Source organism: Anopheles marshallii, chromosome 2 (genome assembly GCF_943734725.1).
Source record: "Anopheles marshallii chromosome 2, idAnoMarsDA_429_01, whole genome shotgun sequence".
Classification (NCBI taxonomy): domain Eukaryota; kingdom Metazoa; phylum Arthropoda; class Insecta; order Diptera; family Culicidae; genus Anopheles; species Anopheles marshallii.
Window position 1 is genome coordinate 64827789 of NC_071326.1, and position 70684 is coordinate 64898472.

The 70684-nt window shown below is 40.7% G+C and overlaps 8 protein-coding genes across 8 annotated transcripts in view; all 8 read right to left on the minus strand.

Moving 5' to 3' along the window:
* Nucleotides 1-304: 304 nt before the first annotated feature.
* Nucleotides 305-5156, minus strand: LOC128707165 (sodium-dependent nutrient amino acid transporter 1-like). The gene is made up of 4 exons (XM_053802112.1): nt 4790-5156; nt 1722-1950; nt 646-1652; nt 305-567 (listed from the first exon to the last, which is right to left on the minus strand). Exons 1-4 carry the CDS (start codon nt 5154-5156, stop codon nt 305-307), a joined length of 1866 nt encoding a protein of 621 aa, XP_053658087.1.
* A 5986-nt stretch (nt 5157-11142) lies between these two features.
* Nucleotides 11143-13664, minus strand: LOC128709682 (sodium-dependent nutrient amino acid transporter 1-like). The gene is made up of 7 exons (XM_053804692.1): nt 13596-13664; nt 13032-13338; nt 12743-12965; nt 12409-12679; nt 12227-12330; nt 11489-12117; nt 11143-11405 (listed from the first exon to the last, which is right to left on the minus strand). Exons 1-7 carry the CDS (start codon nt 13662-13664, stop codon nt 11143-11145), a joined length of 1866 nt encoding a protein of 621 aa, XP_053660667.1.
* A 1923-nt stretch (nt 13665-15587) lies between these two features.
* Nucleotides 15588-18096, minus strand: LOC128715452 (sodium-dependent nutrient amino acid transporter 1-like). The gene is made up of 5 exons (XM_053810355.1): nt 17260-18096; nt 17086-17189; nt 16254-16617; nt 15922-16183; nt 15588-15853 (listed from the first exon to the last, which is right to left on the minus strand). Exons 1-5 carry the CDS (start codon nt 18094-18096, stop codon nt 15588-15590), a joined length of 1833 nt encoding a protein of 610 aa, XP_053666330.1.
* A 2661-nt stretch (nt 18097-20757) lies between these two features.
* On the minus strand, nt 20758-24094 carry LOC128718481 (sodium-dependent nutrient amino acid transporter 1-like). The gene is made up of 5 exons (XM_053812103.1): nt 24056-24094; nt 22232-22749; nt 21791-22162; nt 21101-21729; nt 20758-21008 (listed from the first exon to the last, which is right to left on the minus strand). Exons 1-5 carry the CDS (start codon nt 24092-24094, stop codon nt 20758-20760), a joined length of 1809 nt encoding a protein of 602 aa, XP_053668078.1.
* Nucleotides 24095-26808: 2714 nt separating this feature from the next.
* On the minus strand, nt 26809-33176 carry LOC128709497 (sodium-dependent nutrient amino acid transporter 1-like). The gene is made up of 7 exons (XM_053804502.1): nt 33066-33176; nt 30199-30716; nt 30012-30127; nt 27943-28201; nt 27505-27871; nt 27159-27420; nt 26809-27059 (listed from the first exon to the last, which is right to left on the minus strand). Exons 1-7 carry the CDS (start codon nt 33174-33176, stop codon nt 26809-26811), a joined length of 1884 nt encoding a protein of 627 aa, XP_053660477.1.
* A 2400-nt stretch (nt 33177-35576) lies between these two features.
* Nucleotides 35577-39544, minus strand: LOC128708997 (sodium-dependent nutrient amino acid transporter 1-like). The gene is made up of 5 exons (XM_053803980.1): nt 38823-39544; nt 36985-37100; nt 36635-36893; nt 35897-36540; nt 35577-35824 (listed from the first exon to the last, which is right to left on the minus strand). The coding sequence occupies exons 1-5, from the start codon at nt 39542-39544 to the stop codon at nt 35577-35579; spliced, it is 1989 nt and encodes a 662-aa protein (XP_053659955.1).
* Nucleotides 39545-60418: 20874 nt separating this feature from the next.
* On the minus strand, nt 60419-63657 carry LOC128708803 (solute carrier family 45 member 4-like). Its single transcript, XM_053803784.1, has 5 exons — nt 63536-63657; nt 62554-63460; nt 60779-61084; nt 60614-60709; nt 60419-60550 (listed from the first exon to the last, which is right to left on the minus strand). The coding sequence occupies exons 1-5, from the start codon at nt 63655-63657 to the stop codon at nt 60419-60421; spliced, it is 1563 nt and encodes a 520-aa protein (XP_053659759.1).
* A 2300-nt stretch (nt 63658-65957) lies between these two features.
* The window catches only part of LOC128708255 (proton-associated sugar transporter A-like), a 5036-nt gene continuing 309 nt past the window's right edge, over nt 65958-70684 (minus strand). Inside the window, 5 exon segments of the mRNA XM_053803216.1 lie at nt 65958-66089; nt 66158-66253; nt 66333-66507; nt 66581-67241; nt 67301-67752. Coding sequence (XP_053659191.1) covers nt 65958-66089; nt 66158-66253; nt 66333-66507; nt 66581-67241; nt 67301-67752 — 1516 coding nt within the window.

Consider the following 70684-nt stretch of genomic DNA (forward strand, 5'->3'; position numbering starts at 1 on the left):
GAATGTGAACGTCATTGGTTGGGTTTGCAGTCGCCACTCGCTAACACAAAGTACACGCTACTACATCATCGACCTGGGCATATGGGTAAGGGGAAGGCATTAATACAGCGGGTACGGGGTACGATGAACGGAACTGAATGCTAGAATGGAATCTCTCCGCCAGCCGATCGTCGGTGGGGTTTCGGAAAGTAAAATGTCGGATCAGCTGTTGTTCCGGCTGCATCGGAGAGGCTAGCACTGGTTCCCTAGTAATACTGACGCAAGGAGCACGCGCTTCCGAGGTAATAAGAGAGCGTACTTCGCCTTAAACGGAGACGCGATAGGTTTTGTCATTTCTGTGCAGCACTCGTCGTAACCTGGTCCAGCGCGAATCCATCGGTTGGTAGTTGCTGCAGAACTCCAGATATTGTTTGCGCACCTCCAAACTTTCTGGTCCCCAATCGGACAGGGGTTTACCGGCGGCAACAATGCGCTTCTTGAGGGTGGATTCATTTCGCTTCCGTATGGCGAACCATGCCCACACTGGGATCGGTACTAGTGCTCCAACATAGATGCACCAACCGAGAACTGGGGGAACAAAAATAAGGGAAAGACACAGATAGTGAAAGGGAATTAGGAAGACTAGCAATAAGGCTCTCTACTCACCGTGATAAACATCGTCAATACCCTGTGGACGTTGGCTCTTTACCAGCCCAATAATAAGCACGACGATCAGCATCGCTGGCGTGAGCAGCTTCCAACAGAATCGCCACAAGAACCCGGTCCGGCGCTGCAGCATGAACTGAATGTCTCTGGTAAGGTTACGAATGCCATACAGCCAGCAGAACGCAAACAGCTCAAAGATGGCAGAGGTGAGCGTCACAAACTGCACACCATAGTAGTCAAAGTAGTCCAACATCTTGGAACCGGATGGTGTGACGAAGAGTAGTCCCAACGCAAATCCGAGCACTCCGATCGTAACGACCGTCTTCCAGGACTTGAGGCGAGGTGTGCTGTCATGCAGTGCCGTCAAAACACTGTTAATAAGCCCGGTACAGCTGCCGACGCCGAGTGTTAGCAACATGAAGAAGAACAGCAGCGCGAACAGATTTGGCACGTGCTCGAACTTCGCCAGCGCGTCCGGGTAGGTGATGAACGTAAGCCCACTGCCCGGTTTCACCACCTTCGTGTAGTCCGTTTCATTGGTCAGATGGCCCAAGTGTCCGATAATAGAAAATACCAGTGCGCCGGACAGTAGGGAAGTAAATGTATCCAGCCAGGAAATGATCATCGCATCCCGGTAGATGTTATTGCTGAAGTTGTTGTACGAGGAGAATGCAATCACACCGCCAAAGCAGATCGACAGCGAGAAGAAGCACTGCGAGACGGCTTCCTTCCAGACGTCCGCATTCAGCAGCTTATCCCAGTCGGGCGTGATGAAATATTTCAGACCTTCGCCGGCACCGTCGAGCGTGAACGCATACACCGCAAACGAGATCAGCACGACGTACGGGAAGAGGGCAAGAAAGTAGGCAACCTTGCCCGATCCGCGGATGCCCTTCACCATCATGATGGTCATCACGACCCAGATGAACAGTAGACAGAGCGTTAGCTTCCAGTCGGGTGCACCGAACTCCCCCTCAACGAGCAGTCCTTCGCCGGTGACGGAGTGTCTAGAAGGTACAACAACCGAAATGAGAAACCGGCGTCCGGCAACGCGTAAAGACGGCGCTTATGCTTACGTGTAGAACAGCTCGGCGGACGTTTTTACCGGTAGCGAGTTGTTGAACGCCGGCGTTGGGCCGGAATTGGAGGAGTTGACACAGTTGAGACCGGTCCAGCTTACGTCACAGCTGGCCCACGGCAGCGGGCTTTCGAAGGAGGCGATGAAAAATCGGATTGCTGTCGCGATCGTTGCCGCGTAGTATACGATCACCACGCAAATCGAAACCATCTGTGCAATACCGATACCTGCGGAAAAAAAGACAAGATAAGAAGGTAAATATTTGGCGCGGAAGAATGTCGCTTGGTCGTGAATGGAGCTACGCATTTAACGGTCTATAAAACAGGGGATTTTTTATGACAGGTGTGGTGCGGTGAAGGAATTTTTACTTCATTCTCATTTTGCTTAGGGAGTGATTTACCCGGTTAAATTGTTAAATATGTTCTAAAAAGTTTAACGGCACACATAATGCAATAGGTGTTGATGAAATTTTAATAATTCATGATGGAAAAGGGAAAAAATATTTCAAATTTTCACTGGGACTCAATGGTTATAAAACTAATGAAAAATGACTGATGATAAACTAAAGTTATTGTTTGATACAATACATAAATTGCCTAACAATTAGTATAATTGGTTATTGATATGAATATAAATTTTTTATTCCAATAGTTTTCTTCTTTGGTTTTATAATAATCGTATTTTCGAGTAATTCTGCCTTGCATTAAAGTCTAAATACCCTATCAGGACTCGGAGGATGATAACCCATCATTAAATATATCAGTCCTGCATATGGGCGACACGGTCAAGTCCGAACCAATCTGGGTGGGTTATTGAGTCGTTCTGTAACTATTGGGTATTGATCATTGAACTCATTGAAAGTTGAAGAAATATGTTAAAGTTTTCAGTCAACTTTATTCTACTTTGTCAAATTTTCTCATCGACAATTTATCACTTATCTTTGCCGTTTACTATATTGAAAGCACAAAAATGAGCAAATAGGTTCGCCTTCGTTACCCTACACGTTATCTAAAGTTAAAGATAGAATAATTAATTGTTTCACATCCGGATAGTAATGTTATTAACACATTTTTTAAAACCTTTTTGTGGAAAAGCAAGCGAGTAAAACCAAATGACTCAATACAGGTTCGAATAAAACTATTTTATAAATTTCTGACAAGTTAATCTAAAAAAGGCTGTTCAACTGATCAAATGTAACGACTGATCTTTCAATTGTTACGTTGCCGAAAACAATTTAAAATGAAGCCCTGTTGTCAGTAATCGTACAAATAAAATAATCTACAGCGAACGATTGAAAATAAACACGTTCGGTATGGATTCTAATCTTGCCCGAACCATAATCCACATATTCAGTGCACATCATTTAGCAATTGACTTTCAAAGTAATACTGAATGTACTGTTAATATTATTATGGATGATCCTTCATTGGCCAGCTGACGACCGATTGAAAATTATACTATTCATCCTATCGCTTATCGTCCTAGAAGGTTGATTCTGCCAACACTGTTTTATCGGTTGCATCTAACAGCTTATATCTGCTCTTTCGAAACAACGTTTACATCCAGTTAATTCATCTTTCCATCAATTTAATTATCACAATGGCCCTTGTTATGTGGGCAGTGTTGTATAGATAATCCGCTGATGCGGGAATGGATCTGAAGCCATGGGAAGGATAAGACATACTCTCCATTCCCTACCCTCCCCCTCTTCTGAGCAGGCCAAGAGGAAGAAGTATATGTACGGAAACCCAACACTGTTAGGATCCTCTCTCGCTCCCTCTTTATCCTGGCTTCCAGCAGGACTCTAAACAGCTGGAAAACCCCAGTAGGGGTTGGTGTAAAGTCAATGCGAGGCACACTCAACACAACCGCAACGAAAGGAAACCAAGCAGAACTGCATCCCCCGAACCCTGTTCAAGGTTCTTGGATGTGCTCGAAGTTTTTGGTAAAGGCTTCAACTTCCGGAAGATATTTTGTATTCAATCACCACAATTTCCGAATCATCAATGAAAGAACATTGATGAAGAAAATTCGTAGCATTGTAATCCATTTGGAACATTACATTGTGCTTCTTCAATGATTTGTTTTGTTAGCATCATTCGTCGTTCTTTTGGGTGGTTGTCTGCTGCTCAGATTAGCTCCGTATGCGTATGACCATGTCCATTCTGAAAATCAGATTTCAACACCGTTCCACCGGTTACCCGTGGATCTAACAATCCGGGTCCGGGCAATAATGTTACAGGTGAAAAGTTTGAATTTGCCTGTAGCAAATGTTACCGATGTTGCAATATCCATACATTTCGCTAGAAACATTGTTGTCTGCAACTAGATTAGAGCCCCAGGTCACATCGCTTGCCCTCGGTATTGATTCTTAGTGTTTGTTTCCCTTTACGGCCACTGATGCTGTCGAGATGGTAAAACTATCATGCTAGTTTCGAAAATCTAACGAAATATTTGACCGTAAAACCAATATGATTTCATGCAAGTCTAGTTGTTGGTTGAGCAGAAGAGAGAACATATTTCAAATACCAGATCAGATGAATACATGCTGTGTTCCGAAGTCCACGCTTCCCAATGGAGCATTGACAGTATGAACAATCCGTCGAGAGCAGTAGTATGGCTGTTGAATACTAATGATACATGAGCTATTTTCGCATAAAAACATTGTTTAGCAATAGGAATAACATTGAAATACTACAAATTTATTATTGTTAGTTATCATTCAATGTTCTGCCATCAACAACATCTAACAAGCAAAAATAATGCACAAAACTGAGCGAATGCACTTAACGATACAATAGACCAATCAATAAATAAATTGACACTACACATAAAGCACAATAAATCGCGTTCATCCCGAGAAAGGAAAATTATCTTTTGTGGATAATGAGGCTCATTTACCGTACACACCATCCAGTGAAAACATTTTGAATAACTATCGAAAACTGGCGAATGGCACGTTTTGAAACATATCAGTATGCCCCCGTGTCACCAGTTGTGTGCAACCGCACGTGTGGCCCATTTCGTTTAGTTTTCTTCTAAACTTGAATCCAACAGGTACGTTACCTCGCATGATGGGCGACACATCGTACACCTTTACGCTGCCACGGCTCGAAAATTGTCCCATCACCATCTCCAGGTAGTAGATCGGTCGTCCGACAACGAGCAGCACAATCAGGTACGGGATAACGAACGCACCGCCACCATTACGGAACGCGGTCGACGGGAACTTCCACACGTTGCCCAGCCCCACCGACAGTGCGATGCAGGACATCAGGAACTCGACACCCTTGTCCCATTTTTCCCGCTCGACGGCCGGTGGTTTTTCGAGCTGTTCTAACACCGGCGGTGGTTTTGAGTCAATCTGTGGCTGGACCGCTGGAAGGCCGGCATCATCTGCTGTCACGAAGCCAGGATTGTCCGTACCGGACATTTCGCTAGTTGTGCGAGGTTGTTATTGCTCACTGTACTGGTGTGAAATCAATTCAGTACAGCCACTGTACGTGTCCCAGGCACAATAGACACAATTACGATGTAAAATTTTCACCACAAAACACCACACTCACTGTTGAGAAGGGCATCCGTTGTATTTTTAATAGGCTAAGTTAATGCATCAACAGATCCACTAGTACCCGATTCTAATTTACACCTGCTTGGAACGAGGCACGATGATGCGGTGAGCATTCGTTGCGGTTTTTTTTTTGTCTGATTGCAAATCCGAATTCGGCACACTGTATCGCACTGAAGCGTGACGAAAAACAGACACTTGTCAAGGACCTAGTACCGTATGAAGGACAGCGCCACCGAGATACACTCACACACGCTTAGGCACTTGTTCGAGCACTGATACGCATCCAATTGGAGGTTTCACGGTTTGAGGAGTTTTTTGTACCTGCATCGAGTAGTGATTGCGGTCGGTCACTTCCCACACACTCACAGCGAATGATTAGTACTACGCTCAGTAGCTAAATATCGCCCATTTCCTATTCCGTGATTATTCTTCACCACGTTTGCTCAAACTGCAAAGTGTGGCCCGGGCTTCCACCGCAATTCGCACTGGTAACAACGAACACTCGGACAATCTCGATCTCCAGATCGATCGCAAAAGCCTCCGGGAGCGCTTGTGTCCGTTCGACTTGAACGCTCGTTTGCTAGTGAGGTGTACCGATGTCGGCGGCAATTAGTTTATAGCCATCGACCCAGTGCTTGCCGATTCTAATCAGCCGCCCCGTTTGGACGTGGACGGGGCGCCGTACGTCGGCACACAGGTGAACGATTAAACTCCCGATGCGCCGAGTGGAAGGGGACGGCATAACGCGCTTTGATTGTCTCGGAGGTACGTTCTGGGGATTTTGTTTTTGCTAATGTTTTTTTTTACGCACACACACACACATACAGACATAAGGAATTCGATCAAAGATTGGCATGATAATTCACGCATTCACCAGTCGTGGCGAATCCCAAAAACTTGAAACGGGGAATTCTGTTTCCAATTTAGAGAAAAAACGCATCTCACGCCGTTAAATGCAAAACTGGGCTCAGCTGCTAGGCGACATAAAATTAAAGAAGAAGGGGTAGGGTAGACGCTTACGTAAAAGACACTCCAAACCGCGACCGGACAGAAGTTACAATAAGGGTATTTTTTGTTGATGTTACTGTAGCTATTAATATTTGCACAGTGTTCTTGGTGCAGTTTCAGCTGTACGAGATACACTTTACAACGGCAACACAAAAATTGCACACTTCAACGGTGTATATTTGACTTTATAATTCTTCCGCAAGTGAGCGCACACAATAAAGTGGCGGAAAATTATAGCAACGATCTTGTATGTTGCTTTGTATGTTAGTAACGCTGCTGAAGATGTTAATGCTACTAGCGGATACTTTCGATTTTGTTGAATCATTGATCTACTTAAGCTGACACGTTGCGTATTTCCTTATTCTCCCTTTGTTTCCTACTGTTTTATGTAGATTTATGTTTTTGTGGTACTATTTTGAATACTTGTGAAAGCACAATTTATTATAAGATCTTTTCAGTCTTAAGTCATCATTTATGGGTATTTAAATATTTTTTTCGAATTCGAAGTTGTTATATTTCATTGTATTAAATATAATTTTAAGGGTGATTTGTTTTAAGTTTTAAGTTTTTACTTTCATTATATCACAACTTTTGCAACTCATGGTAAATTATTTTTTTATTTCCTTCCACCACATCACATCCTTCCACATCAACAATAGAGCCTGATCTCATCGGCCATTAAGTGTATTAAAGTCCCCCAAAACCTGCTCCCGTGTTATTTTCAACTGTGCTTCGTTGTACGATCAATGGTTGGATCTAAGAGCTGACCATGTTTAGCATTCCTTTTCACCTTCAACATCAGTTCCACTGTTCGGATTCCGCCATTTGGTAAACTGGAGAGCAGCACACACTAACAATTCTGCATTTAACGACTGTTTGACGTAAACCACCCCAAGCAACGGAAAATGTTGCTTTGCTGTTAAGACCGACTGTTTTGGTCAATTCTTGCCCGTACGGTTTCCACCTTCCTCTCGTGGTAATTATGCAAAAACTTTAACCAACACAGAAAGAGAAGTATGATTGTCTAACTATTTAATCACCCATTCCTAGGAAAATGCTTATCAGCAAGGTAGAGACGATTCATTCATCCCAGCTCACGTGCCACACTTGTTCCAACGATAGCAATACTCGCTGCGCACGAGGACCCATATAAATATTTACCTTCAAATGCAATCTTCCCTCGGGGTTTGTTGGAAGGCCGGATCCGGATCCAGATAGAGCTGGATCTCCGCCTTGTGATATACCCGTACGCAAATAATTGATCCAATGTCCCACTAAGCTAAGGCACTTTGGGGCAGAAAGGAATTTCCCCACTTCAATCAATAGGTGCTATAATTCGTTGCCGATAAGTGGAACTGTAGGGCATCAATTTCCTGTACGGTATCTTACTACCGGTACAAGGCGTCTGCGTTCTACACACAAAATAAAGCTGACGTCTAAATGTGAAAGACGTACGCAATAATAATGCATTTTACCCTGGTACTGTCATAGTTTATGATTTAATTGGTATATCATCAGTGATAACACATCTTCCCAGAAGCAGCCTATTGGACAGACTGTTTGTTGAATTACTGTTTTTCGTTGTTGTTGTGTCGCTCACATTCTTTCTTCCCTTTTTGGGCGCATCCGAACGGCATTCGACTAACGCCATGAACCGGCAGAATCTTATATTACCGTGTTATTGAAGCATAATTGCCCTTGGGCTGGGGGTAATAGCTTCAACCTACAAGAAGCTCCCCTTATGCGTGCGGATGTGCGATTTCGTTCTTACACAATCGAATCGAACCAATGCACCTAGTCCTAATCGCGTCCTGTGGTTTTAGCAAACAAACTTCACACTGTCACACCCTGGTCACGTGGTGTCTGAATAACACAAGACGAATCAATATTATTTACACCGCCTCAGATTCGCTATCTTGTCTCGAAAGCAGTAAAAGTTCTATGGACGGACAGTACGCGGACTTTACACCATTTTTTTTTTGTATTTGTTTCGGTGTGGTTAATCTTTTAAAAAGAAACACAATCTGTATGAGCTGTCATATCATTGTAACGTGAAATCGTGGGTGTAGTCCCACATGTAAACATAAAAGTAACCCCTTATTTTTAATATTTTGTTTTTACCCTTTTGAAAACGAAATAGTACATTGTTTGTATAGCATCTAACTGTTAATAGTTGTCGGTAGTTTAAGTCAGCATTTTTTTCAACGACCAATATATTGTTGTTTACTTCTGATACATGCAAAAAAAAAAACATTTGCTTAGAAGTATTTTGAAGTATTGAACACTATTTAAATTTCAACGGTTTTTTTACTAATTTGCATATACATTGCATAAATAGTAGTATTCGCTTTTAAATAATTTTACTTTTTTACTGTTACTTTTTTCTATATTGCTATTTGTTTAGTTTTATTTACTTGCTTTTTAAATTAATCATTTTTTTTATTTATTTACATCGCTATTTAATGAATATCATTTTTTTTTTGTCAAAAACTTGTTCTTATAGTTACAAATAGTTCGCTCAATCATTATGTATTAAAAACAAAAATTTCCTTTCAATGCTGGTGATTGTTCTACGTAGTAGAAACACTCGAAACGTTACACAATACAAATATATTATATCATGCATTGCAGTTGGTACTTCAAATTGAACTTGCGCGAGTCGCAAGAAAACAACTATCTAATAACTGTCCCGATAGTTAGAAAGAGTATTTATATCGAAGCATTATAGTGGGACCTCCTTTTATAAAGCTTCATTATTTTTCTAATATCACAACAGACGTTCAATGTGGCTCTTCAAACGATAACTACCAAAAGATTTTGCGTTCTGTTTAATCGGTCTCACCCTTCATGCTTCGCCAGTCTGCTTGCCTTCGATCAATCACATTCGCGAAACAGCTCACGTATATCGTTCGTATCCGTCGGTGGCATTCATCAGAAGGGAAAGTACCGCAAATCGTCTTGGTTGGGAATTATTCCGCTAGTAGACTTCCCGCACGCGTTCGCTCATTTTCTGGCACGAGTTTTGAGATTCGTACAACCAAGTTGCTGCCGATCGAGACAGAACGTGTCCCTCATGCGATGCTTAGGCTGGGTATCTACCGTGTGTAAGGAAGCTAGTTATTAAACCGTTTCTAACGTACTCTCGAGGCGGCCACTTACACACAATCGTGCTGAGAAGATTACAATTACCCATGGAGTTTAGCTGTGTGGATTACCTGTTGTCATTTTTCGCCGTCCGCTTAATTTTGGATGGCATTCCCAAAGGAGTTGTCCATTTGTTTGGGAATTCCCTGCGGATAACCCGGTAAGCTGGAATCTGGCGGAAACACTTAATGAGCTTTTATCCTTACGTGTGCAGATCGTTTGCTGTGTTGATGTATCGCTTGTTTTCTCTGCTTATTGGTTTAGTTGAGCAAATATTGGGAATCCCTTTTTACTGCCTGTGTCCATCACCATTGCCCGTCATGAGGAGCGTTTGCTTCTTTTGGACACTGGTTTGAACGCATGTTAAATTACGCGTTCGATTCCGAAACAGTGATGTTATGGTGATTTTTGTCAACCTTGGATCAAGCAAGGAATAATTTATTTGGTGTGACGAATGGAAAGTTTTTGCTTTGAGTAAGCACTGGAATGGTAGTGGTGGTTTGGAATTGTCGACGCTACTTTTTTCTCTCCATTGTTATATTTTCGAAAATGTATTTTCATCTAGATTGCCAATGAATAATGAATCATTAGGCATTACAGATTTATGAGAAATAATACAAAAATTATTAACAATCATTATGAATCAAATGATCATATTAGATCAATATTTGATTTATACTTCAATTGATTGACGAAATTCTTATTGACTATTATTAACTATTATTCCTATTTATTATAGATCTCTCTTTTGACTTTTTTTGCACTCAATCATTAGCCAAGCAACGAGGTTCTCGCGGAGTTTTGTCTAGAATTCAATTTTTTAATTAGAAATTTGAAATATGTATCAAGTTTTTCATTGGAAATTTTAAATTTTTCCAAGAAAACGTAAACATTTTAACAACATTTACTTTCCATACAATTGTACTGTATTTTTCAAAATAAACGAAGAAATATCAATTTTAAATGTGCTTCGTAACGTGGAAATAAGTAATTGATTCGTTAATACGCCGCTTTAAAGGAAATTTAAGTTATGCGGATATTCGCGATACGCAAATTTTTATTGGAATGCATTATCCACATATCTGAAGTAATGACTGGAACTGCTTTTGGATTATTTTAGTATATACATTGATTTATGGGAGTAGATTTTCGATAATTGAAGGAAGTAATGAAAAGTAACAAAAAATAATTATCTAAGAAGTTGTGATGGATGAATACTAATGCGATACTTCTTTATTTTATGCTTTGGTTTAAAATGTTTATGTAATAATCCAGAAGAAAATAACCTTTCAAAATATTTACTCCAACGATTCTAAACCGTCGCGAATTTCGGGCGGCTATTTTTTGTTACATGAAATTTGATTGAAGTATTTCAAAATTTGTTAATATCGATTGTTACCAAATTCATATAATTGATTCAAAATCTGAATAAAACCCCCCTGTGTTGTTTTGTAAAACTTTGGTAACGTTTATTAGTATCATAAAAACAGCTGAACGTAAAATTATCTCTATCATTAATGTTACATTTAAGAGTGAACACACAATCTAGAGTGATGTTATTAATGCTAAGCACATCTCGTGTTTTCTCAGAAGGTCGAGAAAATGTAGCGCCCGTACGGTTTCGAAAGTAGCCACGATTAAAAAGGTACTATCACTTGTCACTGGTTGTGATCTTACGCTTGTCGGCCCCACTGCGTTAGCCAATGTTGAACATTCGCTTCTTGATGCGCCTCAAAGCGCTCGTGTGCATCGGATGAATGTTTTGGTACTGTTCCTCCTCGGTCTGGTACTGTAATCGCACCGTATCACTTTCCGGACCCCAAACATCCAGCGGTTCCAGGGCGTTACGGGCAGCTTTACGAAGCGATTCCATCTGCTTACTGCGCCGCCGGTATATCGCATAGACGTACCAGCCGGGTAGTTGCAGAAACGCGACGGCGTAGATAAACAGTCCTAAAACTGGAAAAGCAAACAAACCCTCAGTCATTGCCTCAGCGAGATGACCTTGCGCCGTTAGTGCGCGCATGATAGTTACACCTTACCATTGTACCCCATCGGGACTTTTTGCAGCTCAAAGTCGGCAAAGCTGAAGATAAGAATGAGCAGTGTGGCGGCTGGTGCAATTAGTCCCCAGCACACCCGCCAGTAGAACGAGGTCTCGATGCCGAGCATAAACTTGATGTCGCGGCAGATGCGATCGACGCCGTAGATCCACGCAACGGTGGCCAACTCCAGTACGGCAAACGTGAGCGTTACATACTTCGCGCCGTAGTAATCGATCACATCCAGAAAATCAAATCCGCCCGGTGTCAGGTAGAGCAGGCCGAAAAAGTATCCCATGGTCACGGTGCCCAGCACAACCTGCCAGTGCTTCAGATTTGGCCGCTGGTCCCGGATCGCGGTAATGATGCTCGTCGTTACGCCCAGATTGCTACCGACGCCCACGATGAACAGCATCAGGAAGAACAGGGCGGCAAACAGCTGGGGCAGGAACTGGAATTTGGCAATCGCATCCGGGTACGTCATGAAGGTAAGGCCGGCACCGTCTCGTGCAAGCTTCTGAATGTCCGGCTGACCGCTGACGTACGCCAAATTGCCGATCACGCCGAACACGATGCATCCCGCAATGATGGAGGTGAATGTGTCGAGCCAGGAGATAATGACGGCGTCACTGCAAAACAGAGCCGGTCAAACGGTCGTTCGGTTAAGGATGGTTTGGAAATATTGCGACGAGCGCGTAGGGTACCCGATACCCCTAATTACCACCGGTCACTACCTACCGATGCACATTGTTGCTGAAGTTGTTGAAGGAGGAGTACGCGATAATGCCTCCGTAGCAGACGGACAGCGAGAAGAAGCATTGCGTTACGGCCTCATACCAAACCTAGGCGAGTGAAACGTATCGGGTGTAATGCGGATTGCCTAACTGTAGGAGGTTGCTTGGTCGTTACAACAGGCTTACCTCGATGCTGAGTAGCTTATCCCACTGCGGTGTTATAAAGTACAGTATGCCTTGCATTGCACCTTCCAGCATTACGGTTTGGACGAGTAGAATCAGTATGATCACGTAGGGAAAGATCGCAAGGAAGTACGAAGCCTTGCCAGTGCTCTTTGCTCCCCGGATGAGAATTGTTGCGACGACAATCCAGGCAAACAGCAGACACAATGCCAGCTTCCAATCGGGTATGCCCAACCCGTCGTCCAGTGAGGGTGCCTTATGGATGACTTCCTTTCTGTGGAATGAAATCAAATGTTACAACATTATCTCAAGCAACCGGAAAACTGAGAATAGTTACAGGAAGAACAGTTCGGCCGAAGATTGCAAACTGACGGATGTGTTGGTGGGCTCGAGTTTACCAACAAACGAAGAGTTCACACAGTTTGACCAGGAAGGGTTGCACTCGCTCCACGGTAAGGTGCTGCTGAACGATGCTACAAAGTAGCGAAACGTAATCGCCAACACCGGCGCGTAGTAAGTCATCACGACGAACATTGCGATCGTTTGTGCCACGCCGATGCCTGCAAACGAAACCGTACCGTGGTGTTAATGTTGCTATTGTTGCCATCCCGCCACAGTCACCATACCACGCATAGCCGGCGCAAGATCGTACAGCTTCACGCAGCCCCTGCTAGAGAACTGGCCCAATATCATCTCCAGATAGTAGATGGGTCGGCCAACGATAAACAGCACGATCAGGTATGGTAGAAGGAACGCACCGCCACCGTGTTTGAGGGCCGTGTACGGGAATTTCCAGATGTTGCCAAACCCGACCGAGTACGCGATGCAGGAAAGCATAAACTCAATGTCCCGGCCCCATTTGTCACGCGTCGTGCTCGTGCTGGTTTTCGTATCGTCGCTGATCGTTTGCAGCGTGGTGCTGGAATTCATAGGCTGCAAGTAGACGGGTAGTGGAGGAATGGTTGAGTGAAATGGATTTGCAGTCGATTAACCAATCAATTAACGCCAGTCGAAGCTGCCTACTTGATCCCTTCGTACACTTCAAACAAGCAGGCGCACACGGAACACGATTCTGCCCAACCGAACTACATTGCATGGTCATTGTTGTGAATACGGAAAGCAAAACAAAACTCGGCATCACAAGTGACGCTACTTGTCGGTTACGATCACTGCGTCATTTTGACACTTACCGATGCTACCGACCGATTTTCGGCCTTGCCGTTATCCGCAGGTCCGCCACTGTACGCGTGGTTCTCCATGATTACTCTTGAGGTAACTATCGAAACTAGTGCACCGTGAGCACCTGACTGCGAGTTCTACGCTCACTCTCACTCTGGCTAGTGTTTGCTCCAGGTTCTAGTTTGCCAAACGCGTTGGACCCCGTGTGCGCACCCGATGTTGTCTCGATCGCAACCGACGTGCATTTAACGGTGCCGCACTGGATGCAGGACACATTTAATCGGCGAACGTTTGCTGAATGAACCGTTGCAAGTGTTACCCAATACCAGCTTAGTTGTGACGAGTGTGACGGTGTAAACACTAATCGAAGATCATCTCGCGTGCACCACACGCGTACAATTCGTACGCGACAGTGTTGACGGCCGCGATAGTAAACCCGTATATCTGTGTAGCAGTGTACGTGATGGCCTACCGGCAGTATTTCCATCTCGTAAAACCCGAACTCGGGGGCCAATACACGTTTGATACATGGTTGTGGGGTATTCCCAAAAGCGAAACCGGTAAGCCAACCGCGTACACCTAGGCACGATGCACCAACATGTGTCTCAACCAATCGTTTTTTTTTACTGTATTCTGCTGTACTTTCTACGATATTTTTTGTACAAACGCGTCTTTTTTTGTTGATGTTGTTTTGCACTCTAGAAAGTTGGCAGCCACCTGCGGTAGTAAACTAGCAGTTGGAGGCGATTCCGAACGGGAACTGTCTGCCTTCCCGAAGGAATAGGTTGTTAGTAAAATATTAATAGCAAAGCACTTACTCTTACTAACACACAGAAGCAAGCTAGTTAACCCTCGGCAGAATGAAAGTAATTCAGAATTTTTCATCTCCTCAAACTACTACTACTACCAAAGTACTCAATGGCCATTTCTTAAGATAAAACTCACCTCAGCTTCGAGAGAGTAAATGGAGGTAATGTAAGATGACCACATAAATTACATTCCATAACCATAAACTGCGCTGCTAATGTGATAAGAGTGAACAGTACCATCTTTTCCATGCAATAAATAGCAACATCGTCATCTAGTCGCATCATTCCTAGACGAGACCCACTTGCTCGGTGCGTTACAGAATTGGCATCAATTTGGCGTACATTCCACCGGTAAAGTGTGTACATTTCGCTGGAATTTTGTCTTCAATCATCCTGTCCTGTTAACTCTTCCGATGGGAGAATACGAGATGCAATCATAATATTTTTTTTTTCCTTCAAGAGTTTTGCATCGTGTGCAGTGGATGCATTTGGGGTTTCACGTGGAATAGAAAAGAACTTCTGACGAATGGTGTTTTTCTTGCTGTTCTAGGGAATGGTTGTGTTAGTCATACAGTGTGATACGCTAGAATAGATTGAGATGAGGGAAAACTAGCTGTTTAAACAGTGACTAGCTGTTTAGTTATGAGATCAAATAGTGCTGGACATTTTTGCTTGGAGAGTCATATCTATTGATTGAATAAATTAGTGTCATTATTAATACTGCTGTATACTTAATATTAGCTGTATTATAAAAATAAATCTTATTATTCAATACTCTTTTAAAGGTAAGGATTATATAGTTTTTTTTATTGATACCGTAAGTAACGAATATTATTTCATAAGAATGTTCAAGTCGATTATAAAAATCTCTAAACGTCTGTATCTATTCTAGTATGTCGGCAACTTTATATTTCTTGTTTCTATCATGATACCATGTTTTGTCTCATGTTCGTCTACTGCCATACGAGATATTGATAATATTATCTTATTGGTCAAAGGAGAAACAGATCATTCGCAATTCAAGATTGTTTGTACAAAGAAACTTGGGACATGGGAAGATGCTTAAAAGCAGAAATAAAAAAGAAGTCATAAAAAGAAAATAGCTAAACAAAACCACTTTCTGTACTTTAATACGGACGAATAGAATATATTTATACGCTATTTATTTCCTTATTTTTTGATCGTTTAATCCCTTCATTTTTGATAAAATGTATTTAAGATTTTACGTAGAATGTTCTTTCCAATACCATCGCTCTGGTTGCCATTTTGCTCAGATCGTTTAGACATTTCGGTTCGGTACCGCACTCGCATCGTGGAATCCTCCGGACCCCAATCGGGCGTTGGTTGACTGGCAGCTTTGATTTTGTCGATGAATCTCTCTTCCTTCCTGTTTTGCAGTTCATACGCAGCCCACACTATTACTTGCACCATAACAAAAGCGTAAAGACACCAACCAAATGCTGGAAAATTGAGAAATCACTGTTTAGGAGAGAATTACAATAAGTTTTCGTGTGTTGTTTCGTAGTACCGGTCATTCCTTGCGGAACCGGAAGTGGGGTGTATTGAATGAAGCTGAACAGCCATATGACGATGACGATAGCGAGGGTTACAAAGCTCCAGCAAACTCTCCAGAACACACCGGTTTTTCTGTCCAGCATCAGCTGAACGTCGTGTGCAATCTGCTCCACACCATACAACCAGCAGAAGGTAACAATCTCCAGCATAACGAGTGTAAGCGTTGTCAACGTAACGCCATACTTGTCCACTACGTCCAGTACGTGCAAACCACCCTGGAACGATGCCAACAATGCACACGATACGTTTACCACCAGCTAGCTTTCCCTTGAAGAACCCACCTACCGGTGTAATATAAACCAATCCACAGCCAAAACCGTAGATCGCTATCATCAGCACCACCTTCCAGTTGGAGAGCTTGGGGAAGCGGTCCCGGATGGCGGTCACTATCGTTGTTACGATGCCGGTATTGCTGCCCAAACCGAGCAGGAAAAACATCAAAAAGAACAGTACGGCAAATACGTTCTGTGCCGCATCGAATTTGGCAATCGCGTCCGGGTACGTGATGAAGGTTAGCTGGGGACCTTGCAGCTGCATGTCTTCTACGCGATTGCCCGTTATGTGCGCAATGTTACCGACGATACCGAACACGACGATGCCCGATATGATGGAGGTGAAAGTATCCAGCCAGGAAATTATCATTGCATCGCTAGAGAAGGGAAGCAATTCGTTGAATTAGTATATAAAATGACAGAAAACTAAATATCAACGAAATAAATCAGTTTATACTAACCGATACCACTGATAGAAGGTAGTTAAGAGTTGTACAAACATTTAAGACATTCAAAATAAGATTCAAGCTTTTATAATATACTAATTAATTCCATTATAATTCAGATTAAGTACTAAGTTTAAGTTAAAATAAAGAAAGATATTTAATATACAACTACAGTAAATCATGACAGGAGATCAACTCCTCCCTATGAAAGATACGAATTACAGTATTAGACGGTACATGTCTAGTATGCGTTAGGCGAGCAGTATTCCAAAATTTGAACTAACATCATTTTATTAAGAAATAATCAATCTTGTTGTGCATAATGCACTGTTATATTTCACTTTTACAGCTATTTTATTTTCATAAGAACGCCCAGTACTTCAAACTTTCACAACTTACCGGTAAATATTGTTGTTGAAGCTGTTATACGAAGCGAAAACGATAACCGAACCAAGGGAAATTGTTAGCGAGAAGAAGCACTGCGTTACTGCAGCATACCAAACCTGCGAAAGCGTATTGAACGTTTTAGTAGTAGACCATTACCACACAATTAAGCGTTTTTTTTTAAATTACCTGTACGTCCAACAATTTTTGCCATTGCGGTTTCAACAGGTACAGTATACCCTGATCCGCACCCTCGAGCGTACACGTGCGGATCAGAAGCACCAGCAGTATCAGGTACGGAAAAATAGCCAAAAAGTAGGACGCCTTGCCGGAGCTACGGATACCTTTAATCAAAATGCAGCTAATGCAGATCCAGCAGAAGAGCAAACACAGTGTCAGCTTCCAATCGGGCACCCCGATGCCTTCGTCCACCGTCCAGTAGTTGTGCAGTACGGTGCGGTTGAAGTAGAACTCGGCCGATGGGCGAAAGGAGGCGTTCTGTGCGTGGCCCTTAAATTCCGAATCAACACATCCGACCCATTCCGGTTCACATCTAGCCCAGGCGAGCGGGCTACCGAAGGAAGCAACAAAGTAGCGTACCGAAACCGAAAGTACAGCGGCGTAATAACCCAGAATAAGCACCAGGGCAAGTGTTTGTCCGACGCCCACACCACGCATCAGTGGTGCCACATCAAACACCTTGATGGAGCCCCGGCTCGAGAACTGACCCATCACCATCTCGAGATAGTAGAGCGGTCGTCCGACCAGGAACAGTACCACCAGGTACGGTATCAGAAAGGCACCGCCACCGTTCTGCATTGCCGTGTACGGGAAGCGCCAAATGTTGCCGAAACCGACCGACAGTGCGACGCACGACAGCAGGAACTCGATACCACGGTCCCATTTCTCGCGCACCGCATCATCCGGCTTGGGCAGGGTGTTAACTTCCGGCGCCTCACTGCCGCCGATGGTTAATTGAGTAGAACCGCCAACGGTAGACGGGATCGGGTTGGTGGTGGTGTTCATGGCGTTCTGTAACTTAATTATATCATCATGCCGTTAGTTGCCATGTTACAGTGATTCCTTTTTATTGCAGTAGACGTGAGATTGTCGCCGGTCGCGAAACGTGACCAGCGAGCAACGTATGAATGAACTTCGATCGTAAGCGAAGAAAGTGCTTTTAGCAAAGTACGGTTCACAAGAACTCTGAGGAATCGGATGAGGTATAAGGATGATTATTTAAATTTATGACATGTGGATCTTCATTGTGGTTGTACTTGAAGCTGGTATAAGGCTTACGAACTGAGCATGTACAGCCCTTCATTTAAATTGCTAAACATCTCATTCAGCAAATATAGCAATGAGGTATTACGCATCGCGGGTAGTTGAGGTAAGGTTTACATTTGATAAGACAAAACATGCAGGATTTACGACAAAGTGATCATAAAGATTAGTTATTAACACGTTCCCTTATTATGTCATCCAAATATGGGTGTCGTGAAATATTTCCAGGGGCCAATGTCACCCAAATATAAAAAGTATTGTTTTAGCTTTTTTATAACAAGATATTAACAATATTTGGCCAAATCTGTAAAGGGTCTTGTTGACAACCCGATTTTTGTTATTCAAATAGTATTTTATTTTCAAATATTTAATAATTTTGTCTGTTGTTTATTGAACACTTTTCACTAATTTGTCGGGCAACGTGGTTCTTCTGATGCGGTTCTTAGTGCCAAGGAATTGTTTTTATGATAAGCAATCTGTGCAAATTATTCCAGGGAAGTATTTATTTATTTGTTTTTATATTGATTTGTATATTTTTTCTGCAATTTTATTTAGATTATAATGGCTTAGAGCAATTTAAGTGCATTTAAAATTTTTGTCTCAAGCAATAAATGTAAAATTGTCTACACATAAATATATTTCTTTGATTCGCACATTTTTGGCGACATTTTGGGCCCGTTGGAAACACTTAAATGATTCGCACTGGACACCGAACGTCTTGAGGATAAATTGCATTACTGATGTTATACAAAGCCCAAGCAATCATATAGTGACAAAATAGACGTTTTATCATCTAGTCTTAAGGTGTCATAAACCAGTAAAATCTCTGTCAAAAGATATCACTATCTGTTCTATTTACACAAAGTTTTTTTTTGCTACATAAAACTCAAGATCCAGGGATTTATGTGTGGATGACATCATTCTATTCTTCTTTTGCGATTGCTGAATAGCTTCCCGTGCTTTTTGTCAAACGTAATAACATTACATTTTCTGATTATTATTGAAGACACCTCAAACTTACTTGTATAACTAATTTTTAACAAAGTTGATGTTCGAAAAATTTGCTTACTTTGCTTCCAAATAGTTGTTTTTTCAACATTTTTTACGTGTTTTTTTATTTATTTTATCAATTTATGTTTTTTGATTCAAATCATTATGTTATCTATGTTTGATTGAAAATGTTTAAGAATGACACTGTTTACAACTTTGTGATATAAAAAGGCTTTTTTTGGTTTTTTTCACAATATTCGAATGAATTTAAAAATGTTTCAAATAGAACCTTCTACACACTTTTTATCTACTTTGGCGTTTCAAGTGAAGTATTTGTCATAGGAAATACAAATACAATTCATATTCTTTTGTAAAACTATTTTCCTTCTATTATGGTAGATTATTACGTTAAATGAAGTTTTCAATTGTTTAGCACGCTGAATATAGCATGGGTTCACGGTATATGCAACATGTTGCGAATATTGCATGAAACGCATAATTCAACACTTTATTAACTTGGAAACACTCCCACTGTGCCGAACATTCATGTCACAGTCGCTGCTGTTTTTGTGATAACTAACAAATTTACGTGAACTAAACACTTTTCCAGCCAATAATGCATTGTGCATTTTCACCATTCCACCATCGATTTCCATCTGGATGGAGTGAGAGGCTTGTGGTTTTACTACGCCATTCGGTATATTTTCGGTTTTACGTTTTTACCGATGGCTTTGTTTGATTTGTACGCCAAGCGAATGCACTTTCATTCCACTAGTTTGCGAAAGGGAAGATTTTTTTTTTGTGTTATGGTTGCGCGTTCACTCACCACGATCGTTTTGGCAACACGCCGCGAGAGTAACACCACCTACGGCACCGTTCGCTTGGTGACTGTCTTTTGTGTACTGAGCGTGATTCCCTCCGCGGAGACAGTTCATACGACCAAGCTGTTGGTGGAGGTGTTTCCACTATGAAAACCATCCGTACTGCAACACGAAATCAGCCAGGGAAAGTGCATCTATGGCGTATCTAAGGTAACCTTGTACTGCTGGTGTATGCACCGCGCTTGAAACAACTAGACGTGTGTAAGAACATACCACTCCATTGTGGTTGTAAAGATTTCCATTCAATTCGTAGAATTATTTACACTTTGACGCAGGGAATCGATTAAATCGCGTCAATATTTCTCTTGCAACCACTCCATGTCAACGGTAATGGTACGATGCCGCATTTCTATTGCTGATGATGTAAAAAATGGTTCTTATTTCGCTGCTTTATCATTAATTGTGATAAATCGCGCCAGCAGCACACTGCACAGTTTTATCTGGATGATGCCATCGGGTGGTATGGACAGCATGAGGAATAGCAAAAACGAGGGATGGAAGATGGGTAAATATGTATTCTGCAGTACTACGGTTAATCAAATATTTTGCCACACAATCTGTGCGTAAGATTTGGTCTCGGGGCAGTAGTAAACTGACACCGTTTGTTTTTCATTCTGTTGTACTGTTCGCGTGTGCTTTCGTTTTCTGGGCCCCAGCTGTTGGTTGGTTCGAATGCTGTCTTCCATTTCGTTCGACATCCTTTCTCGTCCTGAGTTACTATCGCGTACCCGGCCCATAACGGAAGCTGTAAGATGGCGAACGTGTACAGAACCCATCCTGCAACTAGAGTTAAGAAGTCGGAGTGAATGTTTGTTAATTTTCTTCATATCGAAATTTTATATTGGGAAATTAGTAAGCAAAAGGGAGATACTTACCATTGTATTCCACGGGAACACTCAGTGGGACGTAATCGACGAAGCTCACTACGAGAATGATACCCACCAGCATCGGTGCAAGAATACCCCAGCAGATACGCCAAAACCGTCCTGTTTCGATCTGCAGCATAAACTTGATATCACGGCAGACACTATCGACACCGTAGATCCAGCCAAACGTAAGAATTTCGAACAGTGCTAGCGTGAGCGTAACGTACTTCGCACCGTACGTGTCCAGTACGTCCAGAAGATCCAACCCGCCGGGTGCCAAGTAGACGACGCTGACGCAAAACATCGACACGCTAACACCCATCACAATCTTCCAGTTCGCAACGGTTGGACATCGATCGCGGATGGCGGTGATGACGCTGGTGATCGCCCCTAGGTTGCTGCCAATCCCCACGATAAAGAACATCAGGAAGAAGAGTACGGAAAAGAGCTGTGGGCAGTACTCGAATTTCGCGATCGCATCGGGGTATGCCATGAAGGTAAGGCCCGGTCCTTCCCGCACAATATCCTGGATGTTGGTTCTGTGCGTGACATGGGCCAGATTGCCAAGTACGCCGAACACGATGCAACCCACAACAATGGATGTAAACGTGTCGAGCCAGGATATAATCATTGCGTCGCTAAAGTTGAAGAGAGAGTAGCTATACATATCGTCTTTGTAACGCTGTGGCCATTACTCACCGGTAGACATTGTTGGAGAAATTGTTGAATGAAGAGTACGCGATGATACCACCGAAGCAGATCGATAGCGAGAAAAAGCACTGCGTCACGGCTTCCATCCAGACTTTGGCTGTGAAGAGACTTTCCCATTTGGGCGTCAAGAAAAATTTGATACCCTCGAGCGAACCTTCGAGGCTAAGTGAGTGGGCGAGCAGAATAAAAATGATGACGTACGGAAAGATGGCAAGGAAATATGCTGCTTTGCCCGTGCTTCGAACTCCCTTGATGAGAATCACCACCAGAATGGTCCATGAGACGAGCAGACAGAGTACCAGCTGCCCGTCAGGCCAGCCGAGACCTTCTTCCAACGGCGCACGATGCATTATTGTGTTGCTGTTGTAGGGAGAAATGTTAGAAAATTGATTTCCATCTCACCTTGAGCCGGTAAGTCAGTCCGCTTACGTGAAGTACAGCTCGGCGGAAACATTTCTTCGATCCTCGATGGCAGCATCCGAGGAGTTGGAATAACCTCGAAAGTCTGAATCAATACACCGACTCCACGAGTGATGACACTTGCTCCACGGTAGCTCGCTGCTAAACGACAGCAGGAGATAGCGTAAGGTGATGGCCAACACGGGCGTGTAGTAGGACATTGCCACTACCATTGCGACCGATTGGCCCACACCGACACCGCGCATTGCCGGAGCCATATCGTAGATCTTGACGCAGCCACGGCTGCAGAACTGTCCCATTGCCATCTCGAGATAGTACAGCGGACGTCCGATCACAAACAGCACTACCAGGTACGGTATCAGAAAGGCACCGCCACCGTTGTCTAGTGCGGTGTACGGGAACTTCCAGATATTGCCGAATCCGACCGAGTACGCTATGCAGGAGAGCGTAAACTCGATGTTGCTGGTCCATTTCTCGCGCACCGGAACAGTAGGGGATGCGATAGCTAAGGTAACGCAGTTGGTATGCTGAAGTGACAACAAGCAGGTATTTTATTTGATGGACTTCCTTAGGTTTTAGTTCTTTGAAGATTAGCAGTACCAGCATTCATTCGCTGTGCGTGTAAGGATACTCCCACTAACTGTGTGTTATTTCCTATTGTTAGATGTTATTGCAATTAATTATGGTAGATTAGTTGTTTTGATTTATATTAAATTGTCTTAAGCTGTAAAATAAAATATATATGACACTCAATTACCAAACTCACAAAATATTTAAGATTGTCCTCATGGTTTGGAGTTATTTTAAACATGTAAGGCACACATTGACGTTAATATGCAAACCAAAATAAAAAAAATCTAAACGTAAAGTCAAGCAGGTCACTGAGTACGGTTTCAATCAAGATTTACAACTCTTGTTATCGAGTATTCCATATGATTTGTAATGCGATTCGTGCAATATTATCTGATTGATATTTTTAAAATCCATTCAAATGTGTTCATATCCATACCAAGCGATTTGGTTCATTTTTAGATCACCGACGTGTCTAACGAGTACTAAAAATAGTATCGTCGATAATAAACTCCTTTTCATTCATGTCTGGAAATTTCTTTTGAAGCTACAAATTTTCCATCGCTATTCAATTATCGCGCAACTTTGTTGTGTCTGGTATGGATACAATGTGTGAGGTATTTTCATTCCTTATCACCTTTACACATTATTTTTCTGAAATTTGCCAACAACATGACACTACATTGTCAACAAGGCAACAGGATATACTGATCTCGCCGTGCCCTACTTTGCGGGTGCTACTCAATTGGGGGTGGGTTAATAATAGCCAAATTACTGTTTTTGTTGCACTTCTTCTCTATCTGCCTTCATGCTTCCGTCCGTACACCTCTCCCGCCGAGTAATACTGAACGGTGTGAATCAAATCGATCAACCAATTGAAATGTTTAATGACTACCGCGAACGCATCAACTGGCACGTGTGACATAGGCACATACACGCACACACCGATCCATGGCGGTACGCGTTGATGGATGGTTAAATTTATTTTGGAAGTTTACGCTCGACACTGTTAATGCTTCCGCTGGCAGTGTGCCATCAAACAAATTTTTGCTGTGGCGGATTTTGCTTCTCTTCCGTCCACACCACTGGCAGTGAATTATGCGCTATGGTAGAAGAAAGGCGAAAAAACTGCAACACTTCCAAAATGGCATCCAAACGAACGAAACAGATGATACGAGCACGGACCACAGTTGTTGAGGGTGACCTTTGCACGAGGCAATCGAATGAATGCCGCCGGGAGGAAGAAGCACCCCCATCACGTACGGTTAATCCTTTGGCAATTGTCTTTGGGGTGGAATCCATCGTTGCACGTTGTTCGGATCTCGTTAAATAATTTGTTTGATTGGTTGATGCTACCGTTTCACGTGCAATGCCTCGATCGGTCGGTGAATTCTGGGAAATTCTTCATTCGTCAACACACACACTGCACATGCCCAAGCAATTGCGTATCGGATGTGGATGCACAGTGGAGAGGTTCCTTCTTGCGGATCGGAGCACAAATACTTTGCTGCGTGAAAATGCACTGCATCTCACGCTGGCTTGATACTGACCGATCGATCGATCCGGCCGGATGCACTCGGTTTGGGTGGTATAAAAAGCTTCGCCGATTCGGATGTTGGCATTGCTTCGTTTTGGTTTGATTTTCTGCGCAAGATCAAACGATTCTGTGATGTTTGGTGGTAAAAAGCTTACAGTACCTCTCAGAATGAATGAGACTGCTAACATTTTCATGAGTATAATACATATAATTATTACTGATATAGAATTATAAAAAGGAAAATAAGTTTATTTATTTTTCTTATTCGAAACACTTAAAAGTTAAAAATTTAAAAATTCATTTTTGTTAAGTGTCGTGAAAGCAATTGTATTAAACTTTGTTTTTATTTTCTCTCACTTATTACATACTTCAGAAATCGTACTATTTGTCATTTTTAACATTATTTTTTTAACGTATACTTTTTTAACGTATATTTTTTAACGTAACTTTTTTAACGTATTAACATTTTTAACGTATACTGTTATTGTTTACTACCTTTTTATAACTATTTCCCATTTCGTTTTGACGATTGGACTTGCCAATGACAACCTTTTGTTTGAGATTTTCAATTTCATTATATTTTTCACATTAATATGTAGGTCTCGTTTGCATATTTTTAAGCCTCATTCCTTTGGAATGTTTCGTTTATGATCAAATAATTCACTGATTTTTTGGCCCAAAAATCAGTGTAAAAACTTACTAAGGACATTCTAATGTAACGCATAGTTTTGCTAAGATCTTTTGATGGTGTGTTCATATTTTTCCGATGAAAAGTGTATTAAAACTGCGGATCATGGCTACTGTAGGTTCGTTATCTGTATAACATTTATTGTATTTTATCTCAGAAAACTAGTTTGAAGAGCCCGAGTTTTTTCTAGGACTGTTTGCATTAATTTAACTCAATTAACAAGGGAAGTCTACGTTGTGTTTCTTTAGCTTTTAGCCATCTAACTATGGTAATTGCGAACCAGTTAACGGATTCAATACGCTTTATACCGCTGTAGGGACGCCAACCAATCAATTCATACTATGAAATAGTAATAGTAGTACTTATCAAATACTTATTAAAGAAATTCCAGAATTATTCCATGGTTTGTTCCAATTTTTCAATCGATGTTTCGTACTGGTTTGAAGTGTTTTATATTCTGATAAGTTTGTTTATATATTTTTGTTTTGATGGATAAGTTTGCGACTTGCAGAAAAGGTATTCTGGTTCTCTAACTACATACTCTAACTCTAACTACAATTCTAACAGACTACGGTGAAAATTAATATCTTACTTTGGAAGATTTTTCGTTGTTTGACACAATTTGCCATTTATTTATCTTACATTTCTATTGATCACAAGATTTGTACACTTCACGTAAGGCACATGAAGCTCCAGATCATGCACTGTTAGTGTGTTATATTTAAAGGATATTTTTAAAATAAAATAGATGCAAACAGTTTCGTTACCATTAAGCGTTAAGAATGTTGAACATAAAAAAAAAACCCATTAAAAAACATCAATTTTCATGGTAATGAAACATTACATACAAACTTACATAAGCTTTATAATAAATTCAATATGTTTTTTTTCACCATTTATAAATTGAATATTGATCGTGTTTAAAAAATCTGGGCGTTGTATTAAAAGCAACTTTTTTAACCCTTCCGAGCAATATTCGCACACTACTGTTCACTCCAATTATGAGGCCAATGGTATTCACGTTTCGCATGTTTAAAATCGTTTGAACAGCAAATCGATTCGCAAAAATCGCAGTATGACTTGTGGGGAAGTCTAAAGCGTCGGTCAGCTGTTTGTAAACACAACAAACCGCAGCGCAATGCAAGCAATTGGATGCCCACATTCGCTCTATTTTTGCATCACTCTGCGCTGCAGGGTGTTCAAGTGTGTTTAAACTTTAAACTTAAAAAAATTAACAAAATTTGTTTTTTGGATAACTGACAATAATAAATTGAATTAAAAAGATGATTTAAAATATACTTACACTTAGTGACTTGGTGTAAAAAATGTTCTAATAAATGCACTCTGCAGTAACAAACCACCCTGTGGTTGTCGTAACTCGTAACAACGTTGGGAAGAAATATTCAATGAAATACAGCTGATGCAACCGACCGTACGCATGCGCTCGTTTCGTTACAAACGAAGCACTGAATGACGGTCACGGCCATTTCTGAGAGGAAGCACTACCGGCGAACAGAAATGGCAACGGGTGTGACGAGTAGGTTGAAAGTAAAAAAAAAACACCCCTGAAGTCGCGCAACAACTCGATGCGAACATTCAATGTCACACGATGCTACAGCTGGTGCTAACGGTCGTGTAGTGGAAACACGACCATGCGAACGAACTAATTGTTTTCAAACGAATATCATCAATAGAAAAAAACATTTGAAGTATTAGAAAAATAAATTTATTACAAATTAGTGGCATTCACACACTTTAAACAATATTAATCACAGATCTAACCGATACGTTTCATTTAAGCAACTTTCTTCGAACTTTTTCCACCAAAGTTCCGGCACGTTGCGACGACTGTCGTTTGTACTCGTCGATGAAGGTACCGTAGTCGGACCGCTTGGTGGGATCTTCCGGGCCCCAGTCGGCCATTGGTCGGAGGACGGCTTTGCAGCGTTCCCACCATGCTAGACCCTGCTTTTGCAGCATGGCATATACAGCCCAGCAGGGTAGTTGCAACACAGCAAAGGCATACAGACACCACCCGAGTGCTAAACAGAACAAGCAAGAGCGAAAGAAGGATATTAGATTCCGTGGTGCAAAGGAAAGTGGTTTGCTTATTGCTGTCACAATAAAAAATCACTACATACCATTGTAACCGAGTGGCACATTCTGTGGTTTGTACTGTACCAAGCTGACGAGTAGAATGAAGAGTACGGTGATGGGTGTTACGATGCCCCAGCAAATACGCCAAAACAATCCGGTCTTGATGCCGAGCATAAATTCGATATCCTTGCACACTCGATTCACGCCATAGATCCAGGCGAAGGTAAGCAGTTCAAACACGGCCAGTGTTATCGTCACCAACGTAGCGCCGTAGTAATCCAACAGCTCCAGGATAATCAATCCACCCTACGGTTGTGCCGGTGCAGTAGACGGCATTAGTTGACAAACTAATCAACATCCATTCCCGACTACCCCGTTCCCACCACTTACCGGCGTAATGTAGATTAAACCGATACAGAAACCGGCCAGTCCTACCGAAATGACAATCTTCCACCGTGCAATATCCGGCCGCTGGTCGTGGATGGCGGTGATGACGGATGTGACGATACCGATCAGTGTCCCGATACCGAGCAGAAACAGCATGAAGAAAAACAGCACCGAGAAAAACTGAGGCAGAAAGTCAAACTTTGCTATCGTGTCCGGGTACGTGATGAACGTTAGGGCCGGTCCACTCTGCACCACCTTCGAAATATCCGGCTGGCCGGTAACGTGAGCCAGATGACCAATCACACCGAACACAACGCATCCGGCCACGAGCGAGGTGACTGTGTCCAGGGAGGTAATAATCAGCGCATGCCTGCGAAGGAAACGGGAAAAGACATTCTTGATTAATCTTTTCAATGGATCTACCCATCAAAAGTTACTCACCGGTAGATGTTGTTCGAAAAGTCGTTAAACGACGAGTACACGATCAGTCCGCCGAAACAGATGGTCAGTGAGAAGAAGCACTGGGTGACGGCTTCATACCACACTTCGATCGTTAACAGTTTGTCCCACTGGGGTTCGAAGAAGTATTTGATCCCAGTCCACGCACCCTCGAGTGTTAGCGAGCGTACCAGCAGGACGGCAATGATGATGTAGGGAAATATGGCCAAGAAGTAGGACACTTTGCCGGAGCTTTTGATGCCTGAATGGGGAAGAGATCATATGAATTAAACTTTCCTGACAAAATATTTTTTGAACTAACAATATTATGCCCCTATGTTCTTGATCAGTTGTTTGGTCTTGTTGCATCTTAAACACATAGTTGAATTTCAATAGATCATATTTTAAATTCTTCAAACTTCTACTAGATTGTTTGGATAGTTTGTCTTAGTGATTATCCAAGAATATCTGGCTACGTGGCCTGCATAAATCGTGGTAATTGGAGAACTAGTAGTCAAAAATGATATCACTTAACTTATAATACCAACAAAACCACCTATAAAAGACGAAAAAGAGCACCCACCAAGTACAGTTCCGAATATTTTTAAAAAAATATAAACATAAAAGGTTAGATCTGTTTTCCTTTAATCATAATCCTTCTAAATTCTATTTGTATATAACTGTCCTTAATACATATCAACAGTGAGTCATGCAATCTCGTTTTTAATGCAATTTTCTTAATTGCATTTTATTCAATTACTTTTTTCCCAACGAGCTTCTTAGTTATATCTTCTTTTAATTAAGAAAAAGAGAGGAGTTCGTGAAATGTAACTTGTGAAAATGAATAATTGTTATACCCCACATGGGCCTATTTTTAGCTTAGGATTCTTCAAACTACGGCCCGCGGGCCGCATGTGGCTCTCAAGAGTGTTCAGTGCGGTCCGCGACTCTATTGCTAATATAATAATTTTAATGAAAATGTCTAATTTAGGAAAGGTGTAATATTTCTTTACTATTCAAATATTAATTACTGTAATAGTTTGTAACATTTAATACTATAAATTATGGGGCGGCCCGGTGGCATGATGGTAGCGGCGCCGGTCTTCACACGAACGTTCCGGACCAAAATCCCATCCGGGCCAATCCCCCGTAGCAAGGACTGACTATCCGACTACGTGGTAAAATAAGTCGATACGGCCTGGCCGTTCTAACGAAAAAAAAAAAAATACTATAAATTATGAAAAAAATTATCACAAGCGCAATATCGCATCAAATTACCCGGAAGATACAGGGTAAAACCCTGTATAGATAGAATAGATAGAATATGACGAGCCCAACTTCATTAATCGCGTAAGTTTATAAGATAAACGGGGATATTGATAGTGAAACACAACACATTTTACTGAATCACAAAAGCTGGATTTGCCAGTCGCGGGAATTTAGTGAATGTCAAATCCGGCCAGGCTGTTTTCGCACCTGCCGGTTTCAAGATTTGAGATAGAATATACAAAATTAATGTACGGAATTTTAAACAACGAATGTGCAAAATATCGATTCCAAACTATGTTTAGTAATGATAAATACTTGTGATTAATTTCCAACTTCATTTTATAGTTTAACACTTAAATCTGCTTATACGTACAGCCGAGCATGCTGACCGATTTGGCATTCACTAAATTGCGCACGCGATTCCATATTCAGTTTAAGCGATTTAGTAAATTTTGTTGTTTTTATGTCTATCTTATTTGTTTGTGCGATTCAGTAAGTTGGATTTGCCATATCCTATCTAATGAAAATCCAGTAATGTTTAAGTGGCCCACACGCTATCATAGTTTTAACCAATGTGACCCGCGGGTTGAAAAGTTTGGAGACCACTGCTTTAGCGGATTCTATCAGTAATTAACATATTTTATGATACTATAGCTATAGCTTGTGCTTGTATGAGGCCATTCTACCATTCTACCTTTTGCTATACGGTCATAACGGAAAACAATGCTTTCCACATAGTTGATTGATAATTTCCACGGAATGTGTTCTTCCCAACATGCAAGACAAGGGTAATTCCCACGTACCTTTGATCAAAATGCCCACTATGCAAATCCAGGAAACGATCAAACATAGTGTTAGCCGCCAGTCGGGAAAGCCCAAACCATCGTCTAATGAGTCAGCCGAATGCATCACCGTTTTGCTGTGAAGTTTGAGAGCGTTCGGGTGTGAGGATGCGAAACTTGCGTTAGCTTTTCCGTGGATGCCACTTACCGGAAGTACAAATCAGCCGAAGTTCGCGGTTGGGTCACGTTTGCGCCCAGCGTTATGCTGCCGAGCCGGCTAGAATCGACACAATTGACCCAGTCGGGCTCACACTTGCTCCAGGGCAGCTCGGGGCTGAAGGAGGCCACCAGATACCGGAGGGTTACGGCCAGCACGGAAGCGTAATATGTAATTACGGTGAATATGGCAACCGTCTGTCCGACACCGATACCACGCATGGCTGGGGCCAGATCGTACACTTTGACGCAGCCCCGATTAGAGAATTGGCCAAGCACCATTTCCAGGTAGTAGATGGGACGGCCAATAATGAACAGCACTATCAGATACGGTATGACGAATGCACCGCCACCGTTTTTGAACGCTGTGTACGGGAAACGCCAAACGTTACCAAAGCCCACGGACAGAGCCACACAGGACAGCAGGAACTCGATGTTGCGTCCCCATTTCTCACGAAGCGGTGGTGTATCGTCTGCTGCCGGTGTTTTTAGATCGACCGTCATGTGATGCTGCATGGGATGGAAACAAACAACCAAGTGTGAAACGTGGATCGTATTTTTGTTAAAATTTCTACACTCATTTATAGTTTATTTATTCCCACATGATACCCAAGCAAGGTTTCTCAACAAACTCCCAGAAAAACTGTTCCAAAATGTTAAAGACATGTAAATGACATAAAATATTCATGTCTTAGCGTAACCCTGTCCCTTCTTTCTGTTTTTTTTTGCAGATGTCAAAACCAAAAAGTTGGTTCTGGACTTCATCGATTTCTGCTATGCTACTTTAATTTGATCGATTTCCTATAACAATCAATAATTCGAAGGCTGAAACTTGTACTAAATCGAAATCTGTACTTTAAAACACTGTATCATGGGTGAACGCATTAAAAAATACCGGAGGTAATTTTAGTCGTTGCCGTCATAGTGAAGGAAATAAACAATAAAAAATAATCATCCTATGAGCGAACTGAACGGCCGTGAGGGTCCTCGAGCTAGAGCTCCAAGATCTGCTCATTATAATGTAATAGTTCATTTATGTTTGAAGATTTTATTGTTCTTGCGCATATCAACAGTGAACAAAGTCTATAAAAACAGCACATTTATATGTTGTTTAAAGAAATTCGTTAATGATCGAGACAAAATGGGGATGGTTGGTGCTTCAGCACGTATGCAAGATGCAACGAAGTTTTCGGGGTTTTATGTTGTTATAAGTTATATGTTGTTATATGTTGTTATAAGTTGAAAGAAATGGTTCATTCTGTATCCGGCGCACATCTGGTGGTAAATATGTATAATATATCAAGAAACATTTTTCAACGCAACTTTTCAGAACTTTTAGAACAGGAGTCTCCAAACTAGCGGCGGAGCGTATGCGGCCCGTGACACTGGTGCTAACATTTAGAACTATAATATTTAGAAGTAATATTTTTTAAAGCTTATTCTATCAAATATTGGGTTTTAGTTTATTAAATTAAAAGGCATAAATTAAACATAACTCATATTTTGAGAGTAATTTCGGTGTAAACGGCCCTAATGATACTGAGTTATTGGCCCCCAACTACGGTAATTTCCACCAATGAGGCCCACGGCCGGAATGTTTGGAGATCCAACAGGAAAAAACATAGAAACATTACTTAGAACGTGTATGACGATGTCCATCTCAAATGCCGCTGGAAAATGATCGTTTTCCGCCACAATTACAAATAAATGTAAATAAGCAAATTGAGTTATTAAAAAACAACAAACAAACCAATAATAAACAACAAACAAATTATTAATAAACATTTATGAATCATGTTGAGCGAAATCAGATTAAGTAATCTACCCTTAATATTCTTTGTAGAAGAACTTCTGAACACTTAAGTATGGGTAATCATAACAGTTTTTAAAGTGTAGTAAGCATAGTTATATCATTAACGAACTCAGAACTAGGTGTACGGTAGATTTAAAATGTTAATAACAGTAATTGGAATTGATTTACGCTTGTAGCCCCGCGGTAGATAAATCCACCTGAACATACATTTTCAGGGAGTTCCCATTTTGTTCCACCGTTTGGGGCCCCTGAGTTGCCTCTTCAATCCGCCTCTTCAACTGCGCATATCAGAGTCAACCATTTTTCAAACATTTTAGCTTCTTTATCGGGACAACAACCTCAAGAGGTCTAGACCTCTCATTTCTAACTTTCTTGGACTTTATTTACCCATGTCTAGATAGTCAGTTCTGTGTACCGGCTCGTACCGGATACCAATACACCACTGGCCGTCCCATCATCAAATCATCATTTCAAACATAATTATTTTTCTCTAATCATCGGACACGTTCTTAACACAACCCTTATCCAACATCAAACTTATATCCCACCCTGAAGGATTCCAATGGAACGATGGACGTTGCGTTCATTGGTCATCAATAAACCCATTTCGTCCACTTTCGAATGAAAACACCGGCGCCATGCGCCATTCTTCAATTGCAAACACAATTGCTGCTGGCTACGATGCGGTCACACACACCCACAGTCCCCGGCACGTGCTTTGCTGGGTGTTCGCAGCTGCGTCAAATATGTTCATCAGCACCATCTTTCCGGCGAACGGTCACAGGAAGATACTGCGCCGGCGCGCCAATCAATGCTTGAAAGCCAGACAATTTTTGTGTACCATGCGAAGGGAAACGATGCCTTGCCCTATACGTCCAATCTTCCCGCCATTATGCTGAAAGCGCAGATGCTTACGTAATGGCGGCATGAGTCACGGACGGGTTTTTACCGCGCGCACGTGCAGACTTTTTAGCATAACCGAACTTCAAACACTTGCGATCACTTTCCAAATGCTCCCCGGGCCCGGGCCCGGCCACTGCGCGTACCTGTGCGTGATGCTGTTGTGGATGTTGCTGATGGTAGGAACCGGCAAGCCCACCAACGGGCAGTGTGGCAGCATTCCAGGTTTCATCGCCGACGTAGCTTCTGTTTTCCATCGTGCGAGAATTCCCGAACCGTGGTCTACCGTGGCGGTTACACTTTTCCACCAATGATTGTACCGGATTTGTTTCACTATTTGACGATTTGTTTCCGAACCCTCTACGGCACTAAACCTTCACAAGTCTCACTGCGGCGCACGAATGTCCGATCCGCTCAGGTGTAGCGTCGGCAGGCGAGTGAACGTATTTTGGCACGATCGTTCGTTCACCAGTTCCAGTCGAGTGACGGGCTCGCGTGTTTGCGATCAAGTTATAGCAGTATATGAACACACCAACACCCGAACGGTGCCACTAATATTATAACACCCGCAGTTGTTTGGAGGGGTAGTCGTCTCGGCTGCAGTGCAGCTTCCGCGCCGGATACAGAGCCACCCTGGAGCCATAGCTCGCGTTGGGAAATCCCCCCAGTACACTTTCGAGCGGTGATCAGGTTTTCGGTGAGGTTTGCTCACAAACACAGGTAGGTTTGAAATGGAAACTTGTTTGATGTTTGTTAGGCAGGCCTTGACATGTGTGTTGATGCTCGCGAGCACCAAAACAGAAGGTGACGATCATTGAACGCGTTGCGATGGGTGTATTCTGCAGGGTGGGTTACTGATGCTGATGCTGTTGGCATCAATTTCACACCTTGCAAAGCGACACCCACATGCAATTCAAATGCAATTTTCCACACACACATACTTCTGCACGGCACACTGTCGCAAATCAGATAGTGGAAATTCCATTGCGCTTTGGATCGGCAACCCCATCGAAACGCCAATCGTATAGGCAGAAGGCCAAAACGGTTCTTGGGGAAGTATAGAAACGTAGCGACGGCGCAGCTGAGTTCGTATTATTTGAACCCAGGAATGGTTCCTTTTTCCCGCTGCGCTTCTCCCGATGCAATGTGACTCAACTGTGACATCATGCTGTGGGGATTGACCGGCCTACGAGGGGTTGACTAATCCTGACGTTACGGAGGACTTTCAGTCTGTTCTAAACGAAGAAAACGTGCTTCCTAGGTCGCGTTGGAAGAGAATGCATATTTGTGCAGTTGTACGCGATGGCATTTCTTATCAATGACATTATGGCATTATCGTTATGGCACGTTTCGTTTAAAAGAATATATGAGAGGCAGGTATTGTTATTATTTAAACAATTTAAATAATTTAGATTGATGTAGCGAAAGAGTGTGTTTGTTTTACCCTTATCGTTGAATTAGTAACATTAGCCAAGGTATGACATTTTATTTATCTGCATGTTGTGAGTCACTGATTTAGAGGAGTAGTTTTCAATGGCAACTAAAGTAACCATCTTGACCACAGTTACTGTTTAGTAATGAGTCTGTCGTTTAAATTTGAAAGAAAATGTCTGCAGCAAACTGGTCGAAGGTTTAAAACTAACTTCATTATAAAGTTATTTGCAAACCTAAAATATTATTTATCTGATGTTTAAAAGTTATTATTTGGAATAACTAAAACATGAATGATGCTCTTTTGCACGTAGAATAAAATATTCGTTTGCATTTCTGGTAGGGAATCAATAAATCAAGCGGCTTAATGTAAATTAACAAATAAAAGAAAAAAAGAGAAACGATTCAGAAATCGGAAATCATTTTAAACATTTTTAAATATGTATGATATTTCGTAATAATTTATGTAACAACAAAAGGAACCTTTTTTATGTGCTAAGAAAAGCATTTGTTCATGTATTTATTTCAATAACTAACAACAATTACATGAAATATTACTAGCATTACCATACCATGTCAAGCACGCAAATGACCAATAATCTTTCCGTATCTCAAACCTTAAGCTGCTTTCAGATGACTGGTCACATCTGGTTGCTTCCAGCTACTGGCTCTAGTTTGTGGGGAATCCCATGTTCTTCTTGTGTAAAGTGAAAATAGATAAAGTTCATTTGCTGACGGTGAGGGTGGCTGTAGTTTGATGATGTTATGAATTTTAATTCGTTTTAAGTTTCATAAGAGGTGTGTTTCCAACCGCAATGAACTGTTTCGTATGTGTATTTAATTGATACTCTTTGAGTTCCCTTAGCAAAGCGCTTCAGTATGGATACAAGCGGGAAAAATTAACTATATTCACGGTTTAATTATCGGCAGAAGACTCCTAAGTCATCATTTTTCCAATACAGAGTTAAAATTTCTTGAAAGCTTTTTTTCTTGTACACAATTAATAGATTTCTATCATTGTACAACTCGGATAGAAAGTTAGCAAACAAAAAGGAACAAAACGCTTCCTTTAAAATCTCTTTATTACAAAAGATATACTCATCGGTGTATATAGTGGGATGCTTAAAACCATTTGTTTTAGTGTAATTTCTTCGTTAGGGTACAAACCAACTTTTGGCTTAAATGCGGTTCACGCTAGAAGCGAACGAAGGTTAGTAATAAATGCTTCAGCTGAACACGTTATCGTACATTCTTCGCAGTATCGATCGATCCCGTGGCAGTGATTGTTCGTATTTGTACACCGATTCATGGTATTTGGCATTCAGTTCGGGGTCTTCGGGGCCCCAATCGTGCGTTGGTTTGAAGCAGTGAATTAAACGATCCTTCCAGTCTGGTTCCTTGCGTTTCATAAACGTATAAACGGCCCATGCCGGGAGTTGCAATACACCGGCTGCAAAGATGCACCAACCGAAGGCTGTCGGTAGAAGATGATGGTTGAATTGGATTAGTTCCTTTGAATGCTATCACATAACGTTGCTATACTAACCATACATCCCATCGGGATACACATATCCGTTGAAAGTGAATGTTTCGTACGTTGCGATGTGGTAGAGCAGGATAGCGGCCAACAGCGTCGGTGTGATAATGCCCCAACAGATGCGCCAGTAAAGCCCCGTCTTGATGCCGAGCATAAACTCAATATCACGGCAGATGCGTCCCACGCCGTAAATCCAGGCAAACGTTACCATCTCAAACACCGCCAGCACGAGTGCGACGAACGAGGCGCCATAAAAGTCCAGAAAATCCAACACGTACTGCCCGCCGGGTGTGGTGTAGATGATTCCGATCCCGAACCCAACCACCGCGATCCCAACAGCCACCAGGGCAGGTTGCAGATGGGGAAACCGATCGCGAATTACCGTCATGGTTGTGGTCGCCATACCAACGTTGCTACCGATACCGAGCACGAACAGCATCAGGAAGAAAGCGATCGCGAAGAACTGAGGCCAAAAGGTGAATTTGGCGATCGCGTCCGGGTATGTGATGAAGGCAAGCCCTGCACCACCCCGTACAACCTGCTTAATGTCCGGAGCCTCCAATACGTGCGCCAGGTGTCCAATCACACCGAACACTATCAAACCAGCCAGCATCGATGTGAAGGTATCCATGATCGACACAATCGTCACATCTCTGCGTAATAGACAAGACAAAAATGAGAATGAAAGTATAAGCAAATAACACTACTATTTTCGCAACGAAGGACGAAGGATTTGGTTGCACGAACCTGTAGACATTGTTTTGGAAACGATTGTAGGACGAGTACATCATCACGTTGCCGAAGCAGATCGTGAGTGAGAAGAACACTTGCGTAACGGCCGCATACCAAACCTTCGCCTCGAAGATACGGTCCCACTGGGGTTTGATAAAGTACAGCATGCCATCGCCGGCACCCTCGAGCGTGCAGGCTCGCACCAACAATACCAACATTACCACGTACGGGAAGATGGCCAGGAAGTAAGCCACTTTACCGGAGCTTTTAATTCCTGGAAAAAGGAGTGGCATGCGTTTGATGTTGGCAGCAGAAATGCGACTTTGTGATGTTGTATTTTAAAAGAGCGCAAGGAATTCACTTACCTTTAATTAGCGTTAAACAGATGCAGGTCCATGGAACTAGTAAGCACAACACCAAACGCCAATCGGGAGATCCTATTCCATCATGTATAGTGCTTGCTTCCTTCAGCACATCTCTCCTGTAGAGACGGAGGAAATGGTTAATTTACACATGATACGTTCTTTGGTCTGCAAATGAATGAACGATTAACGATGCATAAGCAGAATTTATTTAAATAACTTCCATGGTGTTTTTTACTGAAACCCAGACACGTTTTTTCCCTTCGCCAACAATTGTTTTTCTTTTGTTCTGAATTGTTTTTGTCTTTTGTCATGTGCAAATGACCTGCTCGTACTAGAGCGCTTTAAATCTAAGTGAATTTTAATTTCAACTGCATCAACATTTCGAAATGGTTTGCAAAGCATTATAACATTTCCACACAGGTCCTTCATTCTTTTACGCTGAATTGTAATTCATATTAATCTTTAATTGAAATGGTTGTTAAAGATTGGTCTCTGGCTCTACCTAGTCTCTGGAACAAACAACCGCAATAGGTGTCAGAGGAAAAGATTACATTACAAACGAGAGAGAAAAATTATTTTAACTGTCCAAATTCATCGCAGAACGTAAAGATTGTTAACGTTTTTGGTGGTACAAAACATATCTGTGAAATAGCTAAATTTATGCATTTTTGTTCATTTTTGATTTGCATTCAATAGATGTTGTTCTTTTTTGATCGATTTGATGGTGCATCAAATATGCAAACGGTTTTTTTTTTGTAAGGGGTCGAAAGCGTCACCCACATTTTGGTCGCGGTGACGCGGATACTGGGAAACATTTCTGGGCGTCCATTTTTGGATGCCTTGGTATGGAAAGTGTTAATGTTGAACAACTAAAATGAATTTCCTCCTGAAAAAAAAAGAATAAAAGAAAGTCTTGACCAGCCATTTTCAACTTTCTTTGACATAATTTACCCTTAATCATCCAACGATGCGGCTGAGAATTGATACCGATTTTGTCGTGTTAGTACCAACTCTGTTATTACACAGCCACAGATCGACCCTCAAATATATAAATTATTTTCGATAAAAGTAATAATAGTTTTAGTAATAGCTAATAGTTTTTGGTAACAATATCTGGGGTTTCTATTATTGCCTCAGTAAATACTGCTGTACTTGACTAATTGTCGATTGGAAAAGTACAACAATGTTTGGGATATTAAAAAAATTATATAAGGCAACGAAAACGATCAATAAACGAAACGATCAATTCACTTATGTATTCAAACGGAGCTACTGTAATATCAAATTATGTCAAGGCCAATAATTAAATGTCTTGAAGCTCACGTCATGGCAATCAATAATCAATCAATAAATAGGGATTCTAAGACTAGCAAAAGAAAGCATGTTGGAGTGGTTACGGAAGCTTCCATGCTTCCGCGTACAAAAACATCACCTTTAAACTGAGCCAAAATGGTTATTTGACAGACTAGTAACCCATAATCGTTTGGCACATGTTTGCAGCAAGTGTAGCGTAGAGCAAACGAAACAGCTGCGGTTACTTATGTGTGCATAACATAATTATTTGTTATAACCAATGCTCGGCTGAAGCAAATGTTACATTGAAAACATTGTCTGAAGGTTACCAATAATGAGCAGACAAACCTAAAGTACAACAGCTTTTGTACCAGGTACTCACTAGACACAAACAGTTCCTTTACGCACCGATAAATGTGCCTTAATCCTGACCACTCTCAGTAATCTCAGGTTACAAAACATTGACAACTGATTTCCGACGAACATTGAGCCCCTTTGATCTACTTATCCTTCCGTAATGTCCCAGCACGAAATTTGATACTCACACAAAGTACAGCTCGGCCGAGGTGACGGCCGTTGTCGACGAATTTTCGGCCATGTTCGTGATCAACCGTGAATCGATGCAGGTGGCGTTCCAGGCTTCGCTACACTCGCTCCACGGTAGCGGATCGGCGAACGATGCGATCAGATATCGCATCGTAACGGCCATCAGCGACGCATAGTACGTCATCACAATGAACGTGGAGTAGGTTTGGCCGACCCCGATGCCACGCATTGCCGGCGACGCATCGTACACGTTGATGCAGCCCCGGCTCGAGAACTGACTGATCAGCATCTCGAGATAGTATATCGGGCGACCGACCAGCAACAACACGATCAGGTACGGTATGACAAATGCACCGCCACCATTTTCCAGCGCCGTGAACGGAAAGCGCCACACATTGCCCAGCCCGACCGAGAGCGCAATGCAGGACAGCAGAAACTCGATATCTTTGCCCCATTTGTCGCGCTGAACCTTGGGGATGTTCTTCATGAAGTTCATCTCGAGCAGTGCGCTGGCTCTCGTGTTGCCACCTGCGTCCGGTAGTTGCTGGAAGTGGTTCACCTTGGCGGTGGACAATTGTACCTCGCTGGTAGTGGGTTGAATCGACGACAGCGGTGATGGCTGTTCGCTGGAGCGTGTCTGGCAGGGTTCGTAGCTGGGCGATCGTACCGTCACCACTGCCGCGGGCTCATCGTTTTCAAATGCCGGATTACTGGTTGCCATGTTGGAAAGGGTGTATTGGTAAATGCAGAACTGGATCTCCTCTGGAGTAGTTGGGGTTTTGGAGGGAGTGCGGAATTCGCTATGCTGGTGCCACCAAACACTAGACACTCCAAATCGACTACTGAAGCTTCTCAGGAAAGGTTTTGCTTGGGTAGCATCTTATCCTTCTACGGATACAACTACGACACAACTGGGTAGGGTTAAGTAGATACTAATACTACCGTGAGAACCGGTTTTCTCTCAACACCCTCTAGAACCCTTTTACTATTCGCTAGCGCTATGATAGAATCTTCACCAAGGAAGCCGGCTCTCTCAACCGGACAAAGCGGGGGTGACAAAGCTCTACTAAGTCTATCGGGGCCGGTTCCGGCAACGGACTCTGAACCGGCACGTGCTACTAACTGGATTACTACCAACAGTGTGGCCCAGAACACTGGCGCCAGCCTACTAAAAATTACTAAAATACCACACACAATAAAATAGCGCACCGCTGCTGCTGCTGCTGCTCACCGACTCGAGATCAAACGGAACTCACTGTTCTCGGCCGCAATCCTTTTTCGCACAAACGCACAACCGTATATTAAAACCAATTATGTCCACTTAAGTTATGCCGACGCACGCCACTTTCTGTTTGATCCGCCGAGGTTATGCAGCTCGCTGTTGCGATTTGTTCGTCCTCGGTTTGCTAACGGACTTCTGGTCGGCTGAACGGCTTCCAGCGAACTGATCGACCGTGCGGTACCACCGGGATACACTGCCAAACCATTGTCCCTAATAGCGCCCGGTGGAAGAAATTTAAGCAGCAACCGGCCGGCGGGTCCCCACTATTAGTGTAAATGACTCGGTACAATTATAATACCTGGCACATTTTTCAGCACCACGCAAACGCCGCTGCCCTTCTGATATGTACCGTCCAATGCACCGCCTCACGAGTGGCGAAACCTCACAAGTGTTATTTTTTGTGGTCTTGAACATTCCTTCAGCTACCTTACCTGTCAAAATGTACAGAGCGCAGGAAGATTTCTAATCGGGGGAATGAGCAGCCGAGGAATGCTTCGTTCTAAAAATCGGCCTACCGAGGTGTCCAAAACCTGGCCCCGAAAATAACACCAAATTTTTCCCTCCACGGTAGACTGCACTAGCAGGAATGTCAAAAAGTGTCTTAAGGATAACTTTTACTTTTTCTGTTTTAGGTGAGTAATCTGATCCACATCGGCCGGCGTTTTTAGGATTGATTAGGGTACGTCGACGGAAGAGGCGTGAATGCATACCCTGATGTGCCGGTGGGCCTATCATATGACGGTTACCGTAGTAATTCGGAGAATTTTGCCAAACTACGCACTGCACGCATAATGCACGATCATAGTCGAACATATTACATGTTTTTTTTGCTCATAACATTAAATTGGTGCTTTTGAGCAATGTTATAGAAAATTTACTTTTAATTTGCAAAAACATAAGGTGGTGTTTAAAACAAATTAAATAAAATGAGCATAAAAATGGACTCCATAGTGCCGTTTAAAGAATTTTGTAACTGTCCAGCACGAAAAAGTTCGGCTTGTTCAATTAAAGCTATGTTATGTTCCCATTTTTTGAATAGAACTGTAACCGCAAAGCAGTCAATTACTGTTTAACCGCACGAATGACTCACGTTTATCCAATCGTTTTGCGGTTAGTTGATTGGAGTGATGGATTGTATAATCAGATCAATTTTTTATGCTATTAGCCCGCTCAATTGCAAGGTATCCGATTACCTTCTAATGCTATGGAAAAATGCTTGAACTCGTCCACAAGGAGTTTTCTTGAACAGTTGCAGGTGATTTCACAGTGTTATTGGTGCACTAAGTTTCCAGAACAAAATGCAATTAAAAAGCACCCAATACTCTGTCCAATACATCAAATGATTGCGATCAGTTAATGAAACGTTTTCCGGTTGGAATTAGAATTAATTGAAAACTAGCATGATGTTCGAACGTGTTTGTAGTTCTTGGAAGTGTGTAATTTAACAGAGAAATTACGATTTAACTGCAATGCCAATTTGGAGTGGTTCAATGCTATGCTTCGTTGGGATATTTCAACAAATCAGCAATTAACTTCAGATAGTGCACTTTAAAATGGGCTTCTAAACATAAAGAAACATGGCATTTTATAATTACAATTTGAAATTTTACTGCATGACGTCGTGGTTATTAGTATTATTATTGCTTTTACTGCCTTCAACTTCTACCTGACCATGCTGCTTTATTTTTCGTGCATGAAAAAGATTAAAATGTAAAAATTTTCACTTGAAACGGTTAAAGCTTTTTTGGAAAGCTTTCTTGTTCATCACACGTTGGTAAATTCTCATATGTCCTACACTTAGTGGACTGCTCTATTTTAACTCCCTGAAAGTCTAGACTCGATAAACAGTTTGTTGTTTTCCGCTGTGTGTGTATGTAGTTTATTGCAACCTGTTGAAACACTAAACCGGTTCGTCGATCTTTCGGCAAGCAGAAAGGTAAGCACGGCTTAAGAGACCGGGTTCGTGGTCGGCGAATAATCAAACGGACGGTTTATTGGGTGGTTAATATTTGTCCCCGACCGACGACAACAATAAACCACGTGCGCACAACTGAGCAAACGTTCTACTGCCCGTGCAAATGCCATACCAAGGGAAGAGGGGAACATTCATACCCAAGCCTTCTCTAAATGAACTTTATTCGCGGTGATACTATAGGGGTTGTCTTTTTTTACGTAATTCACATCATAGTGCACAGAGGGGCAACACAAAACTTTCACTTTGGAACGTGTGTGTGGTTTTTATGTTTTGTATCCGTTAAGGGAGCGGGGGCTAACATTTCGTCAAATTTCGTTTCATTCGGAGCTGGAAGAGCTTAGACAGGAGTTCTTAAACATTTGTTTGTTTGCACTAAAACGCTAAACGTTTCACGTACCAGCACACTGATCACTCCTCAAATGCGACCTGCTACTTCGGCAGACATCGCAACACTGCTGTTGCCTCCGCGCGAATACGTCCATTTGACACGCAGTACATTGAGGCTGCTGCGACTACTACAATCTATCGCCTTCCCTTTCCTTCCTTTGTGTTTTTCCTTCACTCGTACCGATCGTGGCCACGGTGGATACAACAAAGTACAGCATAATTCCCTCACTAGCCCACAACCAACAGAGTGTGCATCGACGTGCATCGTTTAATCCAACCCCGGACGCTTGGTTGTGGTAGTGTCGGCCACCACTAGCGCTCAAACCGTTTGATAATCCGCATTAGCAATGAAGGCAAGCATGATTACTGTGACCCACAGCTCACACAGCTTACCAAGTGGCGCACACACCCCAATTCGTACGGTACCGGTGATCGATATGCTGTAACTGTCATCATAAACGATACGTACCCAGCATCACACGCCAGGTGCGTACGGTAGGTCAGGCCTCGTCACACCACCAACAGCAACAATCAGCGCTTAATTGCCTGCAGAGGAAACATCACTGACCATACTCAGCACGCACACACCATGTGCCAGTTGGACCGTCAGAGATACGTCGATAAACACCGGTGCTCTAGGACAGGGGTCGCCAAAGTGCGTCCCGCAGACGAAAACCGGTAAGCCAAAAGATTTTACCTGGCCCGATAGAAAATTTGCAGGACCTCACAAAAAATCACAAGATCACACCAGAATTGTTCCTACTATCTGGCCCTATTCGTGAAAGGTGTGCCGACCCCTGCTCTAGGGTATTAAATGGCGGCAATAGCGATTCTATGTACCCAAGTGAGAGGGTGTTTTTTTATCAATGTAAAGTGTAATACGGCTAATGGCACATGGGATGTTGGGCGACACGCATCTATTTTCGTACGTTTCGGACATTAGTGCGGAAGTGTGACGAACCATGTATCGTTTTATTGGATGCCAGCTGTGCGCTTAGGGTATATAAATCAGATTGTGGCCTGTTTAGACATTTACAACTCGCAAATTGTTTGCTTTGATACTATTAGTAACAATTTCTCATTTCTTTTCCAGATTGCATCAGCCTGTAGGCTTCACTGCTCACCGTTGTTGCATCAATCAATGAAAGCCGTTGCCAATTACTTTTTTGTGAGGCTCTGTTAAGTTTGAAAGATGCTAGAATATTTTTGTTATTCCGTATCGTGCTCAACGTTTTTCTCTTTTATCGAGAATCTAAGCCTTTTCCCTGTGCTCCTATTAACGATTGACTAGGATGATAGAGAAGATTGACTAGGAGGATAGATTCTTTCTTACACGACATTTTCACATAAAGTTCCCGAGTTCTTCGGCGCAATCGTTTGTTTTTACTGAGAGGCAGTGATGGATCTCTTGGAAGCCTTACGTGGAATGGTAGTTGGGGTCCTTTTTATTTTTGAACATGAGCTGAAGACCATGGGAGAGGGGATGCGGGGGAAAATCGAGAGAAAGGGTACTTTCTTCGTTTTTATTCTTTATCGGCAGTATGTGCTCCAGAAAGTGTTCCTTAGGAGTCCCATTTACTATAAATTTGGGATTCCTTAAGCATGCGGAAAAGGTATTTGGGTCATATACTATCACAATACACATATATTAACATGTATAACCTACGTAATCTAGCTCTTTGGAAGCCTCCTACTAATCAGAATACAAACAATCCTATTTTTGTGTACTCCGAGAGATTAATCCATATATGATAATTCATGAATCTTTGTGGAATTATCGAGCGCTTAGGGCTCGTATAGGGTTTTAATCGGGTTGATACTGGACTCTCAACTCTTCAGACTTCAAACTATTGTCAGGCTCTTATTGGGCAGTTTAAAAAAAATAAAAAATAAAAGTTTAATAAGAACCTAATAAGAGCTTACTATGAGCTCGATAAGAGCCCGATAAGAACCAGATATCTTATCGGGCTCTTATCGAGCTCATAGTAAGCTCTTATTAGGTTCTTATTAAACTTTTATCAGCCTCCTATTGGGTTCCAATCGGACTTTTATCGGGCTCTTATCGGTCACTTTTCAGACTGTTATCGGACTGTTATCAAGTTGTTATCGAATTGGGCTGGGTTACGACTGGTATCATTGTATCATGGTATCATTGACGTCTTTTCACTACATTAAAACACTGCATAAAACTTCTAAATACTAAATACTTCTTTTAACAATCCTCTTTTGCTATATCGATTGCTTCATATTTGGCTGTAAATAGGAGGTACAAAATCCTTGTAAACGTCCTTGTTTGCATTGTTCACACTCAACTGTCACTGTGTGTTGAACTAATACAGCGACGCGTGGTTATTCGCAACACGTATACTGGTGGGAAAAACGAGAACGACAACGGGAAAACGATAGGATAGGATAGGATTATACTTATCAGGAAATTACACCAAAAATAAAAATTGTTTAGGATGGATTGTAGATCATCACCATCGTCATAAAGGAAACAACGACTACGTACTAATATCAACACGTATAACAGAGAACTGGGGCACCAACATTAACCAAGACAAGATAGGAGATACAGCAACTGAATTGCATTCGATAATCACGACTGCAAAGCAAATAACGTACCCAGGGTATAAGAGAAACAAGGATGCCAAAATTAGATGAGTTATTTAATAGAAGGGAAATACCGTCTTTCACGTTCCACATCAAAATCAAAAGGCAATCATGCTATCATTAAATTCCAGATGGGTTCACAAATGAAGCTGCAGAGCTTAGATGCATTCAAATTGCATACACACAGGCGTTTAGTTTCGAAAGTTCCAATTGTTGAATTGAGTTTGGTTGAGCTAGATTTTTCCACTGAACACTGAGGAAAAATAACTGAAATTGGCGTTTTGAGAGTTTTCTCTGCTGATACCATTAGAGAATCTGTTTGATAAAATTTATTGAAAAAAATTGTTAGCTATGTTTTGAAACTAATAAAACCCGTAACTGTTGGAACTATTGCAGTCCTCTTCAACCTTTTCAGTATTGCGGACCACTTTGGTTCAACATTTGTTTATCGTGGTTCACATGTGCAGGATATGAGTAGGGAGTGCCTGTAAAAATGGCAAAAGTTTGATCAAAGTTTAAAATTAGGTTGCGATTATTTGCACAAAATAAAATTCATAAATGTATCTTTTTTAAATCCACCAAACAAACTTACCTGGCATGGCGTTTAAACTGATAGCCATCGGTTCAACAACCAAACAACTTATGTTAATAACAGGAATATTAACTGTAATATGAGACGTGGAAATATAATTTGTAACCGTTTAAAGTGTTTACAAAACTTTCTTAGGTTAACCTATTCATACTAAATTTCAAAAAATCCCACACCAGACTGAAACACTGGGAAAAAATGCAGCAAAAATATGAATAAATATGTTTCGTTAACAAAATTTTGGTGGAAGTAGTCTTGGACATATTATTTAGTTTATATTTTTATTGCTCTTAAATTTAAAAAAAAGGTGTCACTACGAAAATCCTCAACTCTCTCAACGAAGTATCGTGAAACAACGTGCAATTGTCCAGCAGACGGCTTTGCTTAGTTGTAAGTTGTGTGAAAAACTGTGTACTTTACAGTGGTGCATTAAACTCCTAGGAGGCCTTGGGAGGAATGATAATTGGGGCCCCTAATTACCCGATAACATCCTGCCCGATAACATCCTTAACGGGCTGCCCGATAACATCCTTAACGGGCTGCCCGATAACATCCTTAACGGGCTGCCCGATAACATCCTTAACGGGCTGCCCGATAACATCCTTATCGGGCTGCCCTGGATATATTTCATAACTTTTGGACGGGGGGGTGATACACTTCGTGGCCCCTCTAGCATACGGAGAAGGTTCTGGCCCATTTCTACGTCAAATCATACAGTTTTTCCTACTAAATAGTGTTGTGCTTAATGAATCTTTTGCGAAGAGTCATTCATATGAATCTTTAACGAGAAGTCATTCAAATCAGGAGTCGACTCTCTAAAGATTCATGAATTGTCAGAGATTCATGAATCCCTCCGGAAACATAATTTTGAGCTTTTTTTGTCCGAAATAAGAAATTTTATACAGATGAAGTTGTTATTAGCTCTGCACTATTATTAGCGGCATTCTTAAAGCTAGATTGCTTAAACTAATCGAGTTAAATTTTATTCTAGTGACCGTTACTTTGCGATGCCCTAAAAACTGGCCTTGGTCTTAAATTCCATTTAGGAGTCTAGAAGTTCAAACTTTCAAGAATGTACGTGGCGTCAATAAATCCGCAAATAAGCTTATGTACAAAAACTCACTGCGCCGTCATTCATCTATGTTGAAGGGATTCCGATAGAACAAATAACAGAAAATTAGTACGGTATTTGGTGTGGGTAGAGTAGTGCCACGAGATCAAGGCAACAGATAAAAGAGCGCATATGTCTATTTTCTTTGCAATGAAACATACAGTGGCGGATCAAGGTCTTTGGAGGCCCTGAGCGGAAAGCTCGTCGAGGCCCCTGAAATGAACGCTGTATAAAGATGGGAACAACGTGTACTACAGAAAGCTCACTAATGGACATTTTTACCGAAACAAAAATAACGGAGCCTTAGAAGAAAGAACATGGCTAGTTTTTTCGGAAACTACTAAATGTATTTACTGCTATCCTTGTATCCTATTTTCCAATACATCTTCAAAATTAACCACTGGTTTTAACAATTGGAAAATTATAACTCACCACTTATCTAATCATGGATTGTCGAAAGAACATATCGCATCTATGTGTTCATTGTACAAAAGGACTAGCAGATCGCAAACTATAGACACACAGTTATTGCAAGAAAGGGAAAAGGAAGAAAATTATTGGAGAGAAGTGCTAAAACGAGTTGTCAGTACGATTAAATTATTAGGTCGTTTAGGTATAGCTTTTCGTGGACATGATGAAAGCATGGAGAGTAATAGGAAAGGGAATTACATGTCCCGTTTAGAATATTTAAGTGAATATGACGAATTTTTAAAGTTACATCTACAAAAACACGGTTATCAAGGTCGTGGACATGTAAACTATTTATCGCATAACATTTGTGATGAATTCTTAGATATCATTAGCAATAACATTCAACGCAAAATTGTAACAGATATTAAATTCGCACCTTATTATAGCATCATAGTAGATTCAACTCCTGATGTAGCACATATTGATCAATTAACTTTTGTTTTAAGATATGTTACATCTGCTAATACACCAGTTGAACGGTTTTTGGGATTTATTCCGATCGATAAACATAATTCTGCCTACTTAGAACAAGAGGTTTTAGATAAACTAGAAACAATGGGTTTGGAAATTGCAAACTGTAGAGGCCAGTCATTTGACAATGCATCGAATATGTCTGGTAAATACTTGGGCCTACAAGCACGCATTAAACAGCATAGCCCAAGTGCAGTTTACATCCCATGTGCAAATCACTCACTAAACTTAGTTGCTAATTTTGCAGCTGAAAATTGTAAGGCAGCAGTACATTATTTCAGCTTTCTACAAAAATTGTTTACATTTTTTTCCTCTTCAACTCGTCGTTGGAAAGTTTTGACAGAAAATTTGAAAAAGGAAAACACTCAATCTGTAACATTTTTGAAAAGGTGCTCTGTGACTAGATGGTCGGCTAAAGCAGACGCAGTGTTAGCTTTGAAAAAAGGGTACAATGAAGTCAAAAATGCGTTGACAGAAATTTGTAAAGATAAAGACGAAAAAGTAGCAACAATAGATGAAGCAAACGCACTTTTCAAGCAAATATGTAAATATGAAGTTGCTTTAATGACCGTAATATGGAACAATCTGCTTCAGAGAATAAATGCTGTAAGTAAGTCGCATCAAACAGTTGAATGTGAACTATTGCAAGGATCAGTGTTGTTGAAATCGTTAGTAACATTTATCGATAGTTTCCGCGCAGATTTTGCAAGTGTTGAAACAGCAGCTAATGAGTTATCTGGTATTTCATGTTTTCCAGAAGAAAAACGAACACGTAAACGAAAGTTATTTTTTGAAGAAACGCGAGAAAATGAACATCAATTTTCAATTAAAGAAGAGTTCATAGTTAATACATTTTATGTTATATGTGATAATGTAAAATCTCAAATTTCTCAAAGGGCAGAGAAATACGAGTCAGTTTTAGAGCCCTTTAAAATATTTTATGACTGGAATATGTCCTCTGATAGCAAAAACAAATGTATAAAACTTTTAACCGAAATTTATAAAGATGATATTGATTGTAGTGCTATAGAAGACGAAATAAAGCACTTTGTACTTTTTCTGAAAGACAACAGAGAAATCTCGAAACCATCTGCAAACCCAGGTATGCAAAATGATGAGAAGGTAGAAATTAAAACTATTTATAAAATTGCTAAAGATATGTCATGTACGTTCCCCAACACAGAAACGTTGTTAAAAATATTTTTAACCATTCCTATTTCAAATGCATCAGGAGAAAGATCATTTTCGGTTTTGAAGAGAGTAAAAAACTATTTGAGAAATTCTTTGGGTGAAACAAAACTCAACAGTTTAGCGATATTGTACATAGAGCAGGATTTGATGGAAGAATTGGACATAGACTCTATTATAAATGAATTTGCTAGAAATAAGAGCAGAAAAAAAATTTAATATTATTATTTTTGTATTTATTTTTAAGTATTAATTTAATTTTTGCCTAGCCAATTGTTGCACACTGTGTTTAAAGTGCCTCAATTCGCAATGTTTAGTACATATGAATGTCTGACTGAATTTTGTGCCTGAAATATTAAAAATTTATGCTACATATGCGTAGATTAATTTCAAAATCTGGAAACCGTATTTTTAAGTGCCATCGAAAATATTGACTACGGCACCAGTCAAAACGCATCGGTTCAAGGCCAAGCGGCTAAGAATCCTGTATCAGGAAATGAAGATTATTTCACCATGTTTACCACTTCAACTGTATATTTATTTGCAATTTATTTTATAATTTACTATGACCACTTTGGCCGTATTGTCAGCACCTTTTTATAATAATTACAAGGCATTTTCTAGAATTTGGCCTTATTCCGTTCGTATTTGGTTAACTTGAACTATATATTTTAACTGATCATTCATACGATTAGTTAACCTAAATAGCTATTTTTTTAAATAATCCCTTATTTTTCATTTGTTCAATAATCATATATAGTTCATCGATCTCTATTATTGTGCTTCATACGTTTAACAAAATTTCTGCTTAAATTAAATATTTATAGTATTTTTTAATCAAAAATGTTAGGTCTTAGCATACATGATGTAAAAATGGTGATACTATCTGTCTCAGACACATGAAATCTTTGAAAAGTCTCCTGAAGTGTGCAACAATTGGCAAATTACCCTAATGATAAGATTATTAGATTTAAAATTATATAGGAGAGGCCAAACGCGTTCCTTAATGGATTATGCAGTATCATCCTAATTGGGTTAAGGTTTTGTATATAACGGATGTAATGGGTTGCTTTCACATGCACTTTCAGTAGAACGATGAAATTATCAGTGAAGGAGACGGTCACATAAATGCTAGAATATCTGGTACATTTCATTCGTCAACCTTTCGAAATTTTATGAATCAAGTTCACCGCATGTTTTTTTAACGACTTATTTGAAACCTGGTCTTGCCATGTGAAGACGGGCGTCAATGTCGCCATGATACGATGAATTTCTTCTTCTTCTTCTTCTTTTTGGATTAACGAACTACCCGTACATGCCGGCCCATCGGGACTTACTACAGTATTAGATACCACGTGGTGGCATAGCCAGTCCTCACTACGGGGGAACGGTCCGGATGGGATTTACATTGTAACTCAAATAAAACAGTCTTCACCTGGCGTGGCGTCTTCGTGGCGTCTCGACATATGTAGATTTAAAGATACGGGGATTTGAAATTTGTAAAGTTTTTGGTTTTTGTTAACTTTAGTGTTACAATAATTTTTTTTTTATTTATGTTAGAACGGCCTGGCCGTATTAGACTTATTTTACCACGTAGCAGGCTAGTCAGACCGTGCTACGGGGAGACGGTCCGAATGGGATTTGAACCAGGTCCAGTTGTGTTGGCAACTAGCGCCGTTGCCAAATACACCACCGAGCCGCCTCAGTGTTACAATAATATTGCTCCAAAATTTTGTTTTATTTTATTGCTATAATAACTACTTTTGGTAAACTTTTGTTTAGTTATTAAAATAAAAATCTCCCAGTTTATCATTCATTTAATCTGTATTTGAGTTCTCAGAATAAATAGAAGAGATTAATATTTTAGTCGACCCCTTAACAAAACACGTAAACAACGTGTCACACGAGATTCCACATACGCGGTGTTCAATCGCGGAAGTTTTCGGATAATTCCTTTTTTGCGTTTAATATTTACCAGTGGTGTTATTCGGTGTTATGGTAGAAGAGGTTTTATTAACGCTAAAGTACCTACATTTATAAGTTTGGGTACGGGATGAGAGCCCTGGCTTGTATAGCAGCAAAGCAATATAAACTGTTTTAGATAACACGACATTCGCAACAGTCACACGATAATGAAAGCATGTGGTAGTTCATTCCAAGCACTTGGCAGTATGCAATAATTTATCTATACATACAGGGTTTTTCACCTGGTAGAGTAACGAAAGGGACTATCACAACAAACGCAGCATATGACATCTGATCGGCCTTAGCTGGTACACGAAAGGCAGGAGCCGTAGCGTAACGATTGCACATTCAAATCAAATCGCCAGCCAACCAAATCTAAACAACAGTATCGTATGCGTGTATACGTAGGGCAGTCATATGTGTGCCTAGTGAGTGACACGCATACTACGCGTTTTTACTCTCAAAATCGTACACTGTTGACCTCGGCTTACTGTTGTTTAAATTTGGTTTCCTGGCGATTTGATTTGAATGTGCAATCATTACGCTACGGCTCCTGCCTTTCGTGTACCAGCTAAGGCCGATCAGATGTCATGTGCTGCGTTTGTTGTGATAGTCCCTTTCGTTATTCTACCAGGTGAAAAACCCTGTATGTTTAATATTGGAAATTGACTTAGCAATACGGCCAGGTCATTTCTTATGAATAAAAAAATGGATATTTACTTCGATTTTCATTTGTTTTATTTTTATTCTGCTTAAAAATTAATCCGTCCAATAGTTTTCTTCTTTATTCTATTAGGAATATCCTAACTAGCAAAATCAGCATGCTATCTCGCTTTATCCAACACACAATTAAAGCTGCTAAAACGAGAAGGAATGGTGATTTTGCTCGTTGGGATGTGGCACGTTTGAAAATTTTCAAAAAATCGATAAAATTAGTATTAATAATTGCGATTTACAAACCCCCAGGCAACCCTGATTGCTGTATACAACAGCCAAATAGTCACGTTCAGTCAAATAAACGTGAAGCGAAATTTCTCGCCGCGACATTTCTCACTTTTATTTGATGAAATGCGATATTAAGTCCATATATAGAAAACACTCCATCAACTTGAACAAATCAAAATCACCATGCCTTGTTTATATACTAATCAATTATTTGCTTCAGCTCCAGTACGGACTGAAATTTTGCGGCGAGAAATTTCACTCTACGTCAATTTCCACGGTAACCGTACGATACACTGCACACAAAAAATTCTGGTGAGAGTTGCTAAGAAATGTCAAATATTTATTTGTTGACGCGTTTAAAAACGGGTTGAAGTTATTAAAAACGCTAAAATTACCTAAAATAAAATTAATTTTTATTAGAAGCACTTTTGACACTTACTTTCCAAGTGAGATTGCTCAAATAAAACGTATAATCGTCTTGTTACCCAGCTAAATAGCCCAGCTTGTTTCTCAGCTAAATCGTGCATAGTAACAAACTGCAAGCGAGACAGTTGTCAAAAATAAGAAAAAATTGTGTTGAATTGATTGAGGCAAACAAAACCAGATTGAAACATATTCTACCATAAACCTGTGTAGAAACAGGCGTGAACTAGGCGCGAACGCTGTCAAACGGGCCGTTCACGCTCCGAATCGTCCAACGTACGTCTAAACACCTACTTTTGGTCGCCGTTTCAAATGCGTTTCAAATTTCAAAATTTTGGCAGTTGTTATGTTTATTTTGTTTGAATTTATCAAACAAAAATAAATAAGGTAAACTATCCGTGAAAATGTTGTGTAAAATTCTTCTACTAGCGAAGGAAAACCTGGATGAATCCATTGAGCAGTATTTTAGGATGACATAAGCAGATTTTTATTATCTGTTCTCGCTGCTGGAAAATAAAATACAGCTTAAGGATACGTTGATGCGTAAGGCGATTACCACAAAAGAATGATTGGCAATAGCATTACGATTTTTAGCCACAAAAGATTCGTTTTGGAGTCTTCACTTGCGGTTCATAACCGTTCATAAGCGTTGACACTGTTTTTTCATTTATAATTTTTAATGAGTTGAGGAAAACTATTTACAGATTTAAAAAGATATAATTTTTTCTTAATTTTCACTACAATATTTCATCCGTTTTGGATCACGCATTAAAAAGTTATTTAATTTTAAAGTTGGTCGTTAACGGTTCGATGGCAGCGTCGCGCTTCATTTTTCCTGCATTGCAGGATCTGGCGTGACGTCGGGCTAGCGTGAAATCTGACAGCGTTCACGCTCGTTCACGCCTGTTTCTACGTACGTCTGAACACGGCTGTAGAAGTTGAAGCTAGCAGCAGTTCTCAAATGATTCCCACTAAAAATCGTGTTATCTACTAGAATCTCATAATCTTTTGCTCGGTAAATAATCGCCATCTGTAATGTATATATTTGAGACGGCCCGTCCCGTCGTTGTATTTGTAAACGGCGCTAGTCCCAACACGACCAGACTATGCAACTACGTGGTATCTAATAGTCTAGTAAGCCATTTGATGGCCGGCATGACCGGGTAGGTCGATTTGCCAAAAAGAAAGAAGAATGTATATTTGATGCTTTGTTTTGTTCAAATTATATTAATATATTATTTTTTATTTATTTATTTATAGATGATTATGACGTCTCAGAATATATTATTTTTTACTATATTTATTTTCAGCAAAGAACCAATTATTTCAGGTCTGGCCGTTCTGCAGAAAATATATGAAAAAAGTATAAATGTCCAATTCTTCCATCAAATCCTGCTCTATGTACAATATCGCTAAACTGTTGAGTTTTGTTTCACCCAAAGAATTTCTCAAATAGTTTTTTACTCTCTTCAAAACCGAAAATGATCTTTCTCCTGATGCATTTGAAATAGGAATGGTTAAAAATATTTTTAACAACGTTTCTGTGTTGGGGAACGTACATGACATATCTTTAGCAATTTTATAAATAGTTTTAATTTCTACCTTCTCATCATTTTGCATACCTGGGTTTGCAGATGGTTTCGAGATTTCTCTGTTGTCTTTCAGAAAAAGTACAAAGTGCTTTATTTCGTCTTCTATAGCACTACAATCAATATCATCTTTATAAATTTCGGTTAAAAGTTTTATACATTTGTTTTTGCTATCAGAGGACATATTCCAGTCATAAAATATTTTAAAGGGCTCTAAAACTGACTCGTATTTCTCTGCCCTTTGAGAAATTTGAGATTTTACATTATCACATATAACATAAAATGTATTAACTATGAACTCTTCTTTAATTGAAAATTGATGTTCATTTTCTCGCGTTTCTTCAAAAAATAACTTTCGTTTACGTGTTCGTTTTTCTTCTGGAAAACATGAAATACCAGATAACTCATTAGCTGCTGTTTCAACACTTGCAAAATCTGCGCGGAAACTATCGATAAATGTTACTAACGATTTCAACAACACTGATCCTTGCAATAGTTCACATTCAACTGTTTGATGCGACTTACTTACAGCATTTATTCTCTGAAGCAGATTGTTCCATATTACGGTCATTAAAGCAACTTCATATTTACATATTTGCTTGAAAAGTGCGTTTGCTTCATCTATTGTTGCTACTTTTTCGTCTTTATCTTTACAAATTTCTGTCAACGCATTTTTGACTTCATTGTACCCTTTTTTCAAAGCTAACACTGCGTCTGCTTTAGCCGACCATCTAGTCACAGAGCACCTTTTCAAAAATGTTACAGATTGAGTGTTTTCCTTTTTCAAATTTTCTGTCAAAACTTTCCAACGACGAGTTGAAGAGGAAAAAAATGTAAACAATTTTTGTAGAAAGCTGAAATAATGTACTGCTGCCTTACAATTTTCAGCTGCAAAATTAGCAACTAAGTTTAGTGAGTGATTTGCACATGGGATGTAAACTGCACTTGGGCTATGCTGTTTAATGCGTGCTTGTAGGCCCAAGTATTTACCAGACATATTCGATGCATTGTCAAATGACTGGCCTCTACAGTTTGCAATTTCCAAACCCATTGTTTCTAGTTTATCTAAAACCTCTTGTTCTAAGTAGGCAGAATTATGTTTATCGATCGGAATAAATCCCAAAAACCGTTCAACTGGTGTATTAGCAGATGTAACATATCTTAAAACAAAAGTTAATTGATCAATATGTGCTACATCAGGAGTTGAATCTACTATGATGCTATAATAAGGAGCGAATTTAATATCTGTTACAATTTTGCGTTGAATGTTATTGCTAATGATATCTAAGAATTCATCACAAATGTTATGCGATAAATAGTTTACATGTCCACGACCTTGATAACCGTGTTTTTGTAGATGTAACTTTAAAAATTCGTCATATTCACTTAAATATTCTAAACAGGACATGTAATTCCCTTTCCTATTACTCTCCATGCTTTCATCATGTCCACGAAAAGCTATACCTAAACGACCTAATAATTTAATCGTACTGACAACTCGTTTTAGCACTTCTCTCCAATAATTTTCTTCCTTTTCCCTTTCTTGCAATAACTGTGTGTCTATAGTTTGCGATCTGCTAGTCCTTTTGTACAATGAACACATAGATGCGATATGTTCTTTCGATAATCCATGATTAGATAAGTGGTGAGTTATAATTTTCCAATTGTTAAAACCAGTGGTTAATTTTGAAGATGTATTGGAAAATAGGATACAAGGATAGCAGTAAATACATTTAGTAGTTTCCGAAAAAACTAGCCATGTTCTTTCTTCTAAGGCTCCGTTATTTTTGTTTCGGTAAAAATGTCCATTAGTGAGCTTTCTGTAGTACACGTTGTTCCCATCTTTATACAGCGTTTTAGAGCTATCGATATTTCCATAATTTGTAGGCTTATTTTGCATTATGTAATCGATGAAATCATCCGAGAAGGGTCGTTTCCATGAAGCAACATCTTTATAATTAGAATTGGATTTTGAAACAGGTATTTCTGTTACTTGACTTTCTGTTCCACAAACAATAGATTTTGTTTCTGGATCCGGGATGCTCGGAGCATTAAAAACGGTCGAAGTGCTTGCATTTTCATTGTCAACCAAGTTCGAAGTTTTTGAAACGGTTATAAATTTATCCAAAGCATGTTTTTGTGAATTGATAAAATCTTCTTCTTTCTTCATTCTTTTGCGTTTCGCTGCTCCACTTTCGAACCGCTTCATTGTTAATATTTATTTCAAATTTTAATTTTACTTACCAAACTATGTATATCACTTAACACTTAACACTTAATAGGTATATGGTCTGGCTGGCCAGAGATGAAAAATGAAAAAAAACTTACCGGATATATTATGTTTAATAATTTTAAAACTAAAAAACTAAAAACTCTTCACTTTCACTGTGTTATGATTTTTTTTATTCTTGAGGAACCCTCACTTCTCTAAACAAATACTTTCTAAAAAAAACACCACGTAAACTGAACACAGCTATATCGATCGAAGATCACAAGCCAACTAAAATAATGCATGCAATCGACCAATGAAGTGCGAAAAAGTAGAAGTAAGGTGGAACGAATGACGGACATGCAACAATTGGTAATTCACGGAATTTTTCTACCATTGTTAAACCGTGTTATGGTAGAAATTGTCTTGCTCTAAATCGTATACCTTGCTCACTGTGGGTGCTTTGATAACCTCGCGATTTTAGCATGCCGTTTGGGTTACTCCTTCGGCTACAAAATGCTCGGGCTCCCTCTACCACAACTTAGCGCTTGAAATGAACCGTTTTCTGTTGTACCATTACTTCTCCTTCTTCGTTTAATTGTTCTCACTCGATTCTCGAAACGCGCCGCGCACGAGGTTGTGGGACCGTCGCGGGAGAACTTAGCGAAAACAAGCGAGGAGAAGTGCATTCACAAGCGCACAACAGTTGGTGACGCCGCTGTATCGTAGGTGATAATCGGTTTGTGTGGCAGAAGTGAAAGATGTACGCCGAGAAGGTATGTGTTAGAAGAAGACAGCTTTAAAAATTGTTTACCTCGCAGGTTGCATGTGGTTCGGCACTAGACTAGGCCCCTTTATGTGTGTATCTGTACCGTTTTCGCGTGGAGGCCCCCTATACGGTGCGGTACAGAGGCCCGTGCTCGCTACCGCTGTTTGAGCGGGGGGGGGGGGGGGGGGGGGGGCTGTCAGGGCATGCAACGTTTCGTTATTCCTGGTACAAATTTCGGTGCTTTGTACTCGCGGTCTTCCTTTGCCAGCACTCGTGTAGCTTTTTTGGATTTACGGGTTTGGGTTCTCCGGCCGATGAGGCCCCCCTGATCGGCGAGGCCCCTGGCGGCCGCCACCTCCGCCCATAGGTTAATCCGCCACTGGAAACATAGATTTAATTAATTATATTTATTCTTGAAACTATTGAAATGTTTTTAGTTTCCAAAAACGTAAAGGTCACTGACAAAAAAATCAACTCGATTAGTTTAAGCAAGTTTGCGTTAATGCTAGCAGTATTAATGATAACTTTATCTGTATAAAATTTCTTATTTCGGACGAAAAAATAATAAAAAAAAGTTAAAAATTATGTTTCCGGAGGGATTTATGAATCTCTGAGGATTAATTAATCTTTGAGGATTAATGAATCTCTAAGGATTCATGAATCTTTGAGGGTTTGGAATAGAGATTCAGATTCATTCATTCAGTTCAAAGATTCATCCTGATTCATGAATCTGAATCTGAATTACCCAACATTACTACTAAACAGTTTTTTTAGGGCCCCCCACACGGCAAGGCGCTAGACGGCCGCCTACTCGACCCACAGTTAGATCCACCACTGGTATTTTACTCGGGAATCACAAGCGTTTTGTGGAACTATAGGGCAGAATTCCAATGCTACAGTCAGTGATGTGCTCAAAAGGTTGAATTCGCCCTAGTCTTTCGTTGGGGACGGGCTTTATACGTTTAATGTGCGTTTAAAGAAGACTGTACATTGTAAGGGTAGGTAAAATGTTCTTGCAAAATCACGGGTCCGGAAACTGCACACTAAGATTATGATGAAGCCTCTTTGTCTTATCATGCATGATGAGATCTCGTCGAAGTAAAATTTCTGCAGCTTCCGGGGCTACTGTTCTTCACTGCAAAGTAAAAACTTGATGTTCCTGAGGAAGTGAGAAAGTAGAAATTTTTAAAGTTTGTCAATAAACACACGGTTTCCGGCAAACAGAGTGCGCCGTGCGCTTCTACCAGGATACGAGAAGCTCTACCGCAAGAAGTGTTTGTAGCAGTGTTTGCTTCCACTGATGAAGCAACACGGGAGAAACCTACTATTTTTCGGCCGAATCTAGCTTCGTTCCACTATCAGAATTTTGCCCTGGAGTGAAACGAAACCAAAAGAGTAACTTTCGCACCTTATAACATTAACCCCTTCCCCCCACTCTCCCACGTTCGCCACCAGAACTGCACCAGAACTAAGACCCATCACGAAATACTGATGCCCTACGCCCCTATTCAAAATGATGCAGGTACAACTGGAGGACAAGGAGGACAAATCTTAAACAGAAATGAAAGAATTTCTGTACAGAAGAAGCTGCAGCCAAAAGTTTTATAGAACCTTATGAGTGATGTTACTAATATTATTAATATTATTAAATAAATAAATTATATTATAATAAATTATATTAGTAATTTGTCTGACCTTGGCGATCTACACAAAATTCTTAAATTGTACCTAAATACTAGACAGTAAGGAACCGAAAACGCTCTCTAAAGAATGACGTGGACAAGTTAAAATCGAAAACATCAATGACAACATTTAATTCACGACAATTCTGCTGTAACGAGTTATTTTGTCCATAACTGGTCCTAGTACGGTCGCAACGAAAATAAAAATTCGACCAAAGAGACCTATTTGGTGCTAACAGGTTTACATTAGCGAGAAGTGTAGATTTCTTCTCAAAGTAACCGGAAAAGGAAGATGCGTTGCGCATTTTTGCGCCTAGTGTCTAATGGTTGCGAACCAAGCAGAAGGCACCGTTGATAGTAACCAGGCAGTATATGATTTGTCCAACGCGAATCCTGCGTTGAATGCTCTTCAGGCGGTATGGTGGGGTGTACCGAAAGAGGACACCATACTACACAGCAATATTTCAATATCGTGCGTACAATGGCGCAAAAAAACTGTTTTCAAGTACATAGGATTCCAGAATTCACTGCACGTTTTCATCATGAGCCCTAGTGGCTTGGTTTCCTCTTGTAATGACGATTTCAACATGATCATGGAACATGAGTTTATCATCCAGAATTACCCCAAGATCACGTATGCGCGTGTTAGCGTAATGTTGGCAATGACATAGCCGTGTCTGATCGGATGCCGAACTCTGCTGAGAGATATGGTTTGACATTTGTTCGGATATAACTTTAGCGAGTTTTTGTCAAGCCAATCACCAAACACCGTAACCAGCTTTCGGAATCGCTGACAGTCGCTTGCATCTTTGACAGAGGTAAAGACTTTTATATTATCAGAATACATCAAATATGATTCCACAGGCAGGATCGATGAAATCATTCACGTAGATCAGGAAAAGCAGGAGTCCTAAGTTGCTACCCTGTGGAACCCCAGATGTTGCGGTGAACGTATGCGAATGATCGGATCCAATTTTCCCCTGGTAGGTACGATCCAGCAGATAGGAGCGCATCCAAGATACAATAAAACATCAGGAGCGCTGAGCAAGATACAGGAAATAGCTTCTGCAATTTCCTGAAGTTGTCGAACGTCGTTGCATAAAGTCATAAAGAGTAGAGATGTAATTCAATACAGCATTAACTAATGACGAATAAATGCCCTGCTCGAATACCTTAGCCTTAGTGCACAGCGAAAGACGATACCACGGTAGTAACGAGCTTCCGTGCGGTTATCTTTTTTTGTGGATTGGAACCATTCTAGCGTGTATCCACACCGCTGGATAAACGCCACTCTGTAGAAAGTTAAATATTTTAACGGTGTGATGGCATTAATGCACTGCTTGAGGCCAGAAATGTTATCAGGACTAGAAGATAATGTCGGTTTGGTGTCGTCAAGTAATAAAAGAACAAGAGCGTCGTCGATAGTCGGAATCGCAAAATCGATAATATCAGATGGAGTGACAATGAGTGCGTTCCTTAAAACCTCAGTATCGTCAATAGGCGAACAAAACGCTTCTGTAAAACGATCACATTCATCTGGAAATAGAGAGGAGTTAATTCCGTTATGACTGATAGTAGCAGGAGCATTTGAGCATTTTCGTCTATTATTCAGAAAGTTCCAGAACTTCTTTGGTTTTGTGACCTTTTAAGTGTGTTAAACGTAGGCTACGATAGTACTGTTGTAGAATTGAAATTGAATGGAATAAGCATCGCAAAAGCTTACGAACGTGTTAAATTTTATTTTTTGAAAGTTTTCGAAGAATTCGTTAGCTAGGTAATTTTCTACAGTGTTTTCTCCGTCATGTGATCTAATGTGGGACATGCGTTGCTGAAGGTTTGCAAACTGAACAGAGGAAAAAATGCTTTTAACCCAATGTTAATGTGCGTTTAACTTTATTTCCAAACGTAAAATCTACCTAATGCAATCTACAACCCCATGTAAATGATGGCCATTGCAGAACAGGCAGCACACAGCATGAGGGCGGAAGAGATAAATGTAATAATAATAGTGGATCCTACTGTATCAATTACTGCACCGATCGCTAATGATACAATTAACTGCAAAACAGGAAGGATCATAATTAAAAATCTTTTATACACACCACATCAAATTGCATGTACCTGTGCCAAACACAACATACTGCTCATCATTGAAACATCCACCCCGAATCCTCGTCGCTCGATGCTTTCCACGTACTCTCCATCAACTTCAGCAAACTACAATAAAAATATAATAATTAAATTTCGTTTAGCTTTAATATTGTGTGCTGTACCAGTAATACTTACGCAATTTTTCGAATGGTAGTGTGAGATCAACAGGAACGGTATTGAGTAGATGGTGGCGTACATGACGCCTGTGAGGGCGCAGCATGAAAACACCACCAGCTTGTGAGGAACGAGACCCATCGTGAGCATCCCACAGCAATGTGCCAGCAGACCGCCCACATATACTGACCGAGCACCAAATCGAACGATGAGCCGTTCGATGAACACGGAGTAGATGGAGGAGGTCGTGGAGCAGAGGGCCATACCGAGACAAGCGAACCGGACACCATCGGCATACCGTTCTGCGGCTATAGAACCTTTTAAAGCCTACGTAACGAAACCAAAAAATTGTATTTTTATTTATGTTTTCAAAAATCAGCCTGGTTCGTAATGCTGAAAACGAAAAATGTATAATGGTTTTAAAATTTTACATTCCAAAATAAACTTATTTGTCAAAGAATATTTTTAATTTCTTATTCACTAGCCAAGAGCCTTACACGATAATATCAGTTCTGAATTTCTCCTTCAAGATGTTCTACTGTACTAAACTTCCAGTTATGGGTAAAAAAAATCTCAAAATACCATAACATGGCTAAATCACACGTTAACAAGCCGAGGAGGAACGTTAAAATAACACGTTACAGTGAAAATAAATTATTTTCTTACACGACAAATGTAGCACTATTACTGTAAGAATTTTTCATTTGTTTTTTTTTTTTGTTGTAGTGTGATCATATGCAAAAAATTGCCCTATTTAAAAAAGTATTTTAAACAATTTGGAACGCATATAATCTGCAAATATCTACAAACACGAATTAATATTCGCCAATGGATGACAAACTTTGGAGCAATGGTTTGAAACATTTTACTTGTCCTTGAATGTAAAATAACCATGTCGATCCTTCCAAGTTTTTGTGTTTGATTAAAACACAAATTTTTGTTTAATTGAAAATTAAATTGTATTACAGTGTGAGCACATTAATATAATTGAATTTTGAAATCAATAAGTTGAAGTGAATCAATAAGTGAAATCAATCAATTATTTAATAAAAGTTATGTATAAGGAGGATCATGCACAAACGAACAGTCGTGGAACTGTGGTTAAACATGTGGAAATTCTGCGAAAGCGAATCCAGAAGTTCAACAACAAAGAAATTACGGATGGTAGAAACTGTTGAAGTGTATTCCTGATACCAATGTATCACAAAAGTTCACTGCTTTACTCCGAGCTCAATCGTTGCCTGATTCTGATTTCAATTAAGAAAATGGCAACCACAACTGAGCTAACCATAACTCGGAGGATGATCTCCTCAAAATGCGCTTTTTGTTTACTTGGTGAAACTTTGGAGCACAAGTTCGTTTCTTGTCCAAGGGCACTTCAACAAAAGTTTAAACCGACCGTACCCAACGTGCGTTTAAACTACAACGATTTACACTTGATGGAATAAGAACAAACACATTAAACATGAGTTTGAAAGCTGTTTGCAAATTACATCAACCATATCGTTGCAAAAACGATGCTATGATTGGTTTAAGTATTCCTTAACCTTTTTATATCATATTGTTATTGTTCTTGTTAATTAAACAATAATCACAACATTTACTAATGTTTGGCACATTTCCCCTCGCTGAATACACTAATTCGCCAGTAGGTTGAGAACTCAATAATACACTTCACATTCATTGTATATCTTCACAAAATTCATCACTCAAAAACTCAATTTGAAGTAGCTGTTCACAATTCACTATTTTTACCACTCTTCACTTTATATAAATTTCAAAATAATGCAACTTACCCGTACATCTCCTTCGTACACAGTTGCCCCGACAAAATCCGTGTAGTACAGGCAGTACGTTAGGTAGCTCATGTGACTGAGCAGTTGCGTCAAGCAAAGGACCTTCATCGATCGCGGCATGTGAAGAACGTTCAGCAGGAATTGTTTGAATCCAACCACTTCCGGCACGTCTTCTTGCTCTGTTTCTTCGCCCTCGCCGTACACACGCTTCACCTCATCGAGCAGCATCTTCTGTGTTACAGGGCGTAACATCGGTTGAGACTCCTGCACCGGTAGCGGGATTTCGGAAAAGCTTGTCAGCGTAACCGACAGTCCAACAAACAACACGATCCAGTTGGCAGCAAACACGGACGCATCGTTTCCACCCAGATAGTGCCCTACACCGACCCGATTCCAATCGATAGCCCCAAACAGGGCACCCATCGTAGCACCGATTCCACCCGTTAGCACCATAATGCTGAGGACGCGTGCCTGATCGCGGATAGTGCACACCTCCATGGCGTACGTGCGGCAGAGTCCGTTGCTCGTTTCCGCCGAAAAGTCCGACATGACTAATCCGAAGGTTGTGATTGTTGCCAACCATCCGACGCTAGTGAGTCCGAGCAGCTCACCAACGGCACGACCATTGGGAAGAATGAGCATGCCGGTGAGTAGCGTTATGCCGAGCGCCAGCATCACCGGTCGTCGACGACCCCAGCGGGATCTTAACCGGTCGCTTACGGAGGCAATCACGGGCGCAAACAGCAATCCAGCCAACGACGGTGTTGCCCAGATCATGGTCATGACGGTGTGCGGAAGTCCTATGCCAAGCAGGATCGGTGCAACAAGTGCTGTTTCTGTCGCGTACGTACACTCGATCCCAACGATCAGTAGCGATAAGCGCACCAGCTCCCATCGTGATTTTCTCCTGTAAAAAAAGAAAACAACATTCAAAATGTTACACGATCACCACGCTAGCAGACAATGTTATCTTACAACTTACCTAAAAGTATGCTGATACCCTCGGTTGTTGTCTAGCTTGGCGTAATGATGCCGCCTCTCCAACATGCGCTGTAGTATTTCATCTTCCGTGAGGCGATCTTGCTGCTGGTACGTTCCGTACATAGCTCCTGCAGTTAGTCACCGTCGGCTCCAGAACCATACTGATACAGATGCTGATCAGAATCGAAACGGGCACGCATGTGTCGCTCCGGCGTCTGCACGACAATCGTAATCTCTCCAATAAGGAAACGACAAGGCACTTTACCAATATTCCTTCGTTGGTAATCTCACCAGTGTGGGGTCAGTTTTTTATTTTAAATTCTATACTTCCGATTGTCCCCTATTCCCGCAACGAGTACAGTGTACAGTATGTGCCGAAAATGTGTAGCTAGCGACGACGATAAGCCTGTATTGCTGACAGGCATCTACTGGGAGCAACGTAATGAAGCTGGCATTGAAACCATATGCCTTAATCATGAACCAAATTTTTGCGATAATGATTATGAATGCCCGGTACTGTGTCCACTTGTGCTTGGTTTAACCCTACCGGCCCATCCGGCCTCCCTTCCAGTGGTTTGTGTGTGTTCTGATTACACCAATTGAGTCCTTGACACGATGCTGTTCAGGTCAGAAGAAGATAATTATATTGTACATAATTCGTTGATACGGCAACTGCAAACAACCAGTTAATTGCAGCCAGCAATTCAATGCGAACCTTACCTAATCATTACTTTCACCAGTAAGCTCCTAAGAAGCGTGACACAGTAACAAATTATCTCACACCTAATAAACATTGAAGCGAATCATGATCTGAGAAGATACCCATGAAACTAAATTGTGATAATGCAGTTTTATGAAAGTCATATCAGAAAAATAGCTCATATTCTATTGGAAGTAGTATAGCGAAAGGACAGTGAAACGAAGTAAGGAAGGAGCTGTAATACGGGAAGGTTCATGCACGAAGCAAGAATAACTCCTTAAAGAAAATGAAATAGGAAAAAATGGTATATGACTCTCGTTCTCGACTATTTAAAGTCCTATGGCAATTAAAAAATCCATCAGAACTTTGAAGATGATTTATACGTTTCGTACTACGTCACCCAAATATAGGCGACGTTTTCGTGCTGGGTGCCGAACGTGATGAGTAATCTTGTGTATCATAAAATGTATAATTGTTTTAAACTGGGGTTTAAGTACTAAACGTGGAAGAATAAATTGCGCCCCGTTAGAGAAATAGAAAAATTCTTAAGGACTCGCGCCTTATGATATTAATGATGATGCTGATGGCAACTCCTACATTGGATTATAATGGTCGAATTAGCTTTTTTCCCATTATCTTCTTCTTACATGTATGAAAACTAAAACTAATCAATCTCCTTCAGTCGACAGTAGCCAAAAATTAAAAAGTTACTGGTTCTAATAAATTCTGAGCTCAAATTTTTAAACTCAGATACCGAACTCACAGCGACAATTTCTTGCGGTAACCTGTTATAACACTGGATTCCTTTGTGAAACAAGGCGTTGCAAGCTCCTACCATGATATAGTTTAGTCCTCTAAGTGCGTTTGTTCGCCGTGTAGGGTAGTTATATATGTCCCTTCCTTTAATCTCTGACTTAGGTGTAAGGGCAAACGTTCTTTCACTAACTTATCTTTAAAAATTCCAAACAATGATAGGATACTCTGTGTCTTACGAACATCCAATGAAATTGTTCTAAAATAGTAACCGAGCAAGTGTACCAACTACAATCTGAAATATCTCGCACAGCCATGTTTTGAAGTCGTTGTAGCCTAGTGAATTGTGTTTCTCTAGCCAGGAACAAAACTCGGTGCCCAAAAATCCAAGTGAGGTCGCATGAGCGACAGATTGAGTTGTATCTTACCATAACGGTTGATATCCCTCCTCTGCCTACAAATAACTCCTACTTTCTTAACGATTTTCTTTATAAACTTGTCGATGTGATCCATAAATCCCAGGTTATCTCCAACTCTAGCACAAAAACACAGGAGGCAATTTCAACAGGTTTTCCGTTAATGATTACTGATGTTTGCAAATCATTTTATCTTATTGTCACTATTATAACTACACACAAGAAGATTTAGAAACAAAAGTTTTGCATTAGGATGAGCTCCAATTGGCTTGTAAAATATTTGTGAATGTTAAATGATTTCGGTCTACAAATTCCGTGTCAAATTAAAAAACTTAACTTTAATAATTTCACTCTTTACCAATAATTCATTTCACTCAGTAAGATGTGTTTATTGACATTTTCTTGCATCAATGAGTTGCCACCGAATATCTGCTTGGCAAAGAATTATTGATTGTGCGCTATCCGATTAAAAGTAGATTGTATCACATGTCCTTATTTATTGCTCGTTCCACAGAGTTCCATTCCAGAATGTCCATATCTTATCGAATTATCTATCACAGTCCCATGTAGACAATCTGGGAAGCCGTCAAGGCAGCTACCAGGGAGAAAATGCTTGCCGAGAAGATGACCACCACGTTCGATTCAACCGCATCAATAATGCTTCCGATGGCAAGCGATATGATGAGCTGTAATTGTAGGAACATAACACGCTATTAGTACCATTATTTGGGAGTATCGTGGAGACTCAGTTTACCTGTGCGAGAAAAAGCATGCTGCTCATCAGGGAAACGTCAGCACCGAAACCGCGCTTAGTTGTGTTTGGTATACATTTTCCATCCTTCATTTCAAACTGAAATTCGAATCCCAAATGTAAGTTGTGTTTCATATATTTTAAATACCTAAAGTGTTACTAAACGAAGGATACTTACCGAATTTTTCGAGTGATACTGAGACACCAGTAAGTACGGCAGAGAGTACATCGTGGCGTACATAATGCCTACAGTCGGGCAGGCAATGAAGATCATAAACTTCTCCCTGAACAGTCCCATAAGCAACATGCCCAAGCTGAACAGCACCAGTCCTCCAATGTACACTGGGCGAGCGCTAGTGGGATGAATAAGATTGATGGCTCACTTTCGTTTTCTTCGAGCATGGTTCGGTTCCGCATGATTCTTACCTGAATCGCTTCACCAACTGTTCGATGATGGCCGAGTAGGATGCGCTGCACACGGCAAACACTGCCATACCCCAGCAACCGTACCGTACCCCTTCTTCATACAGTGCCGCTTCCGGTGATCCCGGTGGTGCGGAAACATCTCCTCCAAACACTTCAGCACCCACAAAGTCGGTAAAATAGAGACAGTAGCTGAGGTAGCCGAGCTGTGAGAAGAACTGTGTCGAATACAGTATGAAAAGGCTCTTTGGCATCCGGATAATGTTCCGCACGAAATCACGCAGCTTCAGGGGCTTGTCGTCATCGTCCTCATCCATCGACTGTGCTGCCTCCTTGTCTGGTTTCACCGGATCGACCAGAACGTCCTTGGAGATGCTGTACACGGCCAGCTGGCGAGACTTCTCCGCCTCGAACGCGTTGGAGTTGATCGGTCGCAGCAGTGGATCGCTCTCGATCAAGGGCAAAGGCACCTCACGGTAACTGGTTAATGTGATCAGCAATCCGATTCCGAGTACGATAAACACGAACAGGAATACAGTCGCTTCGTTGCTGCCGAGGATATCAAGATTGGTTTGACTCCAGTCGATCGCTCCCAGTACATACCCGGCCGTACCTCCGAGCCCACCGATAAACATAGCCGTTGTCAGAACTCGTGCTTGATCATCTGACGATCAAAAAACAAATGAGCGGCACTGTGTAAATGAGATGTAAAAACAAACTTACCTGGTGTGCACATGTCCATAAAGTAGGCTCGTGCAATACCATTGCTCGTTTCGGCATCGAAATCCGTAAGCACGAGCCCTACTATTGTAACCGGAATAGACCACCGAAAGCCTTCCATCTGATCGACTGGAACGTCTGGATCACCGAAGAACACACCGATGGTTTTACCGTGAGGCAGTATCCACATGCCAGTCATCATCGCGAGACCCAACGCTAGTAGGACGGGCCGACGCCGTCCCCACTGTATCCGTATGGTATCACTGAAGGAGGCAATCATGGGCGCGAAGAAGAACCCTAACACTGGCGAGAAGGCCCAGATCATTGTCATGAAAGTGTGGGACAACCCAATGCCCAACAGGATCGGTGTGACAAAGGCCGTCTCGGCTGCATACAGGAACTCAATACCGACAATAACCATGGAAAGTCGTATCAATTGCAATCTGGATTTTTTCCTAATATTTGAGAATATAAATTATATAAATTAACTAAAATTATAAAAAATGGTATAGTTGCAATGTTTTACTTAAACAATCAATATCAATATTATATAAGTTATTGTGGAACAAGAATATTTTTTTCCATTCAAACCGGTCAAGAAAAGTAATCATATCATTCATAGAGATATACCCTCTTTTTCATTTTAGATAGATCTATAGATCTGCTGATAAGGAGCGGCTCGGTGGAATGATATTAGCGGCGCCGGTCTTCACACGAACGGACCGGACCAAAATACCATCCGGACCAATCTCTCGTACGCTGCGGGTAAGTAAAGTTGCAGAAAGCCAAAAATGGCAGACTCTAGACCTGTTGAGGTTGTTGTGCCAAAAACGAAGAAAAAGCTGATAATTGGGTTATTCCTGTAGCAGGGATCTGTTGGCAAACGTGTGACTTTCTGTCATCCAACATCGCCCCGCAATCGTGAAATATTAAATCTGTTCATCCCATCTCATGCTGACCACCTGGTATGTTGCAGACAAGAAATGCGAGACGAAGGACAGGATCTATCGTATAGTAGGAACCCCTCGATCATTAATTTTGTTTCGATGACGTACCAATGCTTCACAATGTTTATTATGCAGTTCCCGTACGCCTTACGTCATGGTGTAGCAAGAATCTCCAACATTAAACTAGCGATTGGCTTGGGCTAACGTATTCTCACAAGAGCTTTCGGCATCACAGAGAATAGTTATCCACCTGGTGGCACAAAAGAAAATAGCTTATGGAGATCTGTTTTCCAGGTGAATTTAGGATCATCAGCAAGCACAACGTATTCCCGGGTGGATACACTGTAACACAAAGCTGCTTTGTGTTCCTGAGTGTATCCGTCCTGGAGTATTCTGTTGCCAGCAACACAAAACTTCGACCTCAACCTGACTGCTTCCAATATCACCGCTAAACATTATTTAATGAACATCAGTCAAATTAAACGGAACCGAATCCTATGTTGGTTTGCTAAACTACATCATCGACATTATCGAAAACTATACTGCTGTGATTGATGAATAAGTCCTTAAATGTTCTATGTATTCGTATTTTGTGTTGCTTTTTTTAATTGTACGTTAGAGTTAAACTTTTTGTTCCTTCTCTTTCCAATAATCATTTTCATAAAGTAGATTTTAGCTTGCTGGTTTCATTATTTTGCCGAGTGAGGACCAGACAACATAATTGGAATATAATATTAAAAAAAGGATTGTTTAAAGGATTATTACAAAATGAATATCCTCACAAGTACAATAATCACAAGCACATAGCTCTAGCTCTTAAAGAAAGCGGGGCTAGAACCCGAAATTCAGTCTTAACTTTTAAAAAATTAAAAAAAACTTCAATAGCTTCTATAGTCCCAATTATCAAAACGTTGGAGCGGCCCAGTGGCATGATGGTAGAAAAATCCCCCGTAGCAAGGACTTAATATCCGGCAACATAGTAAAATAAGTCGATACAGCTAGACCGTTCTAACGAAAAAAAAATAATCAAAACGTTTAAGAACGCTCGGTTTGTCATGGTTTCCGTGTATGCTTTAGAACATTGTTCAGTCGAATGACATCGTGATTTCAAACACATCAAACATCATGCTTTAAGCTTTTCATTAGAACGCGAATCTAGCTCTCCTGCTGTTATAATATTGTAGCATAGATCGTGCCTCAAGCAAAACCAGTATTAATGTTTAACGTGTACCGATTACACCAATACTGACCAATACGCCAGATAGACGTAAAATGAAAAAAAAACCATGTACATATGTTGGTGCTCATAGAAAAATGTTTGCTTAAACCTGCAAGTTGAAGTTCATACAAAACAAATGACGGCAAATAAATCACATCAACTGCCTGATGCACTTATCTAACCTGTTGGTAACCGTTTCTTAGCTTTGGACTATAAACTGTACAGATTATCTCTTACGGTGGTATGAGATCAACGGATGCTTGGAGATAAAAAAAGAGCTTCGTGGCTGCCTTAAGTATGATCCCCGAAACAAACCACAACCCCACCGCGTGAGTTTGAATGCCTAAAGCAATGGGAGAATACAAATCCCCGCAAGAGCAAAGTGTGCCGGAACCTAGCTACCATGACATGACGTCAAATATGAGCGAATAACATCTTTCGCCATTTGATAAGTTCATTTAAAGTTGTCCAAAAAACCCAAACAGGTTTGCAAAAATTTGACGATAAGATTTGACGCTCACTTCCCATACGATCAGCCAACGATGGTAGATAAACCTGTCACATGGGAGATTAGTTCACAGTCGTTAGTATTGGCAGATAGAAACCATAAACGAAACCTGTGTAATCTAGCTTGGGTTGGTTGCAATGCGTTATTAATTGACACTTCGTCAGTACCGGCAACAGTACTTTTATCATGCTGCTCTGTCTGGATCGTAAAGGTACATGGCTGTACAAGTAAAAGCATTAAGATATTAATTTTACAACAATTGTAAAGCGTTTATGCGTCACTCGTATTGGGAAATTATGTCAATGACACTTGGGAGAGGAAGTCCTCCATTGCCAACATTTATAGCATTGTTTAATTACCGTGCTGTTGCTCTACAATTCATCAGTTGTAACGAAATAATTTATAAAATAGTGATGATAAAAAACTTGCTTTTATGTTTTAAATATGTTCATAATAATACACGAAAGCTTGATTTTAGCAGATATTTTTGAGAATTGAAACTAGGTTCATGAAACAAGCAAATCTAAGCTTGCGACAATTTATATATGAAGTAGTATAAATATCCTGTAGTAATATGCAATTCTAAACAAAAATAACAGCCAATGAACCTTATTCAAATTGCGAATTTATAAAACAAAACAGTACATTCTTGTCATACCGTGCTAAATGCTGACCAATATTTTCTCGATAAAACCAGCTCACCAGAGAAGGGG

What these genes read in the sequence shown, in the direction of transcription:
- LOC128709682 (XM_053804692.1), bottom strand. Translation starts at nt 13,664, where the DNA reads ATGGAGAACCACGCGTACAGTGGCGGACCTGCGGATAACGGCAAGGCC. An exon ending in TCTTGCGCCGGCTATGCGTG is followed by an intron (nt 12,966 to 13,031) that starts GTATGGTGACTG and finishes TTTCGTTTGCAG; the next exon opens with GCATCGGCGTGGCACAAACG. An exon ending in TTCAGCAACAATGTGCATCG is followed by an intron (nt 12,118 to 12,226) that starts GTAGGTAGTGAC and finishes TCTGTTTTGCAG; the next exon opens with TGACGCCGTCATTATCTCCT.
- LOC128708803 (XM_053803784.1), bottom strand. Translation starts at nt 63,657, where the DNA reads ATGTACGGAACGTACCAGCAGCAAGATCGCCTCACGGAAGATGAAATA. An exon ending in TGTACGAAGGAGATGTACGG is followed by an intron (nt 61,085 to 62,553) that starts GTAAGTTGCATT and finishes TTCGTTACGTAG; the next exon opens with GCTTTAAAAGGTTCTATAGC. An exon ending in ACTACCATTCGAAAAATTGC is followed by an intron (nt 60,710 to 60,778) that starts GTAAGTATTACT and finishes TTTTTATTGTAG; the next exon opens with TTTGCTGAAGTTGATGGAGA.
- LOC128708997 (XM_053803980.1), bottom strand. Translation starts at nt 39,544, where the DNA reads ATGGCAACCAGTAATCCGGCATTTGAAAACGATGAGCCCGCGGCAGTG. An exon ending in CTGTTTAACGCTAATTAAAG is followed by an intron (nt 36,894 to 36,984) that starts GTAAGTGAATTC and finishes TCCTTTTTCCAG; the next exon opens with GAATTAAAAGCTCCGGTAAA. An exon ending in TTCCAAAACAATGTCTACAG is followed by an intron (nt 36,541 to 36,634) that starts GTTCGTGCAACC and finishes TCTATTACGCAG; the next exon opens with AGATGTGACGATTGTGTCGA.
- LOC128707165 (XM_053802112.1), bottom strand. Translation starts at nt 5,156, where the DNA reads ATGTCCGGTACGGACAATCCTGGCTTCGTGACAGCAGATGATGCCGGC. An exon ending in TGTGTCGCCCATCATGCGAG is followed by an intron (nt 1,951 to 4,789) that starts GTAACGTACCTG and finishes TTTTTTCCGCAG; the next exon opens with GTATCGGTATTGCACAGATG. An exon ending in TATTGACGATGTTTATCACG is followed by an intron (nt 568 to 645) that starts GTGAGTAGAGAG and finishes TTGTTCCCCCAG; the next exon opens with TTCTCGGTTGGTGCATCTAT.
- LOC128715452 (XM_053810355.1), bottom strand. Translation starts at nt 18,096, where the DNA reads ATGAACACCACCACCAACCCGATCCCGTCTACCGTTGGCGGTTCTACT. An exon ending in GATTGGTTTATATTACACCG is followed by an intron (nt 16,184 to 16,253) that starts GTAGGTGGGTTC and finishes GCATCGTTCCAG; the next exon opens with GGTGGTTTGCACGTACTGGA. An exon ending in GGTTCCGCAAGGAATGACCG is followed by an intron (nt 15,854 to 15,921) that starts GTACTACGAAAC and finishes TCAATTTTCCAG; the next exon opens with CATTTGGTTGGTGTCTTTAC.
- LOC128718481 (XM_053812103.1), bottom strand. Translation starts at nt 24,094, where the DNA reads ATGGATTCCACCCCAAAGACAATTGCCAAAGGATTAACC. An exon ending in CAATTGCCAAAGGATTAACC is followed by an intron (nt 22,750 to 24,055) that starts GTACGTGATGGG and finishes TTGTCACTTCAG; the next exon opens with CATACCAACTGCGTTACCTT. An exon ending in TCCGCCGAGCTGTACTTCAC is followed by an intron (nt 22,163 to 22,231) that starts GTAAGCGGACTG and finishes TCCCTACAACAG; the next exon opens with CAACACAATAATGCATCGTG.
- LOC128709497 (XM_053804502.1), bottom strand. Translation starts at nt 33,176, where the DNA reads ATGGAAAACAGAAGCTACGTCGGCGATGAAACCTGGAATGCTGCCACA. An exon ending in AGTGGGCATTTTGATCAAAG is followed by an intron (nt 28,202 to 30,011) that starts GTACGTGGGAAT and finishes TTCCCCATTCAG; the next exon opens with GCATCAAAAGCTCCGGCAAA. An exon ending in TGTGCCACTCGGTTACAATG is followed by an intron (nt 27,060 to 27,158) that starts GTATGTAGTGAT and finishes TGTTCTGTTTAG; the next exon opens with CACTCGGGTGGTGTCTGTAT.